General features: G+C 35.2%; 2 protein-coding genes across 2 annotated transcripts; one reads left to right on the top strand and one right to left on the bottom strand.

Annotated features, from left to right (window-relative positions):
• Window positions 1-10,750: 10,750 nt before the first annotated feature.
• On the bottom strand, window positions 10,751-13,629 carry LOC133859295 (MDIS1-interacting receptor like kinase 2-like). The gene is made up of 4 exons (XM_062294648.1): window positions 12,829-13,629; window positions 11,862-12,019; window positions 11,677-11,814; window positions 10,751-10,801 (listed from the first exon to the last, which is right to left on the bottom strand). Exons 1-4 carry the CDS (start codon window positions 13,463-13,465, stop codon window positions 10,751-10,753), a joined length of 984 nt encoding a protein of 327 aa, XP_062150632.1. The 5' UTR covers window positions 13,466-13,629.
• Window positions 13,630-44,104: 30,475 nt separating this feature from the next.
• On the top strand, window positions 44,105-66,031 carry LOC133879108 (uncharacterized). Its single transcript, XM_062317653.1, has 7 exons — window positions 44,105-44,691; window positions 48,128-48,227; window positions 56,477-56,542; window positions 60,882-60,996; window positions 63,830-63,912; window positions 64,767-64,828; window positions 65,420-66,031. The coding sequence occupies exons 1-7, from the start codon at window positions 44,501-44,503 to the stop codon at window positions 65,532-65,534; spliced, it is 732 nt and encodes a 243-aa protein (XP_062173637.1). The 5' UTR covers window positions 44,105-44,500; the 3' UTR covers window positions 65,535-66,031.
• Window positions 66,032-72,089: the final 6,058 nt, after the last annotated feature.

The raw sequence follows: 72,089 nt of genomic DNA, 5'->3' as shown, positions 1-72,089 counted from the left end.
ATGAAGGGGTAATATGTAATAAATAAGTGCGTCATGGTATCGAAACAGAATAAAAAAAAAAAAAAAATTCCCCATTACTTGATCCAATCACAATATATCATCTTCCTCTTTCATTGTCACAACAACTACCTTCACTACACCTAATATTTCTCACATTGTCTCTATCAAATTGGATCTTTCAATAAGAAAGATAGGTTGAACGTGTAGAGTGGGAATCAAGGTTGAGGATCAATGTCATGTTCATGACTAGTAAACTGTTGAGCTTTGTCAAGGCACGCAGGCAACATTGACATATGGCAAGTTGCTCCTGAGAGAATCCTTCCAAGACGGCATCTATTATCCGTCAAATATTCTGACAGCAAATACAGGAGACGTCTTTCTCAGCCATATAAATGGAATTATATGATAGAAAACGGAAATTACTTGGCCCGGAACAACAACAAACAGACCACTTGGCCAATTGCTATGCACCTGAAATGACGTTTTGCAATTTTTGGTCTAACTTTGATTATTTATATACACATTTCTGAAGTAAAGACATTCGCAACAGGGTCCAGTAGAACCATTCTAGCTTGATGGGCTGGAATTCTCAACATGCAGTATTAATGTAATTAACCGACTACTCTTTTTTAGATTTCCACGTAATCATCTTCCCTTGCAAATTTTCAATTCAAAGTGAACATTTTGCCATTAATAACATGCTCCAACTACTCTTGACTAGCGAACTTGCTGGGAAGCTTGCAGTACTACTTCGAGTCAGGCCCCTAACTGTTGAAGAATCTACTCTTTTTTGGTATTTGTATTTGGGTTTACTATTCAAACCAATAGATTTTATGATGCGAGTCAATCTTATCAGTTTTTTATTAGACTCATTTTACTTCAAAAATCATATTTTTTTATTCTGACATCGAATTGAGACAAACTTAGTGGCGTTGGAAAGCTTATTCAGAGCGCTACAATTTTGTGTTTCATTAAAATTTCGCAATTCTAATGTTTACCAGACAAAAGTTATTGTTTTGTATTATTTGTACTGCAAAGTGTTTTTATTTTGTTTTTATTATAATTTTTTAGGCTTTCGAATTTAATTAGACTCTATATAAGCATATTAAAATGGCTTTAGCCTCTAGTTTTTATATATATATATATATATATATATATATATATATATATATATATATATATATATATATATATATATATATATATATTTTCTATCAGTTGATTAATATGAAACACTCTATGAATAATTTTCTAACCCTTTTGCCTTGACTTATTGATAGAATCTTGGTTTGAGAATAATGTTGATTCTATTGTTGTTTACTATTGCGAACCCATTACATTACCTACATCAATATCTCGTTACTTTAAAACTTTAATATTGTTATATTTAGTTATTATAAGACAAAAGTTATGATCACAAGCATATATTTTTCTTTTTAACTTAGCAGTATTATAACTCATGTATTTTTATTTTTTTTTGTTTTTTTGTTTTTTTGTTTTTTGCTACAGCCGTTTTTCTCTCTTGGTGGTTTTAGAAAACAATAAAAAAAAATAGAAAATTATATTTAAAGAAAATAGAGAATAAAATAGAAAATATACTTGAGTTTACATTGAAAAAAGTAGTAGATACAATATAAAAATTGTTCTTTTTAATTAGCAAAAATGTATAATATTACTGGTGATGCTCTAACTGATGGAGTTTTAGATGAAGGGGTTTTTCTAGTGAGAGAGACTCCCGTTTTTCTAGTGAGAGAGAGAGCCGGCAGTTTGTCTTGGTTTTGGGGGAGGGAGGCTTTCACGCCTCCCTCCTCCCTAGGTTTTTTGTTTTGGCCATCTTAGTCTTTGTTGCTAAGATGGTTTTTTGTTTGTAGTTGAGTCTTCCGACCTTTAGGGTTGTGGAAGCTTTAGTCACCCCGGTGTGAATCCGGTGGGTGTTTAGGTTTTCTGGTTTTAGTGTGTATAGGCAGGAGAGTTCTCTGGTGAAGGTGTCGGTGGGGATTAGTCACCCATGGCGTGTCGATGGCGGAGTTTGTGGTGTGTAGTTCATTGTCAGATTTTTTGGAGGCCAGATCTACAAGTTGTCGCCGTCTTCTGGTGGACACGTGCCTGTTAGCTGTGTTCGTTGTCAGTCTCTGGTGCTCCAGCCGCTCTCCACGGCTGTGCGGTCTCTCGGTGATCGGTGCGTGGCCTTCACGTGCCTGGGTGGTTTTCGGTTCGGATCCCGCGTGAGGGTTGCAAACCGGGTTTTTTCGCTGTGTGTGGTGGTTCTGGTGATGATCGGAGGCTTTTGGCACTTCAGGGTTGATGGGCTTGTTCTCTAGTGCCGGCGCGTGCACCGCACAGGCGGTGGCTTTCCCGGCAGACAGCTCCTCCGTTGAGCTTTTCCTGTTTTGTTATAGTTTGTGTTTCTTTGGACAGTTTGCTTTGTACGTACATTAATCTAGTCATTGGCAGTCGCCCAGAATGTGTGACCGACTCCCTGTTCAAGTAAAGGTGTATGTCAACGCAGAGGCATCATTCTGTTGGCTGGGTTTTATTTAGTAGCAACTATCTGTATTGTATTGAGATGTTTGTACACCTTTAGGGTGCCTGTCTTATGCTTCACCCTTGTAGTGTCTGTTATTGTAACGCTATTTGATCTCAATAAAAGGCTTTCTTTCCCTCAAAGAAAAAAAAAAAAAAAAAACTGATGGAGTTTTAAATGTTATTTTTTTTGGATGATTGTACTTCTGACATTCAAAATTGTTTATTCTTTTTTTTTTTTTTTTTTGAATGATTTGGGATGGTCGTTGCCTCTTAGTACTTGGTAGAATGATATATTCTCTGAAAATCCTACCCATTTTTGAAAGCAAATATGTCATTCTAAAACTGATATCTATTAACAGATTGTCCTATACTAGCCATAGCATCAGCTACTCAATTTGTTTCCTAGTAAATGTGATTTTTTTTTTAAAAAAAAAAAAAAAAAAAACCTTGCAAATAATTTATGAATGTCTTTAGACATAATCCAAATCCATTAACACTGTCAATAACCACTTGTGGAGAATATGGAAGCCTGTCTCTGTGAGTTTATATGGTCTTGAAAACATTTTGTTGTATACCATTCGGGTAATGGGCTTTGGGTATTATGAGGCGCAATGTCTATTAAGTTAGATTTGGTAGCTAGTCACAATTCATGACCATTGGATCAAATGATTTTTAGACAGTTAGATGTGTCCAAATTCACTATAAATATGACCCTTTGGTCATATGCATATACACACAAAAATCATAAATAGCTTCTCTTCTATCCTACCAACTTCTTTTGTACAATTCTCTCCATAAGAGTGTTTTATTGTTACTCGAGAAAGTGATAATCTCAAGTAATATTTTTGGTCTTCATTATTTTCTAGAAGCAATTTTGTCAAAACCCTTTAATTAGCACTTAAATTTTGGACAAAATAAGTTTCACAAATTTTGTCGTTGCGATGGAACCTTAAATCTCAATTTTACTTTTGCCTTTATAATTTTCCTTATTCTATTTCAAAATTTTTTCAAAGAAAAAAGAAATAGGTTAACAGAGAGCCTCAGATATTCGAAATGATCAACTGTGAATTATACTTCAAAAAAAAAAAAAAAAAAAAGGAATATAATACTTGAAATTGTGTATGTTCAAACCAACACATTAATTTGGGTAGAAGAAATTTGTTTTATCCAAAATTAACTCCCTGGTAACTTGCTTCGTTGACGTTGACGTTGACTTTGAAAGTGAATTGGATGAGTGAACGTTTCCTTTCGAAAATATGTGCAGAAAAATTCATCTTTGCAAATTTCCTTTTGAAAGTGAACATTTCGCCATTAAATATTTGTTTTATCCAAAATGGTCCAATTTCTCTAATTACCACTTGTTGTGAAGCTTGCATTACTTCGAGTCAAGGCTAATTGTTAAATGAGATGTGTTATTTGTACACATTTTGTACACACTCATATTTGGTGTAAGACTCATACATGCATGGGTCTCACACCAGATGTAAATGTGGTACAAAAAAATGTGTACAAATATCATTTGCCTTGTTGAATAGCCATATTTTATTTTTATTAAATGATGCAATCATAATAGCCGCCACAAGGATCATCTCCATTTGACTTGAAATGAAATGCAAATGAATCATTTTATAGTCCAAATTAAAATGTTGTTGCATCTAATAGTATAGATGACATCACATCATTTAAATCTTCTGAATAACATGCCAACTAGGATTGGAACTAAGATTTTTTGGGTAGGACGTCCGAACCTACGTACATAGATAAATACTTAGATATATATAGTCTCTCTATATGTGTGCGCGCGTTCTACGTACATAAATCAATATTTAGATATATATATATATATATATATATATATATATATATAATAGATTTTTTTTTTTTAAAACAAAAAATCAATCTAATTCGGAAGAATTTTATCCATCTAAATTCAATGTGCTGCATTTTAATTAGTATTTAGGCTGAAAAAGGCACACGTATTTCTCACACTGCCAACCTCTTCCTCCCACACTTATTAAATCCTGGCGTGACTATATATAGAAAGCGAGGAGAACCATTTTATGGTTAATTTTATTTTGTTGTATCTATTACATTCAAAATCCTCTTGGTTAATAACATATAATATATTTTCCTAATTGTTCTTTCTCGATTGATTTGATCCTCTAAGATATCTTATTGAATTAAAATTATGGTAGATAAAGAAAGAGTTAAATAAAAAGAAAAAGAGAATATTAAATTTCCAAATGGAGGGGAAAGGTTTTAAGAGATTTGTAACATTCTCTCTCCCTTAAAAATGATCATCATTGTCCTTTAAGGGAAAATCATGATTTTTTTATTTTTTATTTTTTCTTGTTAGTTGGGTGTTTTTTTTTTTTTTTTTTTTTTTTTTTTTTTCTTAATATGTTAGTTGGGTTCTTCCTTCATTAATGTCTCCTTCATCATTCATGGATCATTGAAGGAAAACTAATCTCATCATAGAAGGAAAATCATAATGACTGTTATTTGGCATATATATAGAAGTATGGACCCATTTAATTCCAAAAATCATCAGATACAATTTAGACGTCTTTGTGTAAATATATTTAGTTGATTGTATGTGTAATAGTGCGCATTGAGAAAAAAAACTTATGTTGTAATTGTAAGTATTTCATGGTATCAAAGCTCAATAAAACAAACACCATTACTTGATCCAATCACAATATATCATCATTTTCCTCTTCTACTGTCACAACAACTACCTTTACTACACCCAATATTTCTCACCTTGTCTCTATCAAATTGAATCTCTCAATAAGAAAGATATTTAGACGTGTGGAGTGAGAGTCAAGGTTGAGGACCAATTATTTTGAATGTGTTGACTTGACGTTGATCAATGCACGCGGGGGACATGGTTATTTCTAAAGTAAAGACATTCAATGCAACACGTATTAATGTAACATAATTGTCTTCCCTTGCAAATTTCCAATTCAAATTTCCACGAAATCGTCTTCTCTTGCAAATTTCCGATTCAATGTGAACATTTCGCCATTAATAACATGCTCCAACTACTCTTGACTAGCGGACTTGCTGGGAAGTTTGCACTACTTCGAGTCAGGCCCCTAACTGTTAAGAATCTACTCTTTTTTGGTACTAATATTCCGGTTTATTATTTAAACCATTAGACTTTATGATGCGAGTCAGTCTCATCAATTTTTTGTTAGACTCATTTTACTTCAAAAATTATATATATTGATTTTGACATCGGATTGAGATAAACTTAGTGGCGTTGGAAAGCTTATTCAGAGCGCTATAATTTTGTATTTCATAAAATTTCTGCAATTCTAACGTTTACCAAACAAAAGTTATTGGTTTGTATTATTTGTACTGCAAAATGTTTTAATTTCGTTTGTTTTTTTATTATAATCTTTTAGGCTTTATATAAGCCTAACAAGATGGCTTTAGCCTCCAGTTTATGTATTTTTCTATCAGTTTATCAATATGAAACTCTCTTTGAGTGATTTTCTATCCCTTTTGCCTTGACTCCTTAGATAGAAGCTTGAACAATTTAATTGGTGGCCCAAGATGGATTGCCTTGCTTTTGATTCCATTGATGAGAAGGAGGCCTCTTGATTACGGTAACCATTTGAGGAGAGTGAGGTATTTAAGGTGGTGAAAGGTATGAACAATGAAAGGATGCTAGGCCATGATGGTTTTACAAACATTCTTCCAAGTTTGTGATGGGAGAAATAGCAATACCCAAACTTCCTCTTTGCGTGAATGTACAAAGAAACTACTAAATAGAGCAATATATATATATATGCAAAAGTATATATCCAAATATCACAAGCACAAGACACAATTTTTAAGTAGGAAACCTTTTGGTGGCCCAAGATGGATTGCCTTGCTTTTGATTCCATTGATGAGAAGGAGGCCTCTTGATTACGGTAACCATTTGAGGAGAGTGAAGTATTTAAGGTGGTGAAAGGTATGAACAATGAAAGGATGCTAGGCCATGATGGTTTTACAAACATTCTTCCAAGTTTGTGATGGGAGAAATAGCAATACCCAAACTTCCTCTTTGTGTGAATGTACAAAGAAACTACTAAATAGAGCAATATATATATATGCAAAAATATATATCCAAATATCACAAGCACAAGACACAATTTTTAAGTAGGAAACCTTTTGGTGGCCCAAGATGGATTGCCTTGCTTTTGATTCCATTGATGAGAAGCAGGCCTCTTGATTACGGTAACCATTTGAGGAGAGTGAAGTATTTAAGGTGGTGAAAGGTATGAACAATGAAAGGATGCTAGGCCATGATGGTTTTACATTCTTCCAAGTTTGTGATGGGAGAAATAGCAATACCCAAACTTCCTCTTTGTGTGAATGTACAAAGAAACTACTAAATAGAGCAATATATATATATGCAAAAATATATATCCAAATATCATAAGCACAAGACACAATTTTTAAGTAGGAAACCTTCTCAGAGTGAGAAGGAAAAAGCACTGGGTCATTCAAACAATTCCACTATCAACAATTACGGAATACATGAGTCTTCTCTAGTCTCAACTAGAGGCATACAATCAGCAATTATCTTCAAGAAATACAATTTCTTAGCTCAAATAAGCTTCTACAAGAATAAAAGAAAGATCTCACCAAAGAGGAGGCTACTGTTCACGGGCTGAAAAACGACTACCAGATGCTCAGAATCTGATCTCCACCGTTCACAATGAACATTTACGTGTCATGAACATTCCCACAAAATTTCAGCTCAATCGGACCACAAACGCTTGTTGATCAGAGCACTTGATCAAATCTGGACAGAAATTCCAGCAACTGGCGGCAGCACTCTTTTCTTTTCTTCTTGTGTTTTCTGATTGCTCTCTCTCTTACCTCTTTGCTACAGTAAAGGGTAGGGTTATTAACCCTCTTTGGGCCTTTCTACTCATAGGCCAAAAACATAGACAAACTTTGGGCAATCCTCACTTAGGAGGGAAACCCAAACCCAACAGTTTGTTGGGATGTGATCAAAGTAGATATTATGGGGGTATTCCATGACTTTCATACTAGAAGTAAGTTTGAAAATAAGCCTTAATGCCACTTTCATTGTTTTAATGAAATTTATTAAATCGATTATTACATCTAAAAAAGCTTTTCACTTTGTTAGTTTGAGTTTCTATTTTGAGTGAAAAGTTTACCTGCAGAAATGTCACTTTGGTGCTAATAGAGGTGAGGGTCTCTCTCTCTCTCCCTCTTTGTCCTGCTCTCTCTTTAGTGAAGTCTATCAGTTCCATAATTTTAATGTAAGTATGATTCGACAAGCTATAACATTTCTCATTTGAATTTCATTTTGTAGAGAAGTTACGTGAATTAGCTTGGAGTGGCATACCGGATTATATGTATGGAGACTTATCTTGTTAAGTTTGAGTGGTCTAATACTGGCTAACGTTTTAAAAAACAGTGACTGGAAATCATTGGCTTGTAATATAGAGTTGTTTTTAGATGAAAATTCCAGACTTGTAATGAAATGTTACACATCTTTGTTTCAGTGGAAAGCTGTGAAATTAGATTTCTTGTCCATTATGCTGATAAAGAATACCTATTTCAGAGGTGTTAATGCCACATATATGATAATAATGCTCAGTGGTCAATTGTTTGTTACTCATGATTTTAGCTAAACTCTTTAGTTTTTAGTGTACCTAATTTTTTGAAATGAGCATCTATTTTGGGATTCTAGATGCTGCATGGATTTGGACCCTCCCATGTTCATGGCCAGAGCATGATTCGTGTTGGTGAAAAATCAGCCATAATGTCAAGTACCGATTATGATTTTATCTGTCAAATGGGTGCCACTGTCAGCTAGATGGGTCGTCCTATTAAGTTGTTGCAAGATCACGGTTATACAGTCGTGTATTTGAGATTTCCATGACATGAGTCGTGTGAACATTAGAGGATCCAAATGATCAGGTAGAAATCCCTAACTCTACTAAACTGGTGTGTTTCATAAAAGGGATAAATTAAATCTCATGGTTCGGACTTCTCATGTATGGAAAAGCTTTATTTTTTAGAAGAATGATAAAAATATTTTCAGATTTATTTTAAAGCTCTATTTAAAATTCTTGCTGAGACCTCTTCATCAAGATTGTTAAGGATCAATTAAGTTATGACATCAAGATTGTAACGACCCACCCCAATGACATAATATTGTCCGCTTTTGGCTCCCCAAATCAGACTTTCCAGGAGGTCACCCATCCTTGGATTGCTCTCGCAGAAGCACGCTTAACTGCGGAATTCTGATAGGTTCATGAACATTATAACTTTAAAACGCGTTGTGTCATAAATGATGCATTTATACATATACGCACATCCTCATTCCTAGGCGATGTGAGACGTCACAAAGATTGTGTTTATTCCTTCTTCTTTTTTTTTCCCTTGCAATTTAGTTGTCTTATATATACTGCTTGAAGCGAAAAGGCTCATTTTTTAGTGCATGTATTGGGCAACCATCACATCTAAGTTCAGGAGAAACTACAAGGATATGCACCGCCTAATTCAGATAGAAAGGAGGGAATTCTAAGAAGAAAGCTCCTGGAGTATCTTGACTGTGTTTCTCAGTATTATGATATTCCAGATGCTGAAAGATCAGATGATGAGATCAACATGCTTCGCCAGGTTTTTTCAATGTCTATTGAATTCTCCGTTTTCAGTAATGTTAATCTCTTCTGCCCAATATTTGACAAATTACTACTGTTTTTCTTGTTAGATTGCTGTTGATTGTCCACGGACTGTACCCGATGTCTCTTTCTTTCAGCAACTGCAAGTTCAGAAATCCTTGGAGCGCATCCTTTATACATGGTTAGTCTTTATTATTAGTTGCCACTTGCTAGTGGCTTTTATGTGTCATGTAATATGTTGTGCATGCGTGGGGAAAGAAGAAACAAATGCACTAGTCTTTTCAAACTAAATTTACTGAATTAAGGGGAAAAAGGGCTTTGGCCTGCTTTTTGATGATTTTATCGAATGATTAAATCATCTATAATTTTCTGATTCAATTCTTGCTTCCGCATTGGGTTACTGCATTTCTACTTCTCCGAATACTGGTAGACCTATCACCGTTCTATTGCTTGTGATTACTCTGTGGCTGTGCAGGGGTTGGATTTTTTTGATATGACATTCAATCTTATTAGAAGCGCAGGGGTTGGATGTTCAACCTATTATTTTAGTACTAACTTCGTCTTGTTGGTTTAATTTGTATTTAAGTGCAGGGGTTGGATGTTCAACCTGTTATTTTAGTACTAACTTCGTCTTGTTGGTTTTATTTGTATTTGATCTTACGCTAAGTTAGGTAAATTAAGCTAAATTTCCTTTTATTTTTGGGTAAGTAACTTAAATTTTCTCAGTAAATTGGAAGTTAAGAAAATATATTGCTAGATCCTGTATTTACTCTTGACATCTACATATTTCTTTAGTCGCAGATTGAATGTTTGAACTTGGACCTTGGTATTTGTTGTTGCATGCCAGATTTGTAGGTGTGCTGTTTACTGCAGAACATGCAAACCATTGGCTCTGTTGAAGTTGTTAAATAAAATCACTTAGGTTCAATAATTACAAGTTTGGGCAATTATGTAGTTCACTTTTCAAAGAAAAGCTGCTCTATATTTTTTTTTCCTAAATCATTGTCCATTGAGTGCCTAGCATTAGTCTCAAAAGATGGTCCATGTTTGAATCCTTGGGAACATTAAATTTCGGGTTTCTGGAGGTTTGAGTCAGATTTTGTCTCTGTTATATAGGACTACTAGAGTACCTCTGTCTTCAAACTGTTTGGGATGCTCCTGTTGCATATATAGTTAGAGTTCTTTAATTTTGTTGTCACATGATTTTTGTACTGTACATTTAGACGGTAGGGTGTGATTGACAAAGATCTCCTACCATAGTTGTCGCATGACAAAGCCGTTTTTTGTTGTCTATGTATATATATATATATATATATATATATATACACGCAAGTATCTTTCTTCACTCCAAATTTATGAAAAATATGGATGTGGGGCTGATCAGGATGAGTTTTCAGGTTTAGGGTGATTGCCATGGGGTTTAATGCTGCGGTCTTGACATGTGAAATGTGTAAATATGGGTGGTGGGAAGGGACATCATGACAAAGCTTAGTAGTAGCCATGAATTATTTGCCACTTTTTATTCTAGCATTGTAACTGAGTTTCTTGCCTATAATTTTAGAATTTCATGATACATGCATATTATGAAGGGCCTCCAGGGCCTCCATATAATCTCCCTGTATTTTCAGAATTATGGCAGATCACTAATACATACAGCATGCATGGTCTCTCGTGCTCAAGTTCATTTTATACATGCCTTATATAGGTCTCTATTTTGCCAACTATTCCTTTACTTCTGACAGCATCATTACATACCTTATATAGACCTCACACATTATCAAGCCCAACCAACTGCTGGGACCAGCATGGAGAAACTAAAACACTCATTAATTAAAATGAAACAGTCTCTCCTTGTTGTCTGCATCATTCCCGAGAAAACGAGTTGTCAAGTTTTTAAGTATTCAATTTATAAATTTCCAGTTTCTTAAATTGCATCCTAGACATGGCATAAAAAGCTTGAAGCTTGAACCTATTTTTTTAAAGTTTTTTCCTCTTCTTTGTTAGTAGCAACTGTAAAGATCTTCGAACATCTTTTTCAATCTGAGTGTTTAACTTTTTAAGAATGACAACATCAATAATGGGAACCATCAATGCAGGTGTTACAACCTTTACTTGATGCCCACGGTGAGCTATTGAAATAGGCTTTTGATCTATTTTATTTTCCCTGTGTCCTTGCTCCACTTTTTTAGTTCTTCTTGAGAGCCCTTTGTAGCAACAACAGAAAAGGAACTTGGATCTTTAATTCTTTACTCAACAATGTGTCCTCTTTTGCTTCAACTTTATCCTCTTCTAGAAAAGCTCTTGAATAGTGTTAATGATACAAAAGAATGCAACCTTCCAGTTGAAATTCCGATTTCCTTTGATCTAACAACCTGTTCGACCTCTATTTCTTTGCCCTCATCTTTGATCTTGTTTTTGTAAATCAATATGAGAGCTTCCTTCTTGTTGAAAGTTTCCTCCATTAACCTTTCATGTTGTTGTTTTGACTCACCTGAAAGTTGTCTAAGCATTTTGACTTGTTTAGCAGGCTCTTTTGCTTGTTGCTCCTGCTGTTTGGACTTTTTGCATGCTGTTGTGACTCTTGATCTTGCTGCTTAGGCTCTACTGGTTGCTCTTTCCTCTGCCTTAACTTTCCAACAAACATTTCTGGTTCACTAGTGTACATTTTTGGCTTGCCAGCTTCCCTTTTAAGCATTTAGCTCTTTGTTTAGGCTTTTCTGTTGGCTGGTCTTGCTGTTCATGCCTTCTTGCTTGCAGTTTGGGCAATTTGGCACTGTGGTTAGGCTTGAAAATTGTAGATTCTTCAAAAATCTTATGAACATCTCCGGCATGATCTGTACAATTTAGGACTGTGTTTGGCACTTAGTTTGGGCAATTTGGCATTGTGTTTAGGCTTCATAAATTGCAGATTCTTCACAAATTCTGGCATAATCTGTGGTGTAGGGACAAGGTCTTAAAGGAAGCCTTTCTAGATTTATACAGTATTGCTTGTGCAAAGAATGTTTTAGTAGTGGCTCACTTGGAGTCTTCTGGCGACTTCAATAAATGGAATGTAAGTTTTGTTAGAGCGGCTCATGAGTGGGAGTTGTAGGTCTTTGTCTTGTTCTTCAATTTGTTGTATTCAATTATAGTAAGATGGGATGGCAAAGACAGGCTTTGGTGGTCTATCTCCAGAAAGGGGTTCGTTGTTAGCTCCTTCTACAGTGTCCTTGCTTGTAACGATGACATTCATTTTCCTTGGAAGAGTATTTGGCAGACTAAGATTCCTTTGAGAACGACATTTTTTGCTTGGTCGGCGACCCTAGGGAAGATCCTTACTATGAACAATCTAAGGAAGTGACATGTCATTGTAATTAATAGATATTGTATGTGCAAGAGGAATGTAGAGTCTGTAGGCCATCTTCTCCTCTATTGTGAGGTTGCTTGTGCCTTATGGAATGCCTTTTTTAGTCGTCTTGGGCGATGCTTAGTAGAGTAGCTAACTTGTTTACTTGTTGGTGAATTGGTAGTAGAACTTTGAGTGCTGTTGTGTGGAAAATGGTGTCTTCTTAACTCTTGTGGTGTCTTTGGAAGAAAAGAAATGATAAAAGTTTTGAGGTCAGCGAGAGGACATTAGTGGAGCTTGAGTCCTTTTTTTTTTTACCTGGGGCAATGTAACCGTAAGTGCCGACAACTAACGTTTGGTTGGAGGAATCAGGATCAAGGAGCTTAGCTGTGCCAAAGTCAGAGACAAAAGCCTCTAGTTTATTGTTCAATAAAATATTGTTGCTTGTTATATCTCGATGAACAATTACTGGAATGCATTCATGATACATGTAAGATAAAGCGTGGGAAGTGCCTTTGATGATGTTTAATCTCTTGCTCCAATCCAATTCTATTACTTCAACATCATTATTTAGGATACAAAATAGGCTTCCCCTTTCCATGTACTCGTAAACCAGAAACATGCATCGCTTATGTAAACAGAACCCATGAAGTTTTATAATGTTTCGATGGCGAATCTCTGTTAACACTTTTACCTCGTTTCTGAAACTCATATCAAAAGTTGGGTTCTCAGCCTCCAATCGATGAAGTTTCTTCAAGCCAATTACTTTTCCACTATGTAATTTTGCTTTGTAAACATTGCCATAACCACTGGCTCCAATACAGTATTTTATATCAAAGTCCTCAGTTGCTTCAACGATGTCTTCATATGCAATATGTCCATCATAATTCCATATCGAGAACAAGTTCCCATGCTTTGTTTCTTTTCTTGACTCAAATTGGGTTTTCTTGACCATGCGTCGACATAGGAGAAAGCCCCCAAGAACTAAGAATCCAAGGGAAATGGCGATGGGAACACAAATTTTTGCTTTGATTACAATTGATTTGTTACGAGTTGGAAGGCAATGAGGGAAACCCGTGAAGGCACCGCACAAATACTTGTTGCCAATTAATGTGTCAAGTGTATCGTATCAATGAAAATATGTTGGAATTGGACCTGTCAAATAATTGTACGACAAGTTGACTGTTTGAATAGAATTGTAATTATCGGGAATATTGCCAGTAAGATTATTGTAGCTGATATCCATGCTCCATAAATTGCCAATAAACCCAAGTTCAACAGGTGCTTCTCCACTAATAAGGTTATGACTAAGGTTAAGAATTTTCAACGAATGAAGGTTTCCTAGTTCTAGGGGAATAGAACCATTGATTTGATTGGGATAAAGAGATAATTCTTTCAAATGAGTTAAATTACCCAAAGTGGAAGGGATTGAGCCAGTGATTTGATTGGAATTAAGACACAAATATTTCAAATTAGTTAAATTATCCAAAGTGGAAGGGATTGGACCAATGATTTGATTGAATTGAATATACAATTCTTTCAAATTAACTAAATTTTGGAATTTCCTAGGCAGCCTTAATTATATAAGATTCTTTCTCTTTAAGAAAATTTTCAAATTATTAATTATACATGGATCGAGGATGGGATTCATGTGCAAAACGCGTCTCACATTATTGAGTGATCATCAACAAACTTGGGGCGCATCGTGTCTTGACTCACGTTATTAGTTGTTATTTCTAAAGTACTGCAGACATATATTCAATGCAACGTACAGCTAGGGGGTCCCATTAGAACCATTCGTGACTCACGTTATTTTTGTATTTTTTGAGTCCTATCAAACTGTGAAATTGTGTTTAATTAGTTTCTAAACAAAATAATACCTTGAACCAAAACATTATTAATTTGGGCAGAAAAAATTTGTTTTATTCAAAATTAACTCCCATGCTAGCTTCCTTCATTCACGTTGAAAGTGAATTAATTAGAAGGTGCATGCACATTTTTTAGATTTTTTATTATCATTTAAAAAAAAACCTACTTTAAAATAAAACTTTTTGCACTTTTTCATACAAAAAATTATAAACTTCTTTTTACTTTAAATCACATCTACCACATTTTATTACTACATATTTTAAAAAAAAAAAAAAAAAAAAAAAAAAAAAAAAAAAAAAATTTACTACTAAAAAATAATGACCAGACTCATGGATTGGATGACAATTAGTCTCTTGGCGTGCACAACTTGCTGCGAGACTTGCACTAGTTAGTATTTGGTCAATGGTGAAATAGCCATGTTCTATTATTATTAAACAATGCTTAGCTAAAGAAAAAAAAAAATTGTATTATTCATTATTTTTCCTCGGTATGAATTTTTTTTTTTTTTTTTTTCTCTTGAATATCTTTTCCATTTTTTGCTTGGGTATAACATCTATAAATGTTTGGTTTTTTTATTTATTTTATTTTATTTGCTCCAGTGGAGGAAAGTGGAAACTAGCCCATGTTCTCATGTGAATTATGGCTTGTAATATTTGTATTATGGTGTTTCTTTGTATATTTTAAAATGTTTTTCGACATAAAATGTATTTAGAAAAGCGTTTAGTGCATACGGAAAATCATAAATATTTTTTTATATTTTCATTCAATAATATTAACCTATAAAAATTAATTTTTATTCACAACATAAAAATATTAATGTAAAATATTTTTTTATATTGATGAAGATTTAATGGGAATGATTATCCTAAAGCTCAAGTCTGAGTGTTTTAATGGTATTTACTGAAACTTTGTTTTGTATTAGGTGAGATGAAATCTCACAAAGTACAAAAATGATATATCATGTAATTAAATTAGGTTATAAAGGAAAAAAGAAAAAGAAAAAAAGTAGTGAACAAAGTAACAGTGTATTGATTTTGGTTCAACTATAGAATGATTCCATGAAGAGATAACAGGTAATAGGTAAGTATGTCATGGTATCAAAGCACTTTTTTTTTTAAAAAAAAAAAAAACATAACTTGATCCAATCACAATATATCATCATCTTCTTCTTCCACTGTCACAACAACTACCTTCACTACACCCAATATTTCTCACCTTGTCTCTATCAAATTGGATAGCTCCAATTATTTCTTATGGATCTCTCAATAAGAAAGATATATAGATGTGTGGAGTGGGAGTCAAGGTTGAACGTGTGGAGTGGGAGTGGGAGTCAAGGTTGAGACCAATTATTTTGTATGTGTTGACGTTGATCAATGTCATGTTAATGACTAGTACTGCTGAATGGTTATGTTATTTCTAATTAGAAATGTTAGTTTATAATTGGCATCATTCTGTTAGACAAAATTACTTATATGTAAAGATGCTTTATAACAGGAATTCCGCTATTCCGAAGTGTTTTCAGAAGATTTTGTACAGTTTGCAAGACAAAAAATGCGATTCCCTGTCAGCCGTCCGGACGACATGTCATCCCGTCTGGACGCCCAGCTGTCCAAAGCTCCAGCCGATCAGACGATGTGTCATACCATTTGGACGTTTATCAAACTAAAGCATCACCCGCTCGGATGATGTGAATTCCCGTCCGGACCTTCCTCTGTGTCGAGAAGCTTCGATTTGCTCTAGCTTGCATCCGTCCGGACGTTTCAGCAACCCGTCTGGACAACTCCCAGTGGTCGACTAGCTTCAGATTTTCTTTCCAAGTGCAAATAAGGGAAGATTGATTCAACCGTCCGGACGCGTGGATTCCCGTCCTGACGCGCTCATCTATAAGGCAAGTATCGCAATTCAAATCCAACCGTCCGGACTCCAGTCTGCCATGGTCCGGGCGCGCGTACAACATAAATGGAAATTGCTTGTAGAAGATACCCGTCCGGACAATCATTCCTATGGTCCGGACACGCGAAGCCTTTATATGGATATTACTTGCAGTGGACGTGCGACTGTCCAGACGACAATGCATCACCGTCCGGACGCGGCTCTCAAATAGGAAAGATTTTCAGTGAAAATCTCGAAATTTCGATCGCACAGTTGTCCGTCCGGACGGCTTATGACCACCGTCCGGACAGCGCCCAGCTTTATCAAGCCAGACGCTCATTTGAGCCCTTAGCCTATAAATAGAGGCTCCTGGGCTTGAGAACTGCAAGAATTCGGTACTGAATTCCACTAGTACTTAGAGAGTTATTTTGTGAGGTTATTGAGCTGAGTTGATCTCTTTGAAGCCGTTGTTGTGTGTGCTGTTGCTGCGCTTAAACTGAAGTATATCTTGGGGGTTGGCCCTAAGATAAAGGATTCCATTGAAGACTCTTTCACGTAAGAGACCTGGTTGGGAGGCGTTCGTGTTAGGCTACATGTTAGAGTGCAAGGTACGACCACTGCATCAGGGGTATGTGAGTGTTACTACTTTGTATTTAGTCTTGTCTTCTGAATAGTGGATATCCTGGGTTTGACTGCCCCAGAGTGGTTTTTCTCATCTTGAGTTTCCACTTCGTTAACAAAAATCTTGTGTTATTTATTTTCCACATTGTTTTGTTGACACATTGTGCACACACACACACTTGTATTTATTTTAGAAGTCAATTTCAATTTTCAATTGGTATCAGTGCGGGTACACTCTGTTTATGATTTATTTCCTGACTATGATCCTCATCTCTTGTGACTTCTATTTTTTTTATTACATCTTTTATCATGAATTCTTCTCAGTTATCTAATGAGGATTCTGATATTAAGCTCTTTAAGGTTTTTAATAAATTAAAGAATGCTCAACATTCTAAAATTTCTTATAAAGAGCTTCAAAATGTGAAGCAAGAAAAAAAGTCTTTGATTGTTCAATTATTGGAATCACATACTTTGATTGACTCTTTGAAATCTGAAAATACCATGCTATTTGAGATTATTGATATACTTGAGAATAAATTAAAGGAATCTGAAAATCTCTTGGAAAAATTCTCAAGTGATAATTTGAAAAGCATGCTGTGTATTCATTCAGATATTTTGAACAAGCTTAGATGCAGCTTCTGATTCTGAATTTGATATTAAGCCTATGATAGTAGATGCAGCTTTTTCTGAAAATTCTTGCTTAACTAATCATGTGATGCCAAAGTCCAAGGAATTAGGAACGCGAGATAGGTTTGTTCTTACTTGTCATAATTGTGGGAAAACTGGTCATATTAGGCCAAATTGTTTGTTGAAATCTCAAAGGCCATTGAATAAGCAGGATGTTTTGAGGAAAAGTGAAATTGAAGATTCTTCCTCATCTAAATATGTCTCTCCTCTTAAGAGACATATAGAAGGTAAGGACAATGTTATTTGTAAGAATGCCAATCATAATTCTGCAGAGAAGGTCAAGAAGCATTCAAATAAAAGAAGCTTGGCTACTTGTCATCATTGCGGCATCATCGGTCACATCCGACCCAAATGTCCACAGCTCTTGGCTCAGAAGAAGCTGCCAACAAGAGCTACATCAGGCATTCTACCTCCTACGGCTCTTCAGGCTCCACGGCATCAGCAGAAGTTTGTTCCTGCCAATCAGAGTGGCAAACCAAAGAAGAACAAATCAAGTCGCTACAAGAGAAAGCTGCAGAAGCCCAATGGCAGCCATGGCTATGAAGGATTGCTGAGCTTAATACAAGGTATGCTAAGGAGTATGACAAACATGGAAAAGACTTGCAAACCATCTCCACGGGTTAAGCACATATGAGTCAAGAAAGATGAGACCATTCACCCCTTGAGGAGGAGTTGACTCACTTAGTAGATGAGATCTCTCATGCTTACGATTTTGGTTCCTAAATCCTAGTGCATGTCAGGTATGTTTGCATTGCATTGTTTATCATGCCATATCTTATTCATGCCTTGCATTCTGTTTGAGGAACCATTTATTCTATCCCCATATTTTTCTCTTGTTGTCTTAAGAAACATTTGCAGATATTTTTATTTTTTGGGATGACAGTTAAAGCACGTCGGGCGGCTGCTTTTCTGTCTTGGAATTTCTAAACCTCTCTCCATGAGGAAAAGTTTAGCTTTACCTTACATGCTGGGAATAGATGTCATTTCCTTTTTCCTTATGCATGTCTTTGTTGGCATTCTGTCTCATTTTTCAAAAAAAAAAAAAAAAATTGGGGGAGAAGATGCGAAATTTTATTTTTTCTTTTGATAGCTTTTCAGATATTACATGTGTTTTTGCCTGATATCTCAGTTCATTGTGTATTGATTAAATATGTTTATATATGATTGAGAGTTTATGTATGATATCTACTAAGTTTTCCTGTTGCATCTTAATGATAGATAGTTACTTTCCTTATGCGATGAAAAATGTACACTATCCAAGACTCATCTAAAGGAACATCTTTCCATCTCTGACATCTTGCCTCTAGAAATTCTGGATAAGAGAAGAGGTTTTTGATAAGATAGCCAAATTGACCAAATGCTAATTGAACCTAGAACCTAAAAACTCTAGCATTTTCTCTAGGTTGTATCATCAAAAGAATAAAGCAGTAAATCATATGAATTCTGCGCTTTCATTGTTTATTCACTACTTATGTGCTGAATTTGCAATATACCTTGCCCTTCATGGTGCAAGTAAAATTTACCTTGTCATTCATGGTACAAGTAAAACAATTGGGTGCTGCATCTTAGATGGAGTGTATCAGATGAGGGTGGCTAGATCCTAGTAAGATAAGGTTTGACTTTTGACTGATCTTTCATTGATTTTCCCTCTTGTCTAGAAAATCTGATTGCTTTTTGTCATATCAGTTAAATTCATACCTTTTGGAAAAGTCTTCACACACACACACACACGCATTGCAGGAGTTGAGTAATCTATTTAAAATTTCTATTGGCAGGAAAATTTGTGCTTATTGAATACTTAACTCTCATTTATATCTTTGCATATTTTTGCAATGCTATTTGACTGTTTTATCAGTTGATTATATATACGTGTTCTGAAGCTAGCTTTAGGGAAAAGTATTTTTCTGTAAATTTTTCTCCAGTTTCAGATTTTCAGTGTGAAGCATCCAGACGGACCTATTCTTACGTCCGGACGAGCGCAATCTTGCCGTACGCTATCCTAGCAGTAGCCGTTCGGATCGTTAAGTGACATGTCCGAACGGGTTTTCTACAAGTTTAAGACTTGCGTCTTTTTCTCTATCATACACACATCTTTGCATTTTTATCGATTTATCATGGCATGTTGTGTGTTTTTTCCTCGTGGATTTCTCCTGAGAGTTTGGCATTCCTTGCACATCTCTTCTCATCTCATTGTGTCTTCCGTTTCGTTATTCTTTTAAATTTTTGTGCTTTTAGAATATTGGAATATTTGTTGGGATATTTTCTTGAGGTAGTGTGCATGAAAATCCTATTATGTCTGTGTGTTGGGTTGATATTGATCAGTTGAATTGCGATCTTTATTTTTGTAATACTTGGGCATTCAATTGACAGCTGTCATAATGCCACTTTCTTTTTGGGATTAACAACATCTAATAATTCTTTGTATTGTTATTTTTAAAAATATTTATGTTTAAATCTTTTTAGGAATATGCCGTCCAGCAGCTCCCAGCACAATATTTGACAGATGGATCCTTTGGAAAATTGACCGTTGTTGAAATCGGATGTTCAAATTCCAAAGGTCTCAGGATTAAGATGAGCTTTTTCCCCTAGCTCATGTAGAGCCTTCCGTAGCGTTCCCTCGGATCTTTATCAGTCAGAGGTTCAGTGGTGAATCTCCTCATTTATCTAGCAGACCAGTTGCTTAAAGGATGTCAATCTGCGGATAATCAGTTTCAGGCTTTGCAAAATCAAGAGATTGAATATTTTTCAGTCCATGGTTCCCGGCTTTCTAAGCTAGAAGCCGAAGTAGTACAAATCCAGCTTTTTATACGGATTTCTCTCTGTTATTTGATTTCAGTGGATCAGCAGGATTTGGTACTTGGAGGATTTATGTTCCTCTCTTTTGGGCCACTTGCAGACTCTTCTTTATTTTCCTTTTATTTTGGATTTTAGAATGTTTTTGTCTGTGGACTGTATTACTCTGTTTACCCTGGTCCTTCTGAGATCGTTAGGGGGAGTAATTTTTGGTTTGTTTGATTTTTATTACTCTGTTTTACCTTTTGTCCCTTTGTGACAAAAAGGGGGAGTAATTTTTATTTTTGGACTGGGATTGTATTTCTAAATTGGTCAATTGATTTTTGTCCCAGAATGGCCAAATGGGGAGTTTGTTAATTTATAACTGGCATCATTCTGTTGGACAAAATCACTTATATGTAAAGATGCTTTATAAAAGGGATTCCGCTATTCCGAAGTGTTTTCAGAAGATTCTGCACAGTTTGCAACACATAAAATGTGATTCCCTGTCAGCAGCCTGTCCGGACGACTCCCAGTAGTCGACCAGCTTCAGATTTTCTTTCCAAGTTCAAATAAGGGAAGATTGATTCAACCGTTCGGACAATGTGGATTCCCGTCCTGACGCGCTCATCCATAAGGCAAGTATCGCAATTCAAATCCAACCGTCCGGACACCAGTCTGCCATGGTCTGGACACGCATACAACATATATGGAAATTACATGTAGAAGATACCCGTCCGGACAACCATTCCTATGGTCAGAACGCGCGAAGTCTTTATATGGAAATTATTTGCAGCGGACGTGCAACCGTCCAGACGACAGTGCATCACCGTTTGGACACGGCTCTCAAACAGGAAAGATTTGCAGTGAAAATCTTGAAATTTCGGTCATACAGTTGTCCGTCTGGACGGCTTATGACCACCGTCCGGACGTCGCCCAGCTTTATCAAGCCAGACACTCATTTGAGCCCTTAGCTTGTAAATAGATGCCCCTGGGCTTGAGAACTGCAAGAATTTGGTACTGAATTCCACTAGTGCTTAGAGAGTTATTTTGTGAGGTTATTGAGTTGAGTTGATCTCTTTGAAGCTGTTGCTGTGTGTACTGTTGCTGCACTTAAACTGAAGTCTATCTTAGGGGTTGGCCCTAAGATAAAGGATTTCATTGAAGACCCTTTCAGGTAGGAGACCTGGTTGGGAGGCGTTTGTGTTAGGCTACACGTTAGAGTGCAAGGTACGACCACTGCATCAGGGGTATGTAAGTGTTACTACTTTGTATCTAGTCTTTTCTTCTAAATAGTGGATATCCTGGGTTTGGCTGCCCCGGAGTGGTTTTTCTCATCTTGAGTTTCCACTTCATTAACAAAAATCTTATTTTATTTATTTTTCGCATTGTTTTGTTAACACATTGTGCACACACACACACTTGCATTTATTTTAGAAGTCAATTTCAATTTTCAAAAAGCATTAATTCTAGCTTTGATGGGCTGGAATTCTCAACAATATTAATGTAACCAGATACTCTTTTTTAGATTTCCACGAAATCATCTTTCGATTCGTTGCAAATTTCCATTTGAAATTGAACATTTTGCCATTAACGAATAACATGGTCCAACTACTCTTGGCTAGTGGACTTGTTGCAAAGGTTGCACTACTTCGAGTCAAGGTCCTAACTGTTGAAGAATATACTCTTTTTTGGTACTTGTATTCAGGTTTTCTATTGAAACCATTAGATCGTATGATGCGAGTCAGTTTTATCATTTTTTTTTGTTAGATTTGTTTTATTTAAAAAGTTATATTTTTTTATTCTAACATCAAATTGAGACAAATTTGGTGGCATTGGAAAGCTTATTCAGAGGGTTATAATTTTGTGTCTCTTGAAAAGTTTGTAATTTTAACATTTACCAAGCAAAAGTTGTCGTTTTGTATAATTTGTACATTAAAACGTTTTTATTTCGTTCTTTATTATTGTTATTATTATTATTATTATTATTATAAGCCTATTAAGATGATTTTAGCCTCCAGTTTATGTATTTTTCTATCAATTTATCAAAATGAAACACTCAATGAGTATTTTTTTTATCTATTTTGCCTTGATTCCTTGATAAAATTTTGGTTTGAGAAGAGTTGTAATTCTATTGTTGTTTGCTATTGCGAACCTATTACACCATCCTGCATAAGTATCCCATTGCTACCTCTAAAACTTTAATATTGTGTATATTTAGTTATTATAAGATAAAAATTACGATCACAAACGCATGATAGCTCATGTATTCTTTTTTTTTAAAAAAAAAAAAAAAATCGTTCTATCTCCTCCTCCTTTTCTTCTTCTTCCTCCTTTTTTTTTTTTGTTTACTGTCGTTTTTCTCTCTTCTTGGTTTAAGAAATCAATAAGAAAAATTAGAAAGTTATATTTAAAGAAAATAAATAATGAAATAAAAAATCTACTTGATCAGTTTATATTGAAAAAAGTAGTAGATAAATTAGAAAATTGTACTCTTTAATTAGCGATAATGCATAATATTATTGGTGATGCTCTTATGATGGAGTTTTAAATGTTCTATTTTTTTATTTTTTTTATTTTTTATGATTGTACTTCTGACATTCAACCTTTCTTTTTTCTTTTTTTTTTTGAATGATCTGGGATGCTCTTAGCCTCTTAGTATGTGGCAGAATGAAATCTTCTCTCAAAATCCTACCTATTTCTGAAAGTAAATATGTCGTTATAAAACTAATATCTATTAGCAAATTGTCCTATACTGGTGATAGCATCAACTGCTCCATTTGTTTCCTAGTAAATGTGATTTTTTTTTTTTTTTTAAAAAAAAACCTTGCAAATAATTAATGAATGTCTTGAGACATAATCAAAATCCATTAACACCGTCAATAATCACTTGCGGAGAATATGAAAGTCTGTCTTTGTGAGTCTATATGGTTTTGAAAACAATTTGTTGTATACCATTCGGGCAATGGACTTTGGGTACTATGAGGCGCAATGTCCATTAAGTTAGATTTGGTAGTCACAATTTGTGATCATTTGATCAAATGATTTTAGATAACTAGATGTGTCCAGATTCGCTATAAATATAACCTTTTGGTCATGAATATACACACAATAATAGCTTCTCTCTTGTCTCCTACCAACTTCTTTTCTTTCTTTTGGAAGGCAATGCCTAGAACTTTTTTGCAAGCAAGGGGAAAAATGAGACACAATTTGTCCCCATTCGACCAGCTGGGAAAAAACAAAAAGGAAAAGAAGACCAGCTTGAAAAAAGAAAAGGAAGGAGACGCTAGAGAGGGGTAGAGGCGCCACTTTTCAGCTTGTTTCAAACCTAGCTTTTCCTTATAAAAACCAAGAGACACCAGTAGTGGAGATAGTTCCTTTCTTGTAAAAGAAATCAGTCCAAAACATGACTGAAGGGTAGCTCCAGTTCACATTGGTTGTGTTCTTATTTCAATTTTATTTTGCAAGTTTTGTATTCTGTTCAGTTTAATTTTTCAATGTTCTGATTCTGTTCTTTTCCGTTTGCAAGTTTCTATGATGTTCTTCTTGTTTTACAACCCAGCCTTTCTATTGTAAATCCGAACGTGAGTGAGGACAATTCGAAGTCTTCTAGTTTATATTTCCTATTTTTCTTCTTTTACAGTCGAGACCCAGTTTTTCTACGGTGAACGGTGTGTGAGATGTGAGCTGCAATTCACGCAGTTTCTTGCCCTTTTAAGCAGTTTTTTTTTTTTTTAATCCTTTTGTTCACCGACTCCTTTATACAACTTTTTATTTTTTATTTTTTTAGTATTCTTTTCGGTTTACACAATTTCTTCCCCTATATGTTCTCATTTTCTTTTAACCGTTCTAGCAAGTTTCTTCTTGCCCTTTTGTTTTCGTTTTAAGTTATTCATGTCTGTTATAGTTGTAGCTCAAGTTAATATGATATTTTTAGTCATGAGAGGCTAAAATCCTCGACTAAGGTTGAGGATGAAACCTAACCATTGATAACACACACATTCTTGTTATGTCATTTGTACAATCCAATGTTTATGGAATTATTATTCAAATCCCATTGATTTCATTGATTTATATCTTTAGAATGAATGTTTATTTATTAAAAAGTTGGATATTCAATGTGTTTTAACCGATTGGATACATCAATTTATTTTTGATTGAAAGATGACATCCATTGTGATTTGTTTATCAAACGGATACAATGGATGATGTGATTTCAAATGGGTATTTGTTGTGATTTATCTTTGAGTTAGATTCATGAAATGTTTTAACATACATTGTTAGGGAACTTGAGTAATGAACAAAGTTTAAATGTATATCGAGTGTATAAATAAAATACAAGAGTGTGTTATTTGATTGATTAGATGGATTCTAAAACCTTAGTACTTTTTGTCATTTGTTTTATAGCAATTTTAATTTTAGTTTGATATTTTGCATGCTAAAACCAAAAAAAAAAAAAAAATGGTACTAGGTTAAGATAAAATTAGTTTAAATAGAAATTAATTTTTACAACGCAATTCCCTGTGGATTCGACCTCGCACTTGTACACACTATATTGCAAACGATTCGTGCGCTTGCGAGTACTCTTTTAAACTCACAACAGTAGAAATATTCTTTAAGATAAATATCCAAATCAGATTTAAGGAGCCAAATAATGTCACTACTTCTAATGTGATCCCGATACCTTGATCAACCTGTAGAACTTTGGGAATAACATGTGGGGTAGAAACTATTGAAACACTTGCATTTTCATTAGCACTTTGTTGTAAAACAAATGAATTATGAGCGGTGACATATACTTCATACAACTCATGCAAAACGGACAACACGTGATCAATGCGCATAGAAGCTTCAAGTTCAGGGTAAATAAAAGGAAAATAGAAATTGATCAACTTCATCTTGTATCTCGAATCTAAGACAGCAATTAAGGACATTAACAAATTGTATTCACCCTAATACTTAACAAATTTTTGAGCCATTTTACTCGTCATTCATCTTATGTATTCATTCTTATTCATACACTTTATACTCAAAATTTCTTTCATTCTCCATACCTTACGTAGAAACAAATTTGAGGTAGGGTAATTTTTCTAGATGCTATGTTTGTGACTTCATTGAAAATTGCGAAAATCCGATTCACATTCTCAACCTATCCTATTCTTCAGGACTCACAATCCACTGAAATGTCTGATCAACTTGATGATACATTGGGAATACTTCTTTGAAACCTATTGCAATAGCCAACATCAAGTAGGTGCCAACAGGTGGGGACATCTAAAACCAGTTTCTTTGATAGAAAATGCAATCGTTTTGCTATGTCATTGAATTCCCTCAATTGACCCTTTGAAGCAACCAAATACTTGGTACCCTGTCACACAAAATCAATAATGTCTTCAATTTCAGCAATCCCTACTTGCACCAACAAGTTTGTAACATGCACACAACATCGTACATGGAATAAACCGACCCCCAATAGGAACCACATTTCTTAACTCAAAATTATCTTTAATGATTCTAATGGTAGAATCATTTGCTTTCGCATTATCCACTATTATCATAAACACCTTGTCCTCAATGCCTTAGTCTATGAAACACTTTCGTCTGGGATCGGCAATAACAACACCACTATGCGAAGTAGATACGTTACAAAAGTTCAAAATTCACTTATGAAGGAACCAATCTGAGTCCACAAAATGGCAAGTGACCACCATATATGACACCCTTTGTGAAGATGTTCACATATTAGTGGTGATATTTACCTTGTCAACCCACTTAGCAGTGTTTTCACTGTTTTCATCTTCTTCTTTTCATTAAGTAATGTAGCCATGCATTCATTTTTAAAATTGCACGACTAATCTTTTTTCAATGGGGTGTGCATGCCCTCATAAACTTGTTAAAAAGTTCATGCTCCATCATATTGAAAGGATATTCGTGGAAGAGCACCAAGTGGGCAGCAAGTTTTCTAACCTTTTTTTCATTCAAAGTAAAATTTGACAAGCTCTCACTCCACCTATCTTCCTAGGATCATAGGTCAGAGGCTTTTGCTTCTTATTGTAGTTAAACTCCACATATTTGACACAAGCACCCAAATGCCTACTAAGTGTTGAGGTAGAACTTGATTTGGAAACGGCAAACAGCCTTTTACATTAATTACACTATGATTTTTTTACACCACCACCTTCTGTTAAGGAAGAGAATCAAGATGATCCAGATGGTCCACACCTCACTCAGCTGGAAGAAGATCCTCCCAACAGCATGCCAAAACCTGTCCAACAACACTCCAACTTTCCCCTGCATCAGCAGCCGTATGCACAGCATACCATATACAACATTCATCTTGGAAGTCAGCAGCCTCCTAATCAGTCTGCAATGAGCAATCATCTTGGAATTCAGCAGCCTCCTAATCAGCCTGACACTGCAGCTAGAAGCCGCCTACAATCCAGGATTCCAGGCCACATGGTTTCAGCTTAACTTCACCCAATGCATTCAGCATTGGATCCAGTTATTTGTTTGTTTATTATATACACTAAGTTTCATACACTTGTCTTATTCATAAGCTCAAGAGCTAAACATGTAATGAATTCTATATAAATATAAACATAGCCTCTGCCTTGTCTTTTAATCAAGCAGAGTTTCATCAATCTTTTCACCTTCAATAGCAGAAAAGTCATCCCAAACTTTAAAAATCTTTTGCCTTTGCTTCTTTTCCTATGCATTATTACTACTACCACCATCATCAGGAATAATACCCAAAGTTAGAGGATCAGCAAGAGGAGTACCCAAAGTTAGGGGTTGATATGCTGTATTTCCATTGCCACCAACTCCAATGGAAAGAGAAGTAGTAATTGTATCATCACCTAAGTTCTAAAATATAAAATTGTATAACAAAACTAGGGCTATTAACTAAAGAGCATGACAGATTTTAGGGTTGTTAACTAACAAAGGCTATATTATATTATAGGGCTACTAACTAACCTCAAACAATATATTAGATTTTAAGGTTGTTAACTAACAAAGAGTATGGTAGATTATGGAATGTTAACTAACAAAGAAAATGGCAGATTCTAGGACTGCTAACAAACCTCAAACAACATGACAAATTATGTTTTGTTAACAAAAAAAAAAAAAAAAAAGGCAAATTATAGAATGTTAACTATCAAAGAGCATGGCAGATTTTAGGGCTGTTAACTAACCTAAAAAAACATGGCAGATTATGTTTTGTTAACTAAAAAAATAAAATGGCAGATTATAGAATGTTAACTAACAAAGATCATGGCAGATTATGGAATGTTATCTAACAAAGACCATGTAAGCTTATATTTAAAGAACTCAATTACTCAAACAAAGAATAATAGATTACAAATTTACCTTAAACTAGATATTGTTCTAATAGGGTTTGTAGCTAGCACATTTGAAGAAACCAAGTCAAGGAGCCAAAGAGGCAAAAACTGTATGATAGCCCGTGACTCTGTCACCTGAAATGTGAAAAAAAAAATGCATTAAAAATTATAATTTAGATCTAAGTAAAACTGAAAATAAATAAATTAAATCATCCCATCCCTTGAGACTGGAGTTACATACCTAAGTTGTATACAGTATGCTTGTAGTTGTAATTGGTTTCAAGCCTTCAAGTATTCAAAAGTTCAATAATCAAAACTCAAATGACAGGCCTAAGGTGCAAGAATGCCAAGAACATTCCCATTTTAGAATATTTTCTCTCTCAGTGCAAAACTGTGAGCAAGAGCATTTATGATCTATCATATGGGAGAATTTGAGAAAGAAAGAACAACCAAATCAAAACAATAGTTGTGTTTGCCTCTACCATTCGTATGGGCTACAGCCTACCACTACGCTGATGCGTAGAAATTAGGATGGAAGGAGATCACAAAATTAAGGATTCTGGCTGCGAGATGGGAGCCTCTGGAGGGATGGGATGAGATAGTGGATTGCCTTGCACCTTCTTCTGGTTTAAACTCGATGAGATTGGAAGAACAAAAAAAAAATTCCCAAGGGTTTGTTGAATTTCTTTCCCAGAATGCCTGAAATTGCATATTTGCCATCTGATTTTCTCTTTGATTATTCATCAACAGCTGATGAACAAACTTAAGGGAACAGGTAGTTGAGAGGTTGGGCGATGCGTTGATTGAGAACATTTACTTCTTCAACAACAATTCAAAGACTTAAGTCACTTAACAACTAAGCATTCAATGTTCACCTGCTCTGCATTTAATTCTTATTGATGGTAGAGTATTTTGAAAATTTGATAAATGTGAAGGGAGAAATTTATCACTGTTCAATTTTGGTTATTTAATAAAATGAATTTAATCAATTCATTTTGAACGGCCTAGATCAAACATTAGTGTTGGTGAATGAACAGTGGGATGTCAGCCTGTCAGACTTGGAGACGATGTATGTTGTATGCATAAACACCAAGATTTCACAAAAAGAAATGGTCCTCTACATGCGTCTATTGTTGAAACCAGTGCCATCTTTGCAGCAATAATGATCATGAGCGTTGATTATGATTACCATTTTTTTAAATTCAAATCAAGTCAACTAATTAGTGAGCTCATGTGGACATGCGAAACACTAGATAATGCTCATTTGTTCATGCTTTCTAGTTGTCATCCATATTTAAATCCAATGGTTAAAATTTATTTCATTTTTAATCGCACAGCTACGCATTTTTTTACCTTGTAAGTCATAACTCCTTTATCGTGCATTCGTGTTGCTCGTGCATTGTGCTTATTTTTTTTTTTTTCGTCTTCCAGAATAGAGAATTCCAAAGGACCACAACCACAAGTTCCAGAACTTCCACTTCCAATGTTCCAACTTCCACCACCCACCATTGTCCACGCATTACAATTAATATATTATATATTTATATATAACTAATATAAATTTATATAAGTCATGACTCATAAGTTCATAACATAAGTATATTTTTATTAATAATTTTTTGTAAATACCATATTATCTGCATATGACGTAGTTATTTTTATTTTTATTTTTTTATTATTTTTATTATTTTTTTTATGGACATATGATATAGTTATTAGTTAAAGTTTTGGTTTAATATAGATGTAGTTATTAATGTTAGTATTAGTATATAAGTTAATTTAATTATGATAATATTTAATTTGTGATTATAAATAAATACATTGTTAATTATAATACTATTATACTAAAAACTTAATTTAAAATTACATAAATCACATTGTTATGTATCTAATAATAATATGTAGATAAGTTCATAGTTATAGTTATATTCCTATGAATCTATGATAATGATATAATGATATGATCTATAATTCATATGAATCATATGATCATTTTATATCTACAAAATCACATAGTTGATTCGAATAATAATTCATATGATCAGTCTATAAGTGTATAGTGATATGATCTAAATTGTAATTACATGCATGTGATTGTGATAATGATTAAGGTAACTTAATAAGCCCTGGTAACATCTGGCCAAAAAAAAAAAAAAAGTTCAAAAAACTATACTTGGTAACTTAATAAGCCTTAATAGTTTGTAACTTAATAGTAATATATAACACACACTCACATATATATAATAATATAAATAATATATATACAAATATTGAGTAACCTATAGTTAATTATATTTACTTAGTATATATTAATTAACTAGATAATATGTTAGTTTATGAACTATATAACTAGTTAGTGTATATTAGTATATATAATATAGTAACTAGTAGTCTAGTAATATTAGTTACTATCATATATTCTAATGTTAAACTATAAAAGTTTGTATATAATGTCACACACTAACAAGCAACATAGTTACATATTAACTAACTCTCTTATTACTTATATTCTATGTTATCTAATCTAGCATATATTAACTAAGTTACTAACTTGCTAAATTTAATATTATAATATATTAACTGAGTAATTATTTAATACTAAGTTAGAAAATTATAAATTTATAATGTTAAATTGATAATACTTTATTACTTATGATAATATTTAATTTGTGATTATAAAAAAACACATTATTGGTTCTAATACTATTATACTAATAACTTAATTTATGATTACATGAATCACATTGTTACGTATCTAATGATAATACGTAGATCATATGCTTATATAGTTATAGTTATATGTAATGATATGATCTAAATTGTAATGACATGCTTGTGAATTGTGATAAGAATAATGATTCAATGCCACCTAAATATACAATTTTTCACTACCTTGCCTATGTGGCAAGGTGGTCCCCCATTACTTTTTGAGTTTTTTTATTTTTTAAAAATAAATTAAAGTGGGGGACCACCTTGCCACATAGACAAGGTGGTGGAAAGTTGTATATTTAGGTGGTAGTAAATCATTACTCTTGTGATAATGATTAAGTTGTGATTATAATAAATACATTGTTTACTCCAAATTTTAATCACTTAATTTGATATTATACAAGTCACAATGTCATTGTTGCACTTGCATGCATTCATGCATACATCAATAAACTATATATTGTATTCGTATTATGTTGTATACTTGTGTGATATTATGATATTAAAAAATAATGTCAAATGATATGAGATTATCTATAAATTTATAAGAAGTTATAAAGTATGATAATATTGATATTAATATTAACTAACATATATAAATATACATACTTATAAGTTATATTTTTATATAACCCATTATATATACACATATAAAAGATCAAGCCAATGATGAGTCGGGCAAGCGGGTCAGGACGATCATTATTCGAGTCGAGGACCTCAAGCCCTATACAAGCCAAGCGAGCAGGTCGGGTTGAGTGTTGTACAGTCCTAGCTCACGAGGCCTAAAGGAGCCGATTGGGTCGGGCGCTGACTAAGTCGATCTCGCGAGCCCCCATCAAGTTATGTTGAGTGAGTCAAACATGTATCACTTACTAATCGAGTGGATTCCTACAGTAATGAGCATGCTTTTCTAGTGTCGAGCTCAAGTTCGGCTCGTGCTTAACCGAGTTGGTAGTTAGACGAACTGGCTTGTTTTACAGCCATTGATGAGATATAGAATACTCCAAAAAGAGAGAGAGAGAGAGGGAGAGACTTAGAACGCAAAGGTCAGAGAAACAGGGCTGAAGGGGAGTTGCGATTGTGGATAGAGTGAGAAAGAAAATAAGGAATTAGGGTTTCTTTGGCTATACATACGTATATGTATATATATTATGGGCAAGAGAAGTTTAATATTATCTACCTCCGCCTACCCATATTCCGCTACCTGCCCACATATATGGTGTTTGCGTGCACAGGGTTAGGGTTTAAAAATATGCCCGTAACCCATGCGGACGGATGGATAGCAAATGCCTAGTAGTTTTTAACCATCCACTTGAACACGCCTATTACTCCCCACCTCCAAAAGATAAAACACAAACAAATCTAAAACAAAAACAACTCTACACCTTTTCTCTCACATTTCCTGTAAACCGCAAATATCCCATTTTTTTCTTTTTTTGGAAATAATCTTCTAAGCTTAACAGCCTAACGCCAATCTCAAAAATTTTTACACTTAGGACAGGTTTCACACGCACACACACATAGAGAGAGAGTGAGAGAGAGAGAGAGGGGTGGGGCTAACTTGGCTTTCTCTTGGCACACACGTAATAATTATATCGCAATCGTGTGTTTAGCAATACCCAGAAAAAGATATAGTTGTGGGTGGTAGACTATTATTTATAGAATAAAGAGTCAAAATGGATAGAAAAGTAGTCTTCAACTGATGGTGGCTTGTCCGTTCAACCTAGGGGTGGGCACGGGGCGATTTTTCTCCCTTTTTGCCCCCGCCCCGCAGCCCTATGGGTTGTATTTTTTGAACCCGTGAACCGCATATTTTAGGGGAAAACCGTGCGGTGTGGGTACATGCGGGGAGGGTATGTGCGGGGCGAAGGGTGCGGGTTTGACGGGGCGGGGTGGATCCTTTTGAAGCTCTGAAAATTTCCAACAAAATCATTTACAGAGATATCAAACAATGAAACAAAAACCATATTTCCAACAGAGAAAACAGAGTGAAGCTTGAAACCAAATTTTAGTGAAATACCCAATTTCGGGGCCTTAGAACAAGAGTCAACAACCGTGATTCCGTGAAGGCATGAAGCTCTAATTCTCTGTCATTAAGGGTTCTACTTCTAGAAAATCCTCCGAACAGTGTTGAAGGGGATGAACAACTGCACAGCGCCTCTGAAGCTTTCGCTTAAGTGGAGGGAAGGACATGATGATGATCTGACAATTTTGTGAGTGTTTTATGAGAGGAGGCTATGAAGAGAGGAGAGGAGAAAAATGAAGAGAAGAGGAGAGGGGCCGTGGGGGTGCTGCAGTGCTAGGAAGAAAAGAAATGGAAAAGTGAATAGGGGGGTGCTCCTGCAGCGCTAGGTTAAGTAAGGGGGTAGGGTTTTTTTCCTTCTTCTTTTATTATGCGAGGCAGGGTAGGGCCTCGGTTTTTTTAAAAACCAGGACCCGTAACCCGCCTCGCCCAATGCGGATCTCTCTTATTTGAACCGGTACCTGCAATAAAAACCGAAAAATTGGTGTTCCATGGGACGGGGTTGCGGGTATGGGGCGGGTCCTGCCCACCCCTCGTTCAACCGATAGATGGGTTGTTCTTTTATTGGTAGCATCAAACAATTTGCAAGAACTGGTGGTATATGGTGGTTGGAGGTAGTGGCATTGTGCGGTGGTTGGGGCTCGAGAATGAGAGATTTTGGTTTAAAATTTAGGCAAAACAAGTGACAATGTCCCGCGTCAGCTTTTCTAGGGAATGGTAGTTGTGCTGGAGAAGGTGTTGCATGAGGGAAAATTAAGATTAGGTGAGAAGGGGAAATTTGGGGGGAGGGTTGTTTTCACGCATTGATTTTTAGGTTAGTTTGATAGGCTCAGAGAAATATCACGACAAGAAAATATATAAGTAGATATAAAGAGCCTCCACTTGGTGATAAGCGTTGAATGTTTACATTCAAAGCCCCTTAATTTACATATGTTAAACCTTAATTTGTATTGTAATATAAGGTTTTATTATGTTTTATTGTTTTATCTTAATTTTAAGTCTTAATGGAAACACAAGCAAAACCATTAAAGTTATGCCTAAAAGTGCATCAAGGAAAGTTGAAGATTGAAATGAGGAACTCAGCACCAGACTGATCGATCGAGCACCCAAAATGGTCGATCGATCGCCCCTTCGATCAATCGCCAAAATTTCGCGATCGAGTGCCAACATTCAAGAAGTATCAGATATTCGCAAACATCAAATGATGACATGTTGATATTTTTCCAGCTTTGTGTGGTTGTAATAATTTGTGGGAACGGACTTGAAGATTTTTCAGCCCACTTGCTTTTGAGATGCGTCCCACTTGATGTAAAATATCACTATATTTTAAAGCTCTCCTCTCTCCTTTATTATGTTAGAGCCATGCAGGAGGATGTCAACATATTTTATGTGGTGGAAATCAAATGATGGGGTGTTCGGCTAAAAATTCCCTCCTTTGATATTTGTAAATCCCTTCCTCTATATATATGAGATTGCCAAGAGAGTAAATGGTATGCATAAGTTTAGTGCATCCTTCTATAGTGTAATTTCTAGTAGGCTAGTTTCCTTTGATGCAACTTTTATTTTACTTTTTCCACAGAGCTTTCTTAGTTTATTTTTAGTAACTTAGTTTTATTTCATGCATGCTTTTAGTTTATTTTCCTAGAGTAATTTATTTTGTAGATACAACTTTTGTTCTTTCATTCCATAGAGCATGTAACTTAATTTATTTTCGTGTTCTTTCATTTAGAAGATTATATCCATGTTACCCGTAGCTTTCAAATTCTTTAAAAGACATGGATTTCTCTTCTTCTATAAGAGATTACCACTTCATTAATGAGTAACTAAATTTTCATAGGGTTTTGATGGAATTCTTTCCAAGTGCTATGGCTTGATTGTGTTCTCTTAAAATTTTCAGTGTATGTGTAATGATTATATAGCCTAGAGGATTGCAAAACTATTGTTAATTGATGTTAAAGTTTATATTTATTCATGAAGAAAGAGTATATCGTGCCTATGAGAATTCTTTTTAACTTGAATAAAATCAACGTTTCCTTTTTTTGTGATTGAGAGAACGATGGCTATATAATAATGCCTTTTTAACATAAGTTCATGTATGCTTATTAGAGAGATTTTATAGAGCATGCTAGGGAACACAAATCACTCCACATCTTTGTAGTTTAAATGCATTTCAATGTAGTGTTGTTTTATGTGGTGAAAGATTGGTGCGAAACTTAGATGCGTTATCATTATTTCCTAACCAAAATATTTTCATGTTTTATGTATGCTTATTAGGTGGATGATTAATGTGAAACTAAGATGGGTTATTATTATCTCTTAACAAAAGTATTTTCATATCGAGGTCGTCATATGATTGATAACTATTACGTGCTCATATTATGCATATAATGGAAATCCAAGTTAGACACAATCTACCATTGGTATGTTCTTGGATGAAACCAATTCCCTATATTTTCCTTTATCTTCATTTTGATTATCGTTAGTTATGTTATTTTAGTTTTAAAATGAAAAACAAAAACAATATATTTTCTGAGTTAGATTTTATCGAGAAGCTTGACCTAGTGTTCGGACGATGTTGCCCTGACGTTTGGACGTCTTCAACGCTGAAGGTTCTAGACACTGCGGGGCATCCGAACGCCTTTAAAAGCCCATCTGGACAGTTGCACAGGAACCAGTTATTCTGACCTGGAAACTACATGGAATCTTCATGGACATTTTCTAGAAACTTGTATTCAGTCACATGATTTGAAATGAACACTGTCCATATTACATGAAGACTCTGAAAAAGAATCGATCATCCTGTTTAAATTGCAACCATTATATAAAGTATTTTTGTCATCCAGAATGAAAGTGGTTGGACATGTACTAGAGTAAAAATTTAACTTTCGAAATGGAAATCCATAATCCTAATAGTATTAGCTGCTTTGGGTCTCACTGATGCCACCATAGGGATGGGTTAGACTATGGCTCGGTCGAACTTGAGAGAGCGCTTGCGATTCTTACCTACTAGGCCCTTATTTGCAGCTCCCAGCGGACATGTGCTACTATGATCACACTCAGGTAGAATAATTACAATTGGTTTTCCCTGCTTACCTTTTTACACACACACACAAAAAATAAAATAAAATTATAAATTAAAAAGAAGAAGAAGAAGAAGTAATACCACATGAAATAATATTCAACACTATATTAAAGAAAATGGTTTTAATGTTTTTTTTTGTATATATTAATATTTTCATAAAATGCTTGGTCAGTAGAAGTTATTAAAACCAAAACAGTTAGAGCAAGACTAAATAATTTGTGAATCAAATAGTAACATTTGACATATATTTTTTTTTAACTAATTCTTGACATAAGGCGGAAATTGTAGAAAAATCATTCAAATTGGGATTATAAGGCACATCAAGTTCATAGTATTGCAATTGGCATCTCAAATGAAACTTTTATTTTATTTTATATTTTGCTTCGTAAAACCTTGACCATAAAAAATTTGAACAAACCCACAAATATAATCAATATTAAACGATTTATATGCATTCTTGGATCCAAAATTGAGCTAAAAATAATAAGTTTCATTGCTTTCTCATTAAACTTGTTATTAAGTTCTTGTAATTGAGAGTCTATTGTAACCATAAATATGTCAATTCGATAATGATGCAAGAATGTAATAGGATCTCGTGGATTATGACACTTACGTCAACTCCCTGTGTATAGAGCACTCATATAAGAAATTTCAATGTCATATTTTTCCCAAAACAATTTTACATTTTCAAGAAACTTTTTCCAACCATTTTCTCTCAACTTTTGAATGTGTTTTTGTAGTTTTAACCATTTGGATAGCATTTGAAAGATTGTCATGAGTTTGTTGCTTCAATGCTTGAGATAGAATATCAGTTGATCCCAAGATATCTTTCATTAAATGCAATTTAAAAACAAAATCAATTGACATCATAACATTGTATGCTGCATCGACATCACCCCCATTGAGAGTATGTGGAGCAATCATGCGCATGTGTTATGTTTTTAAGAGCTATCAAAGTTTCCCCAACATCTTTATCAATATGCTTACATAATTAAAATGAGAGCTCCACCTTGTATCTCAAACTCGTTTTAAAGTACCAATTTGATTTTTTATTCTTCCAGTTTCAAGTTCACCAATATAAATGATTATATATGCAATTTCAGCTGCTTGAGTGGCATTTAGTTCATCATTGCACGCGTTACAAGAGGTGCCAACAATATTGACAATGGAACTGAACCTTGTAAAACAAAATTATGGAACTAAAATGAAGTCATTTGATGATGCAGCTAATGCTAGTTGTAGTTGAAGAGCCATGCAGTTCACATAAGAAAAAGGGCAAAAAAATAAAATAAAATTAAGAAATAAAGCTTGCAACCCATTCTACTTACTACGCATATTACTAACACTGACATACGCTTTCTTCCAAATATTTTGCATGTTGAGATTATGACGAGCAATGACAACATATATCTCATTCTTAAGAGTCAAGGAAAATGTTTCATTAACATGCACAAGATCAAATAAATGTTCTCTTTCAAAACCTTCTTTGTCAGCAAACCTCAGAATAAGAGTCATTTGCTCTTTTTTGTATTCATCTATATAGTTTCGACTTTCATTAACTATGATACTAAATTTTGAATTACCAAATTCTTCACGAATTATACTTCATATCCTTCTTGCCATGACGTGTAAAATATCATTTTTGACCGAATGTGAAGTATATTTGACATTTTTAGAGCATTTTCTGAGATAAGCTCATCAACTTTTGCATTGTACGTGAATACAAGTTTCGAGGGATACTTTTTTTTTTTTTTTTGGAAGGGGGACAATTGATCATACCATAAATAAGCTTGGGCCCAAGGCCTTGGGTCCAATTGATACTTAGAAGGCTAAAAAGCCTAAGAGCCTCCACAATCACAAGCCCACCAGATATTAGTTAAACAAGGAGTCTAAGACAAAGGAGGGGGATCATCCCTAAATAAGATAAGAATATAATAATTTCTTCCTAAAAATTTTATCAATTCTATTTTCTGTATGAATACTTTACTGATTTAAATTCCATGGCAAAATGCAATGATAAAATGAATGAAATTCTTCCGTTCATAATCATTGCATCAAGTTGAATACATTTGACTGGATATGAATTAGAATTGGTCCAAAGGGCTTCTGTACGGATAAACTCTTGGGATTCTGTCCATTCATCCGTCCCCTTTGGATTCTCGGCAATCGTGCCAAAATTGTAATTAATAGAATATTTATGTGGTTCCTATGTAATTCCGAATTTGCCCTTTAAAATAGAGAGCCAGAGGACGTAGGAGAACATCTATTAATTGAAAAAGAAGGCAATAATCTATAACGTAATTAAATGAAATTGCAACATTTACTAAGGCCTATACGTACCAAGAAACTAGATAAATCTTATTTTTCACCTTTTATGAACAATTATCTTTCTTTTTATAGGCAAGGTGACTTTCACCTTCAAAGTAGCTTCTCTCTTGTCAAGGTATTAATTGAATCATTATATTTATTTTTTATTATTATTATTAGTTTAAGTATTTTTTTAGATAAGGAGTGATTTAATATGATATCGTCGTGAGTTTGAACCATAAATCTTACAATTTATTTTCATTGCAATTAAAAATTTTTACGTGGTGTCTAGTTTTACACTCAAAGGATAGTGTTAAAGTATTAATTAGGAATAATTGCATCATTTGTTCTTGAAGTTGGTCTAAATTACAAATCATTCTCTGTGATACAAAAAGTTCATGAATGGTCATTTTGGTAAACTATAATTATAAATTACTTCCTGAACCCGTTTTTCGTCCACTAAGTTAACAAAGTCCGTTAGTTTGTCACATTATACTTAATAAAAAATCGACACGTGCCCATTACAATAAAAAAAATATAAATACATTAAAAATATAAATAAATAAAACTTAAAAATAAAAAAATAGAAAATAGTGAAGGGGTGGCCGTGGGATACCCCTGACCACTGAAAATCATCTTTTTAATATGGGACTGGAGTGTTACAATAACAATCTAATTGAATTGGATTAAATTAACCTATATAATCTTATACTCACATTTCAAGACAATCCAAATATAATACGCATACACGAATTACAATTCCTAATAACACTTTGTGTAAGTTAAATTAAGTTCGAACGGGCAAAAAGATTGTGGACCAACATGCATTTATTATATGGAGTTGAGACCATCTCTTTTAATGCCTTCAACCAACCAAGAGCAGTTGAAATCTTTAGTCCTTTTCAAGAAGATATAATATTGTACGTATATACTCGAAACCTCTCATCGGGAATGGATTTGGTACTATAATTAATTAAAAGAGAGATTACTTCTTATTTTCTTCTGATAAAGGACACTTAATTTATTCTCTTCAAATATGGGGTGAATTCTAAATGGTTCAAATTAATGTCCTTGTGGGCTATGAATATGAAAGTGGTTGATTTTGTTAAATATGATGTGATTGTCGGGCCATGGATTGGCTGCCAACACTTAATTTCTGCAGTTTATAACCGTTTGCATGTGAAAAGGGATTTAGCCGGATGAGGTTTTTTTAAAGAGAGTTGATTTTTTGACACTTTAAAACACAACTCTTAATCGCTTATAGTCCTCTAGCTAATTTTAGGTTTTGTTTCTAAAAAAGAAAAAAGAAATAAATAAAAGTTGTCACGTGGACAAATATGATCAAGAGTTGTATCTTGTGGTAGTAATGTATCATATCTCTTTTTCAAATTATTTGTTTGAATCTAAAATTTTTGGACAAGTAATTATGAGATATCACTTATTGAATCCATCTGACCAGATAAGTGGTTGGACAACACATTTTTATTTTGTCAGATAGATTTCATAAGTGATCTCTCACAATCACTTGCCCGCATTCTCTCAAATTCAGAAAAATAATTTAAGAGGATCTTAATCCAATCGATCAAAATTATTTAACACACTTTATTTGACTTTGCTGATGTGCCTTATAAATTATTTTTTCTTATAATTTTTTGTTTTTTTCTTTAACAAAAAGGCTGTCGCATTAAGCTATTAACAAAGTGGGATAAAATGATAAATTTAAGCATTTCTCTCATAATTATTCAGAAAATGATTCTCGTTCAAATAAATCGGAGAATATCAGTTATTGTAAAAGTAAAGACATAATTGTCTTTTTCATATTTTATTGGACATTTATACCCTTATTTTTTCAATAATTGGACTCTAAATGAATTAGAGAGAATCCAAATACTAATTATTCATGGGGGTATTCTGGTTTGTCTAGGTTTCCTGAGGAAAAGGTATTATCCTTATTTTCGGCAAGAGCACTTTTAGACTTTAGAGGGAGTGGAGTGAGTTGTTGGGAGTTATTTTCGTAAATCACTTGGTTAATGAAGTACGAGATTGCTGTGACATGCTCGAGCACTCAAAAGTTCTTCTTTTAAATTTAAAAGGCCAAAAAAAAAAAAAAAAAAGAAGCAAAATAGGAAAGTACTGGTCGGATGTGATCTACTATGCCCACATCATAAATTCTATTTCTACCCCAATTTATGGACACCTTTAAATACCGTTTACACCCAAATAACCATTTCTGTGAAAAATTACTTCCTTCAAACTTCATCTTATTATTGCATTAAAAAGAAGGTTTGGAGAAAAATTTACTTCCACTTTTGCTTTGTTTTTTATGGAAAAATAAACTTCCATGAAATGAAAGAGTTTTCGCGGGAATTGTTTTGATCGTCGAATATCATTGAGAACTAGGAAGAAGTGTTATCGAACGATTTCTTGCAATTTTCCGGTATGGAATGGGTTGAGAATCAAGCTACCAAGTCTCGACCTATACAAAACGCATTGGGTTTTTGTGTTTCTTTCGGTATCATTGATAACAGAAGAGCCTGATCACCATGCTCTTTGACTGCACTCGCCTCTTCTTTACACAAGTTTCCATCTAACAGGTTTTGTTGAACAAGTTTATGGAGATTCTCTATCCTTTCTTTAGCCCATAGTACCTTATAAGATGCTGAGTACTAACGGCTAGACGGTAAGACCCTGTGCACCTTACCTATAGCTTCGCAATGACAACCTTGATCGAATGTGTAGGATAAGTGGGAGGTGGTGACACACAACGACCAATCTGCATAACGCTCATTGCTCTGCCCCAGCCAAAAAAGCCTATTTTTGCTTGCCTAACCAATCATTAAAAATGAGGAAAGAAATAATGAAAGCAAGCCACTCGTCTCCAAGAGCTTGCGTAATGTAAAAGTTAAGGCTGCATTGAAGTAGCACTTTTTCTTTTTGAAGATCTACTGAAGTACCAAAGACGAACAGGGCTCTCAGGCTTTCCCGAGTTTCGAGGTGAAGGAGATGCAGCAAGAGAGGAAGGAGACCTAGCCAAAGTACCAATTGGAACGGTCGAATAGCTCTCCAATCGAAGGGCGGGCGGTGGGAGATTCACATGGTTTACTTTGTGAACCAAGTGAAAGAAGGAATTTGGAAGGCCTTCATTCCTCTTAGCACAAGTGCTAAGCGATAATAATTTATTTCCCTATAGTCAAGCTGTTTCACTCATTTGAAAGAAGTATAAAAAAAAATAGCACTAGGAAAAGACCAATGGAGAGAGATAAGGTTGCAAAAGTGCTTCTAGATTTTATGGAATGGAATAAGGCAGAATTTAGAACAGAGAATAAGTTGACACGGGACGTACCAAAAGAAAGATTTACATAGAAAGAAAGTTGCTTCGAATGAGAAGTTGTCCTTTCAATCTTGTTCTCAGCTCCAGGTCTAGTCCTTTAGGTGAGACTCTTTTACTTTATAGGGTGGTTCCCTTTATGGTTTAGGAATTCGTGGTTGGCTTACTTTTGTTTGTTTAGTTACAGTTCATGCCCACTTCTCATGAACCCCCGCCTGCCCCAACACTGAGTTGCAACTCTTCCTGTAGAAACCTCCTTCAATTTATTCAAGCGATTCAGTCAGTAGGAAAGAAAGTAAGAAAGTCAGATGCCTCTCCTGCAGGTTGAAACATTTCTTTGAATAGATGCGGTTCTCCCCATAATAATAAGAGTGAGCGCTCACTCTTATTATGGGGCCCACCCAATTTTGTTTCGAAATCTCATCTTAGCACAAGCGCTAAGCGATAATAATACTTTTTGAAAATCTCAAATAAAGGGAAGCAGGAGAATAGGTTTTTTTGAAGACCTCTCCCTTCTCCATTATTCTAATCGTTGAATTAAGTAGAACACTCGCCCTAATTCTAAGGATAGATAAAAAGGTGGAAGAGGGTTTCACTATTTCTTTTCTTTTCGAGTCTAATTGACTTCTTTCTTTTTTTCTTTTTTCTTTTTTTTTTCCTCTTTATATCGTTCTGTTGGGAAAGACCAGTAAGGGTCTGTTTGGATTTGCTATTTCAAAAAGTGCTATTTCAAAATAATGATTTTAAAATGTGCGATTTGAAAAAAGTAATTTTTAAAAATACAGTTAAGTGTTTGGTAAAATTGCAGCTTGGCCTTTAAAATCGCAGGTTAGCTTTTTAAAATACTGCGTTTTTAAAAAAGCACCACATTACCTGCGATTTGAATAAGTATTTTTCTGCGTTTTCAAATCACAATTTTTTAAAAACGCAGTTTCCAAACGGTCTATTTTCTACGATTTGGTTTAAAATCGCATTTTTTCTCTACGAAATCGCAATCTCAAACGCACCCTAAGTAGTTTTGGCATATCTCATGCAATCGATTGATTCATTATGAAGAAGATGGAGGAAGGAGGGAATGTACATGAGAGCCATGTTATAAATCTCATAATAATTAAAGTGTGATGAATATGCCACGTACGATTTAATTAGATAAAAATTAAGGTATTCGGTAATTTATTCAAAATAAAGAATTTAATTGTGGAATCTTAATTGGAATCAATATTTATTTCTTGATGGGAATAATGATTATCATAAAATTTTAATTGAGGATCCTTGACCTAGCCTATAAACACAAAGTATGTGTGTTCCATCTATAAGGCATTATTGGGCATAAGTTAGAAAACACCTCTCTACAAAATCCGTTTAAGGTTTCTGTTAATGATAAACTTATTTGATTCGCTTGAACAAATATGATTTGAGGTAATCCTAAATATTTTTCCTTTACTTATTCTAGCATGTTGTTGTTTTAATGTTCTAACAAGTAGTATTAAAGCCAACGATGATGTGTGGTATGGTGGACAGGCGCAAGCACGAATAGGGGTCCCTAGAGTAGGAACAAAGGTACATGGCATAAGCACAAACAAGAGTCTGTGAAGTACGGGCAAAGGTGCATAGTACCGATAAACCCACATACCAAATAAGTGATTCTCGAGACGACTAATAAAATTAATAAAAAGACTTCTATATTTCAAGGAGAGTGTAGCAATGTGGTGATTGACTTACATGTGAGGGACATTGTTGAGTAGACATGTATGAGTGTAAAAAGATCGAGTCTCATATTAGAAAGATGTCAGTGGTTAATTAAAATAGCTTAGTTGGGCTCAAACCAATCTACTTAAGATTTTGAGTTGAGTGATGTCCCAATATACTATATTATGGTCTCTTTGAAAGACTCTCTAAGATTTCAATCTTCTTAACAAACCACATATTCAGCATCCAGAGTAACAATGCGTGACACTCATGAGTAACGAAGTAGCAAACGACCAGAAAATGATCAATGGAGGCGGTAGGGGGACACCAGAGTTGAGGAAGGGGTGGAGGGATAAAAGAGAGAGAGAGAGAGAAGAAAAAAGAAAAAAAAAGTAGAAGGCATGAGGGAGGAGAGAGCAGGCAGTGGGGGGGCTCCCACTAGGAAAGAGGAGGGGGGAGGGAGAATTTCTAGTTTGAGATATGGGAGAACGTAAAACTTGGAGAGAAGCTGGAAATGAAGTCACAACTACTTTTACTTGCTCCTTTACAAGTGGGGATTGCCCATGTTAAATTTGCAAACCCCTTTGTCTCTTTATCGCAAAGAGATTCCTCACTAACTATTATTATTGTAGCTTGTTCTTTGTTTTTTCCTCTTTGTGGTTGAATTTATGGCTCTAACTCCACCTTTAGCTTTTTCCACCCAGAACTTGGTGCACCATTACAGTACTGGTCATAAAAAGGGTGCCGAAAGGCCAACCCAGAAAGCGAGGGTTAATTGTCTAGATTCTAAAAGTAGAAAAAAATGTCATTTGCCCATCTAATACTATTTAGACTCATATATATATATATATATAATTGAGCATTGGAAATTTACTTTTATATTAACGTTAAAAAAGAAACAAAGATAAGGAGAGAGGGATAGAAATTAGCTATAAACTGTTTGTACTCAATTCTCACAAATCAGCTTAATAAATTGACATGTATTTTTAAAGATCATCATCTTTAGTTATTAAAAAAATATGTACTTCTCCCGTGTTAAAAAGATCATCGTCTTTAGTTATTTTTATTTAGATTTGTAAATAGAATTCTTTTTTATTTAGATGTTTGGTGGAATATTCCTTCTCAATCTCATGGATGAAATGTAAAATGTATTGAATCAAAGGACCAAACGGTCATTTCATTTGCGCCCAGACGGCCCAGTACAAAGATTTCCTTATGCGGTGAGGTAACAAGTTGCAGAGAGAGAATAGAAAAAGGAAGTAATTCCTAAAAGGCCAGAAAAAAGAAAAAAAAAAGGTTAAGAATATTAATTCAAGTACAATACGACTACATCTTCAAACTTCAAAACCCTCCCTCTGATTTCCGTACAAATCCTTCTCTCTCTCTCTCTCTCTCTCTCTCTCTCCACAGTATAATCAGTATTCAATAATTCCTTTCTCGTAGAGCTCCCTTCAGTCTCATATTTCTATATAATATATATATTTTCCGGTGTCTGTGTATTTAATCTCTTTATCTTCTGACTCTGACGCAATCTTTGATTTTTCAATTAATTTTCTATCTGGGTTCTTGGTATTTCGTGGCGGGAGAATCTAATTGGCGGGAACCAACGGTCATTTCTGAGTTTCTGGGAACTGGGTTTTGCTGGGATTTGGGTTGGGAATTGAATATTGGGGTTTGTACTTTGGATATTGATGGCTAACCCGTCCGGGAACCATCAAGAGGCGTCGTCGTCTTCGTTCAACGGTCACGTGGCCGCCGGAGGGAACCCGAGTAACGGGAATTCAGGGGCGCCGCCGGAGAACCACGCCATGAAGCACAACCCAGGTCTCTCCTTGGACTGGACTGTGGAGGAGCAGGCCACGCTCGAAGAAGGGCTCTCAAAGTGAGTATGGATTAGCAATTTGGGTTATTGTTGGATTATTTGAAGTTTTCTTGTAGGTTTACTGCAATTGGGGTTTGGGAATTGTGATTGGATTTTAGGTTGTTAGTGGTAATTTGAGTTTTTGTTAGGCTGTTTGAGGTTCTTGTAGCTATTGTTCAATTGGATTTCGGGATTTGTGATTGGATTATGCTTTATGAGTGCTAATTTGGCCTTCTGTTGGGTTATTTGAAGGAGTAATGCTATTCTTCACATCTATTTATCCTACCTATTTCACACAGGATGACGTTGTTCTTTTTTAAGTGAATAACATGAGAAAATACTTAAAGTACGCCAAGTTAACTGATGTGAAAGAAGTGTGATAAATGAGTGTAAATAGTAGCATTATTCTGATTGGGGTTCTTTTAGGTTTGATTCAGTCGGTTTTGAGAATTTTGATTGGATTTTGGTTTGTGATTGGTATTGTTTTTGTTGGGTTATTTGAGGTTCTTGTATGCTGAATTCCACTGTTTTTTTCTTGAGAACTATGATGGATTTTGGGTTGTTTCTTAGGTTTTTGAAAATTTTGCTCCTGTAATAGTGTTACTAACCAGGAGTATATTTAGTGTATGCCGTTCAAAATTCAATTTTGATTTGAGTTTTTAAATAAAATTTGACTTTTTTTTTGTTGAACTTTCCATTTTACTATTTAGTGGTTTAGAGTTCCTTCTTGGGTTATTGGTCAGTTGAAAGTTATTAATTGTAATTTGTTTAACCTGATGAAGCATTTGTGAGTTCTTTTAAAGGCTTGCTTTGGTTGCTAAGAAACTGTAGGAACTTGGTCTTTTTTTTTTCTTTTTTCTTTTTTTTTTTGTGTGTTCCCTTTTAGCAGAAGAACTGAAAATTTAGATTAGAAATCATTATATGGATGGTAGATTTTCCAGTGTAAAGCCTAATGCCAAAGAAAAAAAAAAATCGGGGTTCTTAAAACTTCTAGTAAATGACGAGTTCTTGTTGGATATTTCATTGAAATGGGATTTCTTTTTCTCTAAGTATATATATCCATGCTGGCTTTTGCTAATTGTCACTAGTTTTGTGCTCTGTATAGTCAAACTTTACTAATTCTGTAGAGTCTGTCTCCCAGAGTTGGAAAAGTTTGACGTATGTCTTGTGCTTTGAATGATATATTAGAGGGGAATGCAGATTAATCTTGGGGTGCATGGTCAAAGCCTTTAATGGTATGCTGTTTTGATATATATGGCTAGTAAAAAGTTATACTGAAATGATTTATAGTTCAGTGGTTGATTAAAAGGTTGAAAGTAAAATGTTATTATGTCCATGCATAAGTGAGAGAAGGTTGACTTCCTTTTGTAGTTTTGTTGCGTTAAATGCCATACCTTATCTGTTATTTGGCATCTATTCTTATATGTTACCTATTATGTATAGCACTAGTATTTATAACTTTTCATGAGTGGGTACACGAAGTGGCCTTGTCTTTGAGGGGTTTCTCGTTATTAAAAAAAAAAAAAATTGTATTTATAAATTTTCATAATTCATTGAGTTCAGCTACAAATGGCCACTTTTATATTAATCATCCAAATTGGTGCCACATAGTGGTTGATATTGGTTGGGTATCTACATTTCAATTCTCATTGGCCTTCTGAGATCTGAAGAAATGGAAATGTAATTGCTACTGGTGACAGTTTCTCTGCTGTACTTGTATGTGATCCTGATCTTCATTGATGGGATTTATTAATCACTAACCTCATAGGGACACACTACTCCAGGCATACTAGTCAGATAGAAAAAAAAAAAAAAAAAAAAAAAAAAAAAAAAATTGAAATGGGATTATATATCTTGTTCTTTGTTCCTACCTGACAGACTATCAGGTACTGAGTATGTTGTTTTATTCTTTCTCCACTTTTCCCTTTTTATTCCTTAGGTAAAAAAACGAAGTTGTTAATTGCAGAAAACTGCAAGTTGTCTTCTTCATCTTCCATGTATCAAATTTTTCTTTGCAAAGATAAATCTACTGAATCCCGAAGATTTAGTTTTTCTATAATTTTCTGTAAAATCTGCTAACATATTGGCATGAGATCTTGCAAATCGCCACATTCTGAGATGATCTTATTTTTTAATCATGACATTTGAGATTTTACTAATATTTTGTAGAATGTTGCTATTGACTTTTTATCAGTTGGAGCCTTGTATCTTGCCCTGTACTACGAGATGTATGGAAGAAAATTTAAAAAGACTATACTCAACGAGCAGAGAAATCATGATTTATGAGAATTTATTTGTCATGGTCACATCTAGGTTGTGGTATATTTGTTGCTTTTATATTCGTCAATAATTAGTAGTTTGCTTAAAACAAAGGAACAAGAGAAAAAGAAAAGAAAAGTAAAAAATCTATTATCGACAGGCATGCATGCGGCAAGGTATTGGGAGCTGGAAATATCTCTATCAATTGGTTCTCAACTTATTCAGGGTTTCATGGGCGATGCCTTGCAACATCCTAGAGTTGCTTTATTGTTGGAAGATCCAAGGGCAGGGACATCCTATATAGGCAATCTGAAAAGTTATTCTTGCTTTCGTAGTGAGGCATTTGGAGAGAAAGGAATCGACATCTCTTAGAGGACTTCGAATCCAATGAGCTTCCTCTAAAATCCTCTTTGGATTGGGCTGTTGTATATGTTCCTAACTTTTCCTCATCGGATCTGGTAGAAGCCTATAGGCATTGGCGGACCCAGGCTTGTAAAAATGGAGGGGCCAAATTGAAAAAAAAAAAAATTGAGGGGACAAAACTAAAAAAATTAAAAAATTAGGGGGTAAAATTAATTTTTTTTTTTTTTTTTTTTTTTTTTTTTTTTTTTTTTTGGGAAAATTTTGGGACTTGGGGGGGCTAGGGCCCCCCCCCCGGCCCTTATGCAGGTCCGCCCCTGCCTATAGGATGATTGGCTCTCTTGTATACTATTCGTGTACAAGGGCTAAAAAACAAAGTGAAGCATTTAGGTTATTTTTAGCCCATTCTATTTTTTGGTAGTTTGACCGTGGAATTTCTTTGTTTCTGTATTTCCGGTACCCTTTTCTTTCAATAAAATTATTATTCATAAAAAAAAAAATACATGCATGTGGAAAAATGAAAATAGGATGACGAACCATTATCTAATGTAGAGAAAAAAAATGCACTGTTCCTCTCCTCTCCTCTTCCTAGGATGCATTTATCTTTCACTCCTATCTCTTCTAAACTCCCTAACATAGTGTCAATATCTCTGTCAACATCAATACCTAATATCTTGCTTATGATTGCAACCATGGAAAAGTTAATTTTGAAAGTATATTTTGGTCTTTAATCTCAGCCAGGCACTAAATCTTTGGTCTTTAATATATTTTCCATGTTAATTTGTTCATGCATGATTTTGTTCATCCAAATCATATGTTTTTGGTATTTACCTTGCAGCCATAAGTCAGAATCAAACATAATTCGTTATGCCAAGATAGCTATGACACTCCAAAATAAGACAGTCCGGGATGTGGCATTGCGTTGCAGATGGATGACTGTAAGCTCTACTACTATTCTTCTCACTCACTTCTTTTATCAATAATCATCAAATTAGTGTACTGAAAATAAATGTGCTACAATAGAATACCTAGAACAGGGCCTCAACCCCTAATGCCATTAGAATTGCTGAAAAAGTCAGATGCTTTAGTTAAATAGCCAGTTTATAACCTGCAAGAGTAGTCATGTTGGCTGCAATGGCCTATGCATGCATAGGGGATTGGTCAACTAATATTGGTTGGGGACACCCCGCTGTAAATATTAAAAGAAAAAATAAACTTATGGGTAGGCATACATCTTTTAGCCAATTTTTTCTTTGACATGTGCTAGGTTCAATGGATCTTTTAATTATTGCTAGGCTATCTAGATGTGTGCACACATATCTTATAGCGAGTGAGCCATCTTTGGTGGGTGATCAACCAAGAGTTTGGGCCTTGCGCAAATTGAAATGCTCAAACCAATTAAGGAGCTGTTTGGTTGGCTTTAGTGTCCATGATAGTCGTTTGGTTCGTATTAGTTTTTAGATTTAGTTTTGTTATTATCAGGGTTTAATGTACAGCTTGGACTATTTGAATCTGAGGGGTTAAATTAGGTTTTCTTAGGGTTTTCTAATATATAGAGGGTCATATCTCTACCTGCATTCTGAAATATTTCCATGAGCCAGCTGGTGGGAGCAAGAAGTTTCTTGGATCCCATGGCTAGAGCTTTCTTTGGCAGATTTTAGTTGAGGGTGGCTGGAGCAACTTAATCTAAAGAGAATGAAGAAGGAATCCTAGAAAAGATTGATTGAGATTCTCTCCCAAATGAGTTAAGAGTTCCTTCGAATCATTCTGATATATAGCACAACACTGATAAAAACACGAGACGAGAGACCTAGTGACAAAATTTAGAGGTTGAAGCTTTGGCTTGTGATTTTGTCGCTACTCTCTCTCTCTCTCTCTCTCTTCCCCTCTCTCTCTGTGTCTTCTTCTTCTTCTTTGCTCCTTTAACATTCCACGCTTTTTGACCATTCATTAGACCTGCAACTAGACCTTTATTACCTCTCTTGACCTCTAAAGCTCTACACTGACAAGTCTGAACCTTGCTTAATCAATCAGTAAACTCTAGCAACCTAAAACCACAATCCCATTAATTTCACTGCTTTCATGTTACTGTTTTCAGCCTTTGACAGTTTACATTGTCAAATCCCTAACCCATCTCCTCTTCTTCAGAACTTTTAGACCCTAGACCCCCAAGGTTGTCCTTTAGCCATCAATTTGCCCATTATTAACCTGCCTCGCCTGTCAGATGGCTGCTAATAGATTATTTTTACCTCATAGATATTAATTTCCCACAGCCTTATGCCCATCAGACCTTCAATTGATCCTATCCATTTATATGAGCCTAATATCCTCTCTCCACTGTTAAAGCTCTAAAATCACAACTTATACTACCGGAGGCCACCAAATAATCTACTTTAGGCTGGATCCCAAGGCGCTTCTGCATTAGATTAGCATGCAAGTGTTTAGTGATATGACGGGAAAATAATATTCACACTAAAATGAGAGGACAGGAGGTTGTCTGAACATTGGAATGTCTATCTTCTTATGTATGCTGTTCTGAGAGTGGTAGAGTTACTTTCCTTTCTCAGTCTAATGGTATTTTTTTGTGTGGATGTGATTTGGCATCAGCTTTGCTTGGTAAATGGTTATACTTTAGGCCTCTGATCTGGTTGTGAGACTTTTTATTCTTATGCACAGCTAGTAAGCTTTGCCTAATGATAAACTGCAGATTCCTTATTTTCTTTTATTGTTCAAACACACGCACAAACATACATATGCATATTGGTAGGTTGGTTAACATCTATTCTAAAAGAAATTACCTGAAATGAAAAGTGACCTCTATGGTAAAGAATCCATTGAAGGGAGCTACATATATCTACTTAGAATTTGGTAAAAACGTGAAGTTTTTTTTTTTTTAATTTTTTTTATGAATAATAATTTTATTGAAAGAAAATGGCAAAATCCTTCATACACAAAAAGTGTACAAGAGAGCCAACACCCTATAAGCTTCTACAATCTAAAAAATTAACCAAATCTACCTTATTTGAAGAGGAGAAGTTAGAAAATGTACACGACACAGCACGGATAAAGAACAAAAAAGATAAACGATTCGCGTCTCACCTAACAGAGCAATCTGGCGTCACACCAGGAAAATGGTATCTCACCACAAGAAAGAGTAATCACAACTCTCAAAGAACACTTAAATAGACACTGACAAAACCCTAACCTTAATTTGACTAAATTTGGGCCAAGTCCATTATTGAATTACAAAATAACATCAACTCTTAAAATATAAAATTAAATACTAATAAACTAGATAAAACTAATAATTTAAATAAAACTAAAACACCCGATTATTTATTTTTCATCCTGCATCATTCTTTCATTCTTCGAAAAAACTCGTCCTTGAGTTTAGAAAGGTAGAAAATAAATGCTCTTCAAGTAGGCGCTTTTTTTTTTTTTTTTTTTTTTTTTTTTTTTTTATTAAAAAAAAATGACGAATATGCTCTAATAAGCTTACCACGTCACCATGTAAGCTGGCTTTGGGTTCAAGGCAAGCTTTCAAATCTTTAAAAAGATCACCACGTAGGTAGCATCTAATTTAAGTTGACCCGTTGACTTCTTCATAAGCCAAAGTTTTTTTTTTTTTTGAACCACAAAACAGACTTCTTGAACTGGGTTGCTGAGAATACGCTTTTATGAACCACAAAGCATGATATCTTCGAACTGGCTTCGTCATTGATTGGGGGTATTTCGTACTCGTAGTTTCCTACAGAGGCTGCATCACTAATGGGATTGCTATGGCGCTTGCTGCAATTGTACTGTGCTGAATCATCTGGGATTGACAAACAATTTGCTGCCGTGAAATGATGTCGGAAGCAGTGATAGTGAGTTCAGTGGATTACAGTGATGCAAGCGCGTCCACTCGGCATTGGAAAGGCAAGGTAGCGGGGAGTGCTTCTTGAGGTTTCGGGTTTGAGGGATTTTGTTTTTTGAGGGTTTGTTTGGTTTCCTTCTTTTTGTGGAATGCTTTGGTTGTTCATGTGTACTTAGGGGCGCCTTATGCTTTTTTAATAAAACTTTATTATTTATCAAAACAAAAAAGGTAGTGAGTTCAATAGACCCGAGCTGTTTTGAGAGAGCTGAGCGGTGGGTTGCTTGCTGCTGTAACTTGGAGCAGTGTTGTTGGGCTAAGTGTGGGACGACAGTTGCTGGGTTGCTGATGGCAAAGAAGGCCAGAAGGGGGTGCAATGACTGGTATTTTCTGATTGGTTTCCTTTTGGGATTGGGTATTTGGTTGTTGTGTTTGGATTGGGGGTTGTGGAACGATTGGGAAATATGAATTTTGGTGTTTATATGTGGTTGTGGAATGATTGTGGAATTTGTGGGGGATGTTTACCAGTCTAATGGATTCTTGATTTGAGATGGAGATTTTCGGACAGAGAGGTGATGAAATAAATCATCCATGCGCCTGTTGCAATGGCGTAACTGGTTCACAATATGAAGGAGCAAAACATCTCGTTGTTGTTGGGTGAGTTGAGTGTTTTCGTATGATTGCGGCCATTATTGGTGTACATCGTGAAACAAAATTTGTGGGGTTGTTAGGAACTTCGGCTTTGATACCAAAATTGACGCAACACGTATCAAGAACATAAAAGATAAATGATTAGTGCCTCACCAGACAGAGAAATCTGGCGTCACACCAAGAGAATGGTGTCTCACCACAAGAGAAGAGTAGTCACAACTCTCAAAGAACCAAAATCTGTTTATTCATCCATTCCAATCTGTCTCCATTGGAGTACAAAAGGACACTTAAATAGACACTAACAAAACCCTAACCCTAATTTGACTGACTTTGGGCCAAGCCCATTATTGAATTACAAAATAACACAAGACTCTTAAAATATAAAATTAAATACTAATAACCTAAATAAAACTAAAAGACCCAATTAATTTTTTTTATTTTATTTTTTATTTTTTTCTATTTTTTTATCATGCATCAGTAAACCACCCAATCTAAAAAAGATCTAAAAAAAGGAGGCTTTTAAAGAAAGTATGTTGGATTGGCAGTCCTAAAAAAGATGTTGATCCTCTGTCTTAAAGTGTTCCACATTAATAAAGCAGGAATAAATTTCTAGATGGCTCCTTTGGGATGTCCTTGCCCCTAGATCTTCCAACAATGAAGTAGTTCTAGGATGTTGCAAGGCATAGCCCACAAAACCCAACCCGAATAAGTTGAGAACCAACTGCCAAAGATCACTAATGTACTCCCAATGAATGAGAACGTGAACAAACTCCTCATTCTTTTTGCATAGGCAACACCAGTTGGCAATAGAGAAACCCCACCTTAGATTATCAACCATGAGGATTCTACCCTTTGCTACCGTCCATAAGAAGAAAGCAATGCAGGGAGGGGCCTTAACCTTCCAAATTTTTTTTTAGGGGAACGAATAATGCTCTTCAGTTTGTAACATTTTATAATAGCTCCTCAATTTGAAACAATGTTTGCTAGCTGGGGTCTACAACATACTATGCACCTCTTCCGGATAGGTTTTCGGGGATTGTAATAGAGATTGAGAAGGGAGTCAACGGATTCCAACTCACAATCTTGGACTGCCCTAATGAAGCTCGGGTTCTAGTGGATAAAGGAGCCAGAGGAAAACATTTAGTCTGACGCCAAGGCCTCTTTGTTGGAATGAGTACTTCATAGCCACTTCTTCGCACCACAGATCATGCCAAAAGCGAATGTAGGATTCGTCCCCAACCTTGAAGAACACAAGGTTGGAGAAAGACCCCCAACCGTTTCGAATATTCTTCCAATGACACCCCCTGTAAGGCTCTCGAGCTTCCTCTGAACACCAAACCCTTCTTTGAACCTCATACTTCTCAACAATCACATGTCTCTATAAAGAATTCTCCTCTTGCACGAACCTCCGTAGCCATTTACCAAGAAGAACTTTATTGAACAACATGTGATTTTTAAGCCCCCAACCCTCCTCTAGGGATTGGGGAGCAAATAGTCTTCCAATTTACCTTGTGGAACTTGGACTCCTTGCATGGACCATTCCAAAGAAAGTCTCTTTGAAGACACTCCAATCTCCTACCAATGCCTGTTGGTATGGGAAGAGTAATAAGAAATACGTAAGTAGACTGGATAGGGTGCTCTTGATAAGATTAAAGGCATCCTCCTTTAGACAAGTAGATCTTCTTCCAACTAGCCAACCTTTTTTTTTCCAGTTTCTCGACTACTACATCCCAAATGGTTTTTTATTTAAAAGAAGCACCTAGAGAGAGACCCAAAATATTTCAAGGGAAGTGGCGAGATGCTACAATTGAGAATATCGGCTAGCTCTTCCTTATGTGGTACCTCCTCTATTGCTGCTAACTTAGATTTTTGGATGTTTACCTTCAAGCCTGAAATAACCTCAAAGAAAAGGAGGAGAATGTGACCCTAATTGCGTATTTGATTTCAATCTGCATCATACATAATTAAGTGTATCGTTTGCGAACAGAAGGTGGGATATTTCCAGGGGGTGATGTTATTGATGCATACCTGAAAACCTAAACAATAACCCCCAACTGTTGGTCTAGAGAACATCTTAATAAGTACGTCCATGACAATCACGAAAAGAAGGGGCGAGAGAGGATCCCCTTGGAGGTCCCGAGAACTACCTATGAAACCATGTGTGTTACCGTTAATCAAGATGGAAATGTGGGCCGTGGAAATAAAAGGAGAAATCCATTTCCTCCATTTAGAACCAAAACCAAAACGACTCATAAGGTAGGAAAGGAACTTCCCGTTGATATGGTCGTAAGCCTTTTCCAGGTCCAGCTTTCAAATAGCGCCTGGATTTCCCAATCTTAGCATGCTGTCCAAGCATACGTTAGCTATAAGAATTGAGTCAAGAATTTGTCTCCTCCCTATAAAAACATTATGATTGTTTGAAATAAGCGCTCCTTACTCCTATTTCAGTCTAATAGCAAGTACTTTTGCCATGATTTTATAAACACTCCCCCACCTAGTTAAAATCGATTTGAAATCCCTAACTTCCACTTGTTCGGTCTTCTTGGGAATGAGAGCAATAAAGGTGGCATTGAGGCTCGTCTTGAACATCCAATGCCCATGGAAGTTATGAAAGAGTCGCATGAGATCATCCTTCATTATAGCCCCCAGCAAGATCGGAAAAAAAGCAATAGAAGTCATTAGGGCGTGGCGCTTTGTCACCATCAATATTAAGCAATACCCGAAGAACTTCCTCCTCTTGAAACGGTCTCTCTAGCCAATCTGCTTCTACAGAATCTAAACAGGGGAACTCCAAGCCATCTAATATGGGGTGCCAAAGAGTTGTTTCGGTAAAAAGGTTCTTGAAGTAGCGAGTGATTGTATCTTTGATCACCTTTTGATTGGAAGTAACACTACGGTCAATGCAAAGATCAGAGATAAAGTTGTTTCTTTTGTGAGAATTAGCAAGGCAATGGAAAATCTTGTGCTATGATCTCCTTTTAACCAAATTGCCCTAAATTTCTGCTTCCAGCTAATTTATTGCATAAGGGAACATTCTCCAAATCTGTTTTGGCCTTAGCTCTCATGAACCTCTTGTGTTCTAAACCATCAAGAGCCTGTATCTCCTCCAACAAGGACTTCTTCCTACTTCCACATTTCCGAAGACCTCCTTATTCCAATGTTTCGATTCAAGGTTAGATGTTTTAGTTTATTAGCTAAAACATAACTAGGAGTGCCGAAGTACTGATATGAATCCACCTTTGATTCACCAGATCTACAAAACCTTATGCTTTCAGCCACATGTTCTCAAATTTAAAGGAGCTTGTACCTCTGGTCATACCTCTGCTATCAAGCATGATGAGAAAATGATCTGATAAGGGATGAAAAAGACTTTGGTGGATCAAGTATAGGAAATGCTCTTCCCAATGCGAAGAAACGAGGAATGTATCAAGCCTAGATATAGAGGAGGGGCCTTGGTTATTAGACCATGTGAAAGAACCTCCAGCTAACAGAATATCTATCAACCTCTACTCTGAAATGAAATATGAGATTCCTACATTGCAGAGGTTAATTGTGACGCCCTAACTCTTTCATTCAGGAAACGGGTAATATTGAAATTTCCTCCTATGCACCAAGGAACTTCCCATTAACTGAAGACCCCAGATAGCTTCTTCCACATATAATGTTTGTCAGAATCAGCATTAGGGCCATACCTAAGACAGCCCACTATAAGTATCTTATCATAATCTTTTCAGTAAGTATACCAATTAGAAAGTGATTGTTTTTATGTTGACTTATATCACTATTATATTGTGCCTTTTGAACTAGTAATTACAGATGTTGAAAACTTATTTCTTGATTTTACTTATTTGCTCATTTAATGGATTTTAATCTCAAATCAGCCCCTTGTAACCTATTGGTACCTCTTCCTTTTTAGTAAAGGGGAGTTCTTGAGTTCAATCCATGGACAAAGAGGGATTTGGTATGGGAAGGGCTATATTTATTGTGTACTATAACCGTTTGTAATGGCTCTTAGATGGTTTACAAATTGAGGATTCTCTTCAAGAGCATTTGTTGTGTGAAGATACTATGACAGGTAGCATTTTTTTGGATGGACAGCTACTTTGGATAGAATTTTGACAGTCGACAATCTTGGGCAAATGGTGAAATTATTGTTGATTGGTGATATATGTGCAAGTAGTTGTGAGATTGGAGATCATCTCCTCCTACATCATGAAGTGGCAGAGCAAATTGTGGTCATTAGCATTATCATTACGGGATGCATTGGGTGATGCCCAGAGCTGTTGGGAGGCTGATAGGTTGGAAAAAAAGATATGGTTATCATGAGAGTGATGTGATTTGGGGTGCAGTCTCACTCAGTATTATGTGGACATTTTGGCGGGAGAGGAATAACAGCACAGTTAATGGCGTAGAGTTTAATAGGCACTTGCTTTGATTCATCTCTATGATTTTCATGGTTGGCTGTGTGTTATAGTTAGCATTCATTGTGATTTGTTCTTTGGGTTTCTTGGATTTTATTGCTTTTAGAATTTCCATTTGTAACCTGCTGAGAGGATACACCTCTGTGCTTGTTCTTTTTTGTTTGATATAAAGTTTGAATTACTTATAAAAAATGTGTGCGCGCGTGTGTATATATTTATTTATGAAGTCATATTTTATGATTGATTCTTTTTATTTTCTCAGAAAAAAGAAAATAGCAAGAGAAGGAAGGAAGAACACAATTTAACAAGGAAAAACAGAGATAAAAAGGTATGTTTTGCAGGTTTTTTTGTGCCTTTATACGATATTTTCTCAATTAATCTCTTGAAGATTCTAATTTGGTTGTACATGTGGAGAGTTGAATATGTGTTTGATTCATGCTGATTGGTTCCCTTAACTAATGTCCTTTATATAGATAAAATTTTCTGCACATCATGCATTGAAAATGAGCTAATCTCTCTCTCTCTCTCTCTCTCTCTCTTTCTACCCCTCTCTCTTCCCTCAAGAGGAAGTATGACCAAATTTTTTTATTAAAGTGTTGATTAAATGATTAAATTTACCTCTTCCTATGAGCTTAAGCTGTGAAGGAAAGTGGTGATTTACCATGATATCGTAGCAGAGATCCTGAGTTCGAACCCTATCTTAGTTAATTCACTCTCCATTTCAATTAGGGTTAAATACTTTTGACCCCCCTGTGGTTTAAAGATTTTATTTTTTGTCCTCTGTGGTTAATTTTGTATCGTAGAGCAAAGCCAGCGCGCTTCGGGCTATATTATTACGATTACGAAAAGTCTTTCTTTGTTTGGAAGGTAACCATTCCTGGAGAAGGACCCCAACTTAGTGATGAACTCGAAGGCTAGGGAATTAAGAATGCCTTGGCTTGGGCGCCTGGGCCAACAAGAAATGGGGCGAAGTCCGGGGAGGATTGACTCACAAACTGGGGATCGGAAACCAATGAAAACTAGATCCGGTTTCTGTTTGTGAATCATGTCAACTTGGAAGTTTGTAGCTGTAACTTTTGGTTAGAGGAATTATCCGTAGCCGCCAATATATCTCGCGGTAATAAAAATGTAATGTTCTGAGGTATATCAAGATTCAGTCTCTGGTTCATATTTCGTCGACCAATCCTTCCTAATTCACATCTTTGTTGAAAGAATTTCTTTTGTAATTCCTTACATAAGGATTCAGAAAATACCGGAAAAGGGTACCTCGTTTATGGCTAAAGACGAGTTGATACCTCCATCCAACTTCATTTCAAAAATTGAAAAGTCATCGTCAACACCTCTAAGAAATTGACACGTGTCCTATTCCTAAATAAAAATTAAAAACTAAAAATAATTTTAAAAAAATAAAAACATAAAAAAAAAAAAAAAAAAAAGCTTTAAAAAAAAAAACTTTGTGAAAAAAGAAAAAAAAAGGAGGGGTGACTGAGCCACCCCCATGGCCAGTTTGAGGGTGGTTTGGCCACCCCCAAAGAGCAAAATGGGGGTAGTCGAAACCACCCCCAATAGCCTTCAGGGTAGCTCGGCCATGCCCGTTTGGCCTGCGGGTGGGTTCGGCCACCCTAGACTGGTTGGTCTGAGGGTAGCCACCCCCAGACCGGCCATGGGGGTGGCTGAGGCACCCCTCTTTTTTTTTTCTTTTTTTTTTTTCCAATAAGTTTTTTGAAAAAATAAAAAATTAAAGCTTTTAATTTTTTGAATTTTTTTAAAAAGTTTTTTTTTTTTTTTAGTTTTAAATTGTTATTTATGTATAGGACACATGTTAGCTTCCGTCAATTTTTGGACGGAGGTACCATCTGCGATACGAAATGAACCACATGAGACAAAAAATAAAGTCTTTAAATCTCATGGGACAAAAACGTATTTAACCTTTTCAATTAAATATTCTACGTGTTGGGCCTCACCTATTAAAAATGAAGTTTGAGCCCACTCATAAGGTTAGTGTTAAAGTATTGATTAAATTTACTTCTTTATATTAGCTTAACCTTTTAAGAAAAGTGGTGATTTAAGAATTTTGTGGGCTGAGAAAAGCTGGCAATTATGCTAGAATTTTTTTTGATGAATAATATATAGTTTTTTTTTTTGTAAGTAATAACCAATCTCATTGAAAGCGCAAGGCGCCTCTAAATATACATGAAGTATACAAAATGAACCATTTAACTAGAAAGAGCAAAACAAACAAGGAAGTCACTAAAACTAATCGATTGAGGAAACACGTACGTCGCCGTCCAAAGATACAAAGTTTCAAAGAACGAAGATAATATTTTCCCCATAGTCCTCTCCCTGTCCTCAAAGTTTCTATCATTCATTTCGCTTCGTAAACACCAAAAGAGGCATGTAGTTATAATTTTTCACACCGCAGTACTCTTTGGCTTGCTAGAAGACCCCCAGCAGTCATACAAATCAACAACACGTCTAAGCATAACCCAGGACATCCGAAAACGACTGAAAAAAACACTCAAAATAGCGGAAGTCACATCACAATGAAGAAGAAGGTGGTCCACAAACTCCCCATTCCTCTTGCACATGCAACATCTGTCTATCATGATGACGTGTCGCCTCCTATGATTGTCCAAGTTAAGGATCTTGCCTAGAGACGCCGACCACACATAAAAGGCCACCCTTGAAGGAGTCCAAATCCGTCATACACCCTTTTAGGGGATGCAGCTACCTTCAGAGAAAGCCAGATAGCAATAGAAGGATTTGACCTAGAACCATCCTCTTTTGGGAGCCCACCGTAGCTGATCTACACATCCTTTTCTGACTCTAATTGAATGTAACACTTGGAGAAAAGAGGCAAACACATCTACCTCCCAATCATGTGCCGTTCTAATGAAGCTCATGTTCCACTGGTTGAAGCTGTCCAAAAACTCCAAATTAGCCGCATGAGAGGCGTCCTTCACACAAGTAAGACAATATAAAACCGGGAAAGCTACCTTTAGAGCCGCTTCTCCACACCACTGGTTATGCTAAAAGCTAATCCTGGAACCAGCCCCCATCTCAGATTTGGTAAAGCTGAAAAAAGTTTCATACCCTTTCCTGATATTCTTCCGAAACCCCACCCCAAAGGCTTCTGATGAATAATAATTTATTAAAAGAAAATGGCAAAGCCCTCGTATACAAAAAGTATACAGGAGAACAATTGTGTTAGAATTTTCAAACCATTTCCTTGTACATCAGATATGTTATTCAGTGATATGCATGGTTCTTGCATCAAACTTTGATGTTGAGCCCCTTTGTTTGCTTGAAAATTTCACCATTAGTAATTTTTGTAGCAGCTTCTTTCATTTGTTATGGTACTTTTGATATCAATCTTGAGCCTTAAATCATATCCTAACATACAAATGCATGCACACAACATAATACAATAATAACTCTGGTTATGAGAAAACGTTGTAATACCATAATCTTAGCCGTGTCTGTTGTAGAATGAACATGTCATTTATTGCTACATGACATCAACATGACATTACGTCAGATCCAGTTTTGCTTGGTGGACTACTTTATCTTTGGGAATATGACATCATTATTTGATCTTGAGATATTGAGAGCTTACATTCTTAGATAGCAGCAGATTTAGCCCAAATTGAATGATGAACAAATATTAAAAAAAACTAGAAAAAACTTCATTTAACCCCTCCTGAACTTTCGTTGCTTTTGCAATCAACCCCCTAAAGTTCATAAACTTAAAATTCAAAAACTCTTAATTTAGTGTATCCAAATTTTAAAAAAAGTTTGCAATGTCTCCCCTTCCATTAGGGTTTGGGGTTAAATCATACGGTAAAGAGGTAAAATGTCCCTTATACTCCTGTAAAAATTTTAAAATTGCAAATTATCGCTAATTAAATAATTAAAAAAAAATATGGGCATTTTTGGAATTTTGACGTTCTCTGATACGATTTAGCAGAAAATCCTAACGGAGGGGAGACATTGCAAACTTTTAAAATTTGGATACACTAAATCGAGAGTTTTTGAACTTTAAAGGGGTGATTGCAAAAGCAATGGAAGTTCAGGGGGGGTTTAAGTAAAGTTTGCCCAAAAAATTAATACACTTGAGCACAGGCTAATGCAACAGTATGAGACAAAATAGTTACTCAATGAATTTTACCACATCTCTGAATATTTATTGGAATATCTTTGCATGTTTAGATAAGTAGTAGTGATTATGCTTAACTGTTAATGTAATTTGCATGAAAACTCGCCAAAACTCGGCTACCATTTTTAAAAGAGCTTTAACTGTGTATTGAAGGATAATTGGTAGGTAGTTAATCTTTCATGGCATTGGTGCAATTATTTTTTAGTGTTCCTGTTAATTTTTGGTTAGAACAATGTATTCTTGACAACATGCCACCTTGACAATTGTTTTATCACTAGCCTAAGGATTATAATGTTTTTTTCCTTTCCACCCCGAATGATGTGAGGCTTAAGAGTCTGAATTCCTGGTCTTATTTAAAGCATGCCTTTTTCTGTCTTGCATTATCCTGTGAAAATAGGGTTGTATGTATGTGTATATCATGGTGCAATATTTTGGCTTTTCATTTCTGTTGAGTACCTGTTTCTTCAGTGATCAGATGCTCTGAAGTTATATTTTTGGTTTTGTTTCTTAGGAAAGAGTCAATGATCCTTCAGCTAAGTCGTCTCACTTTGCGGCACGGCCCTCTGTTCCCCCATTTCCTCCACCTATTATCCCTATGGATAATGATGATGGCATTCCACTCAAAGGTCAGTTACATACTACTTTGCTGATTTTTGTATAGTTCTCAATGCAGCCGCATGGCATCATTTACTTGTTTTGCGAATGCTTTTTTTTCCCGAATCTCATTTCTTTAGTTTTTCTATATTAAGCTGAATGTCATTGTAACCATTGGCTTCTCTACTGTCATGCTCTAGTGTGATCCAACCTCAAAATCATAAGTATTTATTAAACATATGACTGCATCATTTTATTTGCTGGCATTTGTATCCTATTCTCAATATCGGACCGGAATGCATGTTTTATATATATATATATATATATATATATATATATATTGTAGAAAACATTGTACAACTTTGATTAATGAAATTTCAGTATATTATTATTATTTTTTTTTAAATGGTGAGACTCCAGTGTTTACTGCCATCCACGTTCCTTGGCAGTTGTAAAATAAGGTGCCACCCAACGTCAATGTTATACGCCACTTACCTCACAATGTGGAGCAACGTGGGTGAACTTATTTATAATTTATATAGATGAGTTCACTAGACTTAGAGTGTGATAAGGTAATTTTAAGTTGTAATCTTCATCTTTTTTACTTTTGTATGATCTTAACTTGTTGAGCCAAACTAACTAGTTAAAATGTTCCTAATATAGCCCGGCTTTCTACAAGAAATACAAATAAAGACTTTTTTTTATGACTGATAGTAAAACACCGACTCCCCTGTTGAGACCTACTTCGATCTTCATAGATTTCTCGATATAGTTTTTTACGAAGTTTTATTAGAGCATCTATAACTGCTTCTGGTTTAGGTGGACAGCCTGGCAAATAGACATATCTACAGGAATTAGCTTATCAACTCCCCGAACAGTACTATAAGAATTAGTACTGAACATCCCCCCCTGTAATTATACATACTCCCATAGCAACAGCATATTTTGATTCATGCATTTGTTCATATAATCTCACTAAAGAATGAGCCTTTTTCATTGTTACTGTACCCACAGTTAAAATTAGGTCTGCTTGTCTAGGACTAGATCTTGGTACCAGTCCATAAATATAATGATCAACTTCAAATTGTGAGCCTATTATGAAGCAAATTCAATGAAGCAACAACTGGTACCATATAGAAGCTGACCAATTTGAAAGATCATTTGTAGTTGAAATAACTGAATTTTGGGCTGTTCGATCAAGTGAGGGAAACTCAATGGAATTCATTACTGTTTCATTTTTTATTTTTTTTACTTTATTTTTATTGTTTGAATATTCAAGAGCTGAGACCATTTCAATGCTCTTTTTTGCCATGCATAAACTGAACCATCAATTATGTCCAAGATTTGAATATTACTTTCTATGTTGGCTTGCGAAACGAATACATATTTGGATTGCCAACATTGTGGTATTGAAAGAATTGTGTGCCATGTTTTGAATTGAGTGGTCCCAAATTACAGTTTGCTAGGATACTGGTGAACAATGTTTTTTAAAACCCTGACCAGACCGGCTGGTCAAACTGTGGACTTGCCTCTTTTCCAGTCTGGGCACAGGTATTGGACCATTCTTGGTTAATAACCGCTTTGGCCAGCTTTGACCAACGGTCAGCCCATGAAACCATCTGCTGTCAGTGGGTTATGCCATCCGCCAGCCCAACTGGGGCTTCTTTAATAAAACTAAACATAAGATGGCAATGGGGATTGAACCCACTGCCAACTGCTCCTGATAATGACACACTGACCATCATGCCAGTGTGATGCTGGTTTTTAATATATTTCTTCCTAATTTTCTTTGTTTACTGTACATGTGATGACATACATGTGTCATAAATATGTATATTTATTATACGACAATTTTACAAGCCATAAATATAGGCATATATCATGAGACAAATTTTTTACATGAATATTAGTAACTTGCTTCTGCATGTCATTTTTTTCTGTTTTAGTTATAGTATTTTCTATATTTACAGATTAATAGTTAAATATTTATGACATCACGGTTAGACCACTATTGGCCCTGCGGTTGAATCTCTAATCCTTCAACCTCTTATTTTTTTGGAATGATCTGGTTTCTGAAACATTTGCGGTGAATAAGGGTAGCTATGTTGGACGTGGACGTGACATGAGTATTGTGTTTCAATATAGACATGCATGTTGGATATGGCAACTCCGAATTCTATATATATATATATATAATGAATACAACTACACAGTTATATGCATAGATCGTTGTGAATATATTATGTAAAGAATATAAATATATGACTCTTTCTTAGCATGGATTGTAAAAACATTTATGAAAATGGTAATTATTTTCTTGTTTCTTCCTAAAATGCACAACACTCTTAGAACTGTGCACATTTTTTCCCTTTTCCAGTGAGTTTGAAGCCTTTTTTATTTTCATTTTTTTTCCTGTTTTGTATCCAAGCAAGTATTCGAACATAAATTGACTTGAGTGTTGAGTCCTTGAGCATTTGATCACCAAATGTTCAAAGGGAGAATGTAATACAAATAATAGGTTGTAATATGTTCTCAAGAACCTAATACTTTTTTGACATGCCAAGCGTTTAACACACTAGGTGTTTCTCTAGTCTCTTGTATACTTCCTGTGTACTTGGGTTGTGCTTTTGTTTTTATGCTATTTTGATTACCTAAAAACTTTTTTATTTACTTACCAACAAAAAAATGTTTCTAAGCAGAGATTTTTTCTTTCAACAAACAAATCATCTTTATAAAAATATAAAAGTTTGTATGGCCTCCTTTACGGCAAGCATAGTTTGCAGTAGAGTTTTTATTTTTATTTTTTTTTTTATTTTATTTGCTACAACATAGCCTTATTGAAAATTCAAATTCTTCTGTTTGCAGCTATTGGTGGTGCTACAGGAGAGCTTCTTGAGCAAAATGCACAGGCCTTAAATCAAATTTCTGCAAACCTTTCATCTTTACAGGTTAAGAACTTACACCATGTGGTTATTGATTTACATTATCCTAACTATTACACAAGTTTTGAAAGCATCTCTAAAGTAAAAATTAATGCTACAAATTTTTCATTATTCATTGATGATGTAAATTAGTTGCCCTGTCTTGAGGACCTTGAAGTACCTGTTGTGTGCTGCTATTGAAGGATATGTTAAGTTTTTATGCTTGAATGGATCTTAAATAATCTAGCCGTATTTTCTCCATATCCTCCCACATAACTTTTTCGTTTTATTATCATTATCTTTTTTGGCCAACATTATTTATATGATCAGAATTTGAAATTTTTTCGCATTGGATGGCCCAAATCCCAACCCTGTCTCACCCTACCTAACCTCATTAATTATTAAAAAATAGAACAACATATTTTTGCTTTGTTTTAGGTGAATAATAGGTAAACCATTGGTCAGCTTACTATAATAGAGGTTGTGTTGTACTCAAAGAGTTTAGTTTCTGGAAAGGAATGGCTAATTAATGTTAATGGGCCTGTTCATTTATAACTGCTAGTAACAATTTAGTTAATAAGTTTCATATTATAGTTTTATCTAGTATTGCTTATAACTTGGTGTAATATCCTCTTTTCTTTGCATGTCAAATGTATTGAACTTTTTTATATTTTATGAATCATAATTACTGCAAAATTACTATAGTACAAAAATTAAAATGTCACTGCTGACCTTTATAACATCGTGTATAATTCAAGCAGTTGGACTTATAAGTTCTGAACAGAGTGCTTCTTTTTTGTAATATATATTTTTTATTGCTCATGGGTGCATTCATAGTGATTACCTAACTGAATTGGGCTTATTTTATTTTTTGTTTTCAGATACCAGACAACATCAATCTCTTCTGTCAAACTCGCGATAACATCCACAAAATCATGAATGAGTATGTTGCAAGCCATGCTTAATGTTTTCTTCAAATGTTCTAATATTCTCTTCACTTATTACACTGGTTCCTGCATGGTTTGATATGGATGTGAATACTAGTATTTTTCTTCTTGTACATGTGAATATATTTAGCCTAAATGTTCATGCAGTCGATATTTTATGGCCATCACCAAGATTTCAATTCTACTGGCCTTCTCAATAATATTAGAGCATTTGCCTCGTGCATACAAAAGGTTGAATAACCCCATCCATCATTGGTGTTGTCTTGGTCAACCTACATGTTAGTGGCCGTCTTAATCTGCGTTTGCCAAAAACATCTTGATCATCTATGAACAGACATTTAAATGACACATCATTATGTAATGCTACTTGGTTTTGCTTCCTGAATGTTGAATGCTAGAAGAACATAAGGTACCACAAATTTATAGGTTGGCCATGGCTCTACTTATAGCTGTTGAATTGGTCATATAAAGAAAACCTGCATGAAACAGGGATCATTATATCTTCTTTTTTCTTTTTTCTTTTTTCTTCTCTACTTTTTGGGTCTCAAGCAAATGCTCATTCTTTGCTTTTATCTTCTTATATGCAGCTTGAGCTTGAATGACACGCCAGAAGTAATGAAGCAAATGCCACCACTTCCAGTGAAGATGAATGAAGAGCTGGCTAACTCCATCCTTGGGCGCACAAACCTTCCAATGCAATAATCATTAACCTGCCTCATCCTTATTTACATATGTTCCCAAGGCATGTTGTCATGTTGTAGCCTCTCTGTCCGATGATCGTCCTGCATCAACTGGGATTTTTCAATGAAATCCTGACATCCAAACAAGGAAATAATTCTCTACCAAGTTGACCATGATCAATTCAAAGATGTCTGACCCAATTGTTTCTATGTGCAGAAAGTCAGATTCTCTTTGTTTTTTCTTTGTTAAGTTTTCTTGTTTGGTTCTATAAATTATTTTGCATAGTATACTGTTACTTAGATGTGGTTCAGAAATTGGGGAATAAGGATTGTTTTGTTATATTTGGGTAAAAATTAGGGAATTAATTAAGAGTAAAATTATTGTCATTTGGGTTGATGTTTTTCTGTTGGAGTTGGTGCTTTTACTCTCCAATAATTTCTTACAGCTTATCGCCTCTGAACATGAGTAGGCTGGGTTGCAATTTACTTTGTAACCTTCTGATTTTGCTTACTTGGAAATCCTCCCTTTTCTTTTCTTTTTCATTTTTCCTGGTCTTGGATTAGGTGGTTTGGGTATGGTGGCTTGGATCCAATTAGGGGTTTCAGTATTTTTTTTACTTAATTGTTGAATTCTTATTTTGTGGGGAAATTTCAAAGCAGCAGTTAGTATGGTGCTCCAAGAGTGGGTGTTTCCTGCTTGCTTCTTCCAATTTCTCTCTCTCTCTTCTCTGTCCTCTTCTTTTTTTTTCTTCTTTTTTTTTTTCTTTTTTTCATTTTTCTCTTAAAATGGTTGTGTATTTTGGTAATTTTGGTAGTTCTCAAATCTATATAATAATAGGGTTTTAATTCATTCTAGCCACTCTCTTTCCATACTTTTCATCTAAATTTTTTTAAGCGTAGTATTTAATTTTTCTTTTTTGTCCTTTTGGGGAATTACAGTTCACCCCCCAAATTACCATCTTTAGCCACTTAAACCATCAACCTTTAAAGTCTCACACTTAAGCCCCTCCAACTACTATCCTTTACAAATAAGAGCATCTCCAACAAAGGGAACTAAAATAGAACTCTCTTTCTTTAGCTATTGCTTTTTATATAGACACTTCAACAGATGCTCTAGACTCTTCTTTATTTCTTTTAAATATTATTATTAATGAAAAACTGCAGATTCCTTATTTTTCTTTTATTGTTCAAACACACATGCACACACAAATGCATATTGGTAGGTTGGTTAACATCTATCCTAAAAGAAATTACATGAAATGAAAAGTGACCTCTATGGTAAAGAATCCATTGAAGGGAGCTACATATATCTACTTAGAATTTGGTAAAAACGTTAGATTTTTTTTTTTTTGAATGAATAATAATTTTATTGAAAGAAAATGGCAAAATCCCTCCTACGCGAATAGTGTACAAGAGAGCCAAACCCTATAAGCTTCTACAATCTAAAAAATTAATCAGATCTACCATATTTGAAGAGGAAAAGTTAGAAAATGTACACAACACAGCCCGAATAAAGAACAGAAAAGATAAACGATCGGCGTCTCACCAAACATAGAAATCTAGCGTCATACCAGGAAAATGGTGTCTTACCACAAGAGAAGAGTAATCACAACTCTCAAACAACCAAAATATGTTTATTCATCAATTATAATCTGTTTCTATTGGAGTACAAAAGAACACTTAAATAGACATCGACAAAATCATAATCTTAACTTGACTGAATTTGGGCCAAGTCCATTATTGAATTATAAAATAACATCTACGCTTAAAATATAAAATTAAATACTAATAACTTAGATAAAACTAATAATTTAAATAAAACTAAAACACCCAATTATTTATATTTCATCCTGCATCATTCTTCGAAAATGCATGCTCTTTTTTTTTTCTTTTTTTTTTTAATGATGAATATGCTCAATAAGGTTACCACGCAACCACGAAAGCTGGCTTTGGGTTCAATTGTTTCCTACAGAGGCTGCATCACTGACGGGACTGCTAAGGCGCTTACTGCAATTGTACTTGGCTGACTCATCTGGGATTGACAAACAATATGCTGCCGTGAAACGATATGATGTCGGAATCAGTGATATATAGCGAGTTCAGTGGACTACGGTTATGCAAACGCGTCCACTTGGCATTGGAAAGGCAAAGTGACTTTTGAGAGTTTGGGTTTGAGGGATTTTATTTTTTTTAGGATTTGTTTGGTTTTTTTTTTTGGGGAGGGGAGGGGGGGGGGGGGGGGGGAGGAATGCTTTGGCTTTTTCTGTGTACTTAGAAGCTCTTTAGGCTTTTCTAATAAAACTTTATTATTTATAAAATGGCTAAACATCTTATTGGTACCTATGATTTGACAACTTTATTTTTTGTCTCATGTGCTTTCATTTGTATTACAGATGGTACATATGCTATAGAAAAAGACAAAAATGGTACATCCGTTCATTTTTTCCGTCCAAAACTAACATCTGGCCATGTCATCGAACATGTGTCGATGTAATAATGCGACATCTGTCCCCAGATGCAACGTCAATGCCACATCATTGTTGACTTGGCTACAAAATTTTTTATTTATTTATTTTGAGAATTTTTTTTTAAAAAATAAAATAAAATAAAATAATTTGTAGGGTGGCTCAGCCACCCCTTTAGGCCACATGGGGTGTCTAGCCACCTTATCTCCCTTAGGGGGTTGTTTGGCCACCCTCAAACTAAATGGGGGTGGTTCAGTTGTTGTGTTTGGATTGGGGGTTGTGGAACGATTGAAAAATATGAATTTTGGTGTTTGTCTATGGTTGTGGAATGATTGTGAGATTTATTGGGGATGTTTCCCAGTCTAATGGATTCTTGACTTGAGAGGGAGATTTTAGGACAGAGAGGTGATGATATAAATCATTCATGCGCATGTTGCAATGGCGTAACTAGTTCACAATATGAAGGAGCAAAACATCTTGTTGTTGTTGGGTGAGCTGAGCATTTTCGTATGATCGGCCACTATTTGTGTACATCGTGAAATAGAATTTGTGTGGGTGTTAGGAACTTCAGCTCTGATACCAAAATTGACGCAGCTCGAATCAAGAACACACAAGATAAATTATTGGTGTCTCACCAAATAGAGAAATTTGGCGTCACACCATAAGAATGGGGTCTCACCACAAGAGAAGAGTAGTCACCCCAAAATCTGTTTATTCATCCATTTCAATTTGTCTCCATTGGAGTACAAAAGAACATTTAAATAGACACGAACAAAACCCTAAGCCTAATTTCACTGACTTTGAGCCAAGCCCATTATTGAATTACAAGTTAACACCAACTCTTAAAATATAAAATTAAATACTAATAATCTAAATAAAACTAAAAGACACAATATATATATATATATATATATATATATATATATATATATATATATATATATATTATCATGCATCAGTACACCACCCAATCCAAAAAAGATCTAAAAAAAGAAGGCTTTTTAAAGAAAGTATGTTGGATTGGCAATCCTAAAAAAGATGTTGATTCATCTCTCTTCAAGTGCTCCACATTAAGAAAACATGAATAAATTTCAAGATAGCTCCTTTGGGATGTCCCGGCCCCTAGATCTTCTGACAATGAAGCAGTTCTAGGATGTTGCAAGACATAGCCCACGAATCCCACTCCGAATAAGTTGAGAACCAAGTGCCAAAGATCACTAATATATACTCCCAATGAATGAGAACGTTAACAAACTGCTCATTCTTTTTGCAAAGGCAACACTAGTTTGCAATAGAGAAACCCCACCTTCTTAGATTATCAACGATGAGGATTCTACCCTTTGCTTCCGTCCAAAAGAAGAAAGCAATGCGGGGAGGGGCCTTAACCTTCCAATATTTTTTTTAGGGGAGCGAACAATGCTCTTTAGTTTGTAACATTTTATAATAACTCCTCAAATCAAAACAATGTTTGCTAGCTGGGGTCCACGACATACTATCCACCTCTTCCGGATAGGTTTTCAAGGATTGTAATAGATTGAGAAGGGAGTCAAGGGATTCCAACTCACAATCTTGGACTGTCCTTATGAAGTTTGGATTCTAGTGGATAAAGGAGCCATAGGAAACCATTTAGTCTGACACCAAGGCCTCTTTGTTATGGGCTATTGAATGAAGTTATGGGAATGAGTACTTCATAGACACTTCTTCGCACCATAGGTCATGCCAAAAGTGAATGTAGGATTTGTCCCAAGCCTGGAAGAAGACAAGGTTGGAGAAAGACCCCCAACCATTTCTAATATTCTTCCAATGACACACCCCGTAAGGCCCTCGAGCTTCCTCTGAATAGCAACCGCTTCTTTGAACCTCATACTTCTCAACAATCACTTGTCTCTATAAAGAATTCTCCTCTTGCATGAACCTCCATAGCCATGTACCAAGAAGAGCTTTATTGAACAACATGATATTTTTAAGCCCCCAACCCCCCTTCTAGGGAATGGGGAGCAAATAGTCTTCCAATTTACCTTGTGGAACTTGGATTCCTTACATGGACCATTCCAAAGAAAGTCTCTTTGAAGACACCCAATCTCCTAGCAATGCATGTTGGTAATGGGAAGAGGAATAAGAAATACGTAAGTAGACTAGATAGGGTGCTCTTGATAAGATTAAAGGCACCATCCCTTAGACAAGTAGATCTTCTTCCAACTAGCCCACCTTTTTTTTATTCTCTTGACTGCCCCATCCCAAATGTTTTTTATTTAAAAGAAGCACCTAGAGGGACACCCAAATATTTCAAGGGAAGTGGTGAGATGCTACAATTGAGAATATCGACTAGCTCTTCCTTCTGTGGTACCTCCTCTACTGGTACTAACTTAGATTTTTGGATGTTTACCTTCAAGCTTGAAATAACCTCCAAGCAAAGGAGAATGTGACCCAAATTAGGGATTTGATTTCGATCTGCATCATACATAATTAAGTGTATCGTTTGCGAATAGAAGGTGAGATATTTCCTGGGGACAATGTTATTGATGTATACCCAAAAACCTAAACAATAACCCCCAACTATTGCTCTAGAGAACATTCTAGTAAAAACGTCCATGACAATCACCAAAAAAAAGGGGGGAGAGAGGATCCCCTTGGAGAAGGTCCCGTGAACTACCTATGAAATCATGCGGGTTACCGTTATTCAAGATGGAAATGTGGGCCGTGGAAATACAAGGAGAAATCCATTTCCTCCATTTAGAACCAAAACCAGAACGACCCATAAGGTAGGAAAGGAACTTCCCGTTGATATGGTCGTAAGCCTTTTCCAGGTCCAACTTTCAAATAGCGCCTGGATTTCCCAATCTTAGCATGCTGTCCAAGCATACGTTAGCTATAAGAATTGAGTCAAAAATTTGTCTCCTCTCTATAAAAGCATTATGATTGCTCAAAATAAGCGCTCCTTACTCCTGTTTAGTCTAATAGCAAGTACTTTTGCCATGATTTTATAAACACTCCCCCACCCGGTTCATCGATTTGAAATCCCTAACTTCCACTTGTTCGACCTTCTTGGGAATGAGAGCAATAAAGGTGGCATTAAGGCTCATCTCAAACATCCAATGCCCATGGAAGTTATGAAAGAATCCCCAACAAGATCGGAAAAAAGCAATAGAAGTCATTAGGGTGTGGCGCTTTGTCACCATCAATATTAAGCAATGCCTGAAGAACTTCCTCCTCTTGAAATGGTCTCTCTAGCCAATCTGCTTCTACATAATCTAAACAAGGGAACTCCAAGCCATCTAATAAGGGGTGCCAAAGAGTTGTTTTGGTAATAAGTTTCTTGAAGTAACGAGTGATTATATCTTTGATCACCTTTTGATTGGAAGTAACACTACGGTCAATGCAAAGATTAGAGAGAAAGTTGTTTCTTTTGTGAGAATTAGCAAGGCAATGGAAAATCTTGTGCTATGATCCCCTTCTTTTAACCAAGTTGCCCTAAGTTTCTGCCTCCAGCTAAAGGAACATTCTCCAAATCTGTTTTGGCCTTAGCTCTCTTGACCCTCTTATGTTCTAAACCATCAAGAGCTTGTATCTCCTCAAATAAGGACTTCTTCCTATCCTCCACATTTCCGAAGACCTCCTTATTCCAATGTTTCAATTCAAGGTTTAGATGTTTTAATTTATTAGCTAAAACATAACTGGGAGTGCCAAAGAAATGATATGAATCCACCTTTGATTCACCAGATCTACAAAATTAAACCTTATGCTTTCAGCCACATGTTCTAAAATTTAAAGTAGCTTGTACCTCTAGTCATACCTCTACTATCAAGCATAATGGGAAAATGATTTGATAAGGGATGAAAAACATTGTGGTGGATCAAGTATAAGAAATGCTCTTCCCAATGCGGAGAAACGAGGAATCTATCAAGCCTAGATATAGAGGAGGGGTCTTAGTTATTAGACCATGTGAAAAAACCTCCAGCTAACAGAATATCCATCAACCTCTACTTTGAAATGAAATATGAAATTCTCACATTGCAGAGGTTAATCGAGACACCCTGACTCTTTTATTTGGGAAACGGGTAATATTGAAATCTCCTCCTATGCACCAAGGAACGTCCCATTAACTGAAGACC

Source organism: Alnus glutinosa, chromosome 1 (genome assembly GCF_958979055.1).
Source record: "Alnus glutinosa chromosome 1, dhAlnGlut1.1, whole genome shotgun sequence".
In the NCBI taxonomy this organism is placed as follows: domain Eukaryota; kingdom Viridiplantae; phylum Streptophyta; class Magnoliopsida; order Fagales; family Betulaceae; genus Alnus; species Alnus glutinosa.
This window is presented reverse-complemented; position numbering and strand designations above follow the sequence as displayed.

Bases quoted from the DNA above. Each gene is read 5' to 3' on its own strand.
- LOC133879108 (XM_062317653.1), top strand. From the start codon at position 44,501: ATGGCTAACCCGTCCGGGAACCATCAAGAGGCGTCGTCGTCTTCGTTC. The intron at 44,692-48,127 runs GTGAGTATGGAT...TTTACCTTGCAG, and splicing joins CTCGAAGAAGGGCTCTCAAA to CCATAAGTCAGAATCAAACA. The intron at 56,543-60,881 runs GTATGTTTTGCA...TTTGTTTCTTAG, and splicing joins GGAAAAACAGAGATAAAAAG to GAAAGAGTCAATGATCCTTC.
- LOC133859295 (XM_062294648.1), bottom strand. From the start codon at position 13,465: ATGGTCAAGAAAACCCAATTTGAGTCAAGAAAAGAAACAAAGCATGGG. The intron at 12,020-12,828 runs GTAAAAAAAAAA...TAAATTGTACAG, and splicing joins TTACGGTTACATTGCCCCAG to ATCATGCCGGAGATGTTCAT. The intron at 11,815-11,861 runs GCAAGCCAAAAA...TTTGTTGGAAAG, and splicing joins AATGCTTAAAAGGGAAGCTG to TTAAGGCAGAGGAAAGAGCA.